Consider the following 72,089-nt stretch of genomic DNA (forward strand, 5'->3'; position numbering starts at 1 on the left):
TTACTCCTGATACCTGGGAGGGGAAGAAAGTGTGCTTCATGGACTCTGCAAAGCAAACTGAACCTGAAAAGGCTTTGATTTGGAAATAATTGTGTACTCTCCAATGAGTGTTTACTTATGAAAAGTCAACATCTCAGCTCTCTACAATTTGTTTCAGATTTTCAATTAAAACAGGTATCACATGAGGCCCAGTGTACTCCACAGAGTGTGGCTGCCCCCTTCAGCTCAAAGCTGTCTCTTGTGCCGCCATGTGCAGATTGTCATAACTCACCATCCTCTTCACTCTTTCCTTGTTGGACAAACAGCTCCACCAAGTGTTGAGTGCTTGTGTTACATCTGGTACATCACACGGTTAGCATGGCAACTGTCTTCATTTCCCATGAAATGATTATGAAATAATGAACCACATTTCACTGTTACTGTCACATTTTAACTCCCAATTGTGTTCTCAGTTTACTACTACAAATGCTTTTGTCAGAAAGACATCGGGTCATTCTGGTCTGAAAGGTCAACATATCAAAGATAGGCAGTGAACCCAGTCCTGATGTCAATCATAAACCTCTTCACGCTGACCGACCTTTTGCTCCCACGTTTTGACGGTGTCTTCCCAAGAGGGTGACCTCTGACCTGGATGGTCAAATCTAATTCAATTTTTTTTTTTTTAGAAAGACATGTTATTGGTGTTTACTTTCCTCTGATGTATTCTTTTGATGTTCACACTTTGTATTTATATACAGAAGTTATTAAATAATCTTTCCCCCCTTCTTATTCATTTGAACTGTGTTTTCATTTAATGGTAATCCCAGTTTTAACCAAGGAAAAGTACTACATAAAAATAATTGTGCTTATTTAATAAGGAATAAACAGAGAGCCACGAGGGGGCAATGTACACCAGTAATCAATCATATACACACACACACATGATAAACACAATTTCAAGTGGTTGCATGCGGTTACAAAAGGCATGAGAAAAATGAGCTTGTGGGAGAAATTCATCCTTTAATAATTCAAAATTAAATTTTAAACAACATTTTAAGCAGTTATATTATTTGTTTAACTTTAAAGGATGCATGGTTTGTAGGTCAATTAACTTTCTATGTCTTGAAATCTTCAAGCATAGGTTTATATGTATGTCTTTTTCATTATTTCTTTCATTGGTCTCATATGTGACAAATTCAACAGAGACCTAAGGATTAAGCGGGCAGAGGAGAAGAAGGAAAGTAAAATAGACACATTAACGCAGCAATGTGTGATATGGTCAAAGGTTTTTCACCTCTTTTCATTTGCGATAGAGCCTTAGTTGATTAAATGTAACCTCCATATGAATGTAAATACAATCTAGAGTTCAGTAAGAGCTGCGGACCATGGCTAGCCAATAGCATTATAGGCTGTATAAAGAGAACTGGGAACTATGGGCCGGCATTTCAAGGTGCATCCATTACTGAGTGAAAATGTAAATGTCCTGCAAGTTATGATTAAAATTGTCAGAATGTTTAAGAACCCGGACCCATTTCTACTTTTGGGGAAATTAAGGGGAACATCATTTTGACTAAATAGACCACATAGAACACATTTCAGTAACCCCCTCCCCCCTAGTGTCAAATATCTGAAATGTGACTTATGTGTCACATTGGGCGCTAATGGTAAAGTAACTTTTATTAATAACTTAATTAATGAGGATGGTTTGATGGTTGGTTTAAATTTGTTTGAACATTCTTTCAATTGAAGAATAAAGAATATACTAACTAAATATCATTGAATCAGCTAAATTAACTGAGCAGATCATAATCATATTTCTAATTGTGACAATAAATGTCACCCAGATTTACTGTGAAGGTTTACGGTTAATGTCCCCGATGTGACATCAGTGTCACAGCGATATTTATCTCATTTGTTTCATATCAATTTCACCAAGACATGTTTCCACAACAGGTTAAATGTAATAAAGGACATGTTCAATTCTTAAATGGCTTGAATTTTACCGTTAGTCAACAAAAAACAAGCTTCTGAAATGTAGCTAGTTCTGTCATATGTGTTAGCCTGGCACATGGACATCTTGGACATGTTGTTATGGGGAACACAAATCAAATGACCTGGCCCATGACCCCCCAGTCTGTTCAGGGTGTGTCGCTTAGGGACTTGATGAGATAAAAACAAGGCTAAAGCTGTATAAGGACATTTCCAGAACATTTCAATGTCATGTGACACCTGTGTCACGGTGGGTCCTTGTGGGAAGAAAAAGAAGACGCTGGTGGTGTCGGCAGCCTCAAAAGGCAGACTCTCTGTAAACATACATACAATATGCTAAATGCAACAATACTCACGTGGAACTATTAACCTTCAGCAAGTTGTGTGATTGCCGTAGTTTCACATGTGACTGCAGAGCCTCATTCAGCTCAAACAGGTTGTACAACTCCGAGGCGTGCCCCGGGCAGAGAGGAAGCAGAATGGTTAAGTATGTTTTCAGAAAGAGCAGATTGAAAACAACTTTTGCAATACACAGGATACAAAGAATGACGCCCATATATTGTTTGTCTTTTGTTCACTGAAACAGCTGAAGACAGTGCTTCTCTTGTGAATAAACTGGAAGAGGAGCTGTCTACATGACTCTTTATGCAGTCACAATTTCCATTTGTACTTGCAATCATAATGTTCTTTTCGTCTCCCTACTACCACAACCTGTTTTTGTTTCCACACAATACTAAGCAATGCCAGAGAGTCTTCTGGATTTACCCGTAATATATATTGCCCCACTGTGACTGGATGACATTAAGCTGAGGGTGATTTAAGAAAGCATCAAAGCAAGTCGAGTCTTTTTCATTTACCAACATCGCAATCTTTATAACATACCAGACACTCTATCCTGAGACTCAGAAGATCTACACAAAAAAAATACTGATCGTGAAACCTTTAATAAAGCGCTGTCCAACTCTTTTATTGTTATTTACAATTGTGCAAAAATAGTTTGACCTGCCTAAACATGGTGTTGCTGTTCATTGTTGCTTATACATATATGTATAGAAGTATCTTCTTTTTTCTCCTGCTGGAAAATGAATGTCATATGTTTACGTTTACTTGTCTTCCTACAGTTTTGTTGTCCTTGTTTTTAGCTCTATGTTTGTTTCTATCTGCCTGAAAATTATTCTTGTAAACAAAAAACAGCAGCAATTCCTTGTCATACAAGCTGACCCCACATGACCTCGTCTGTACCATGGAGACTTGAGGATGGACTACATACACAGACAAGATACAAAACATAAGTAGACAAGACATGTGGAGAGACGATGCTTTATTTACCTGAACCAGAGGCCTGTACTACGAAGCTGGTTCAACCTAACCTGGATATGTTTGAGTTAGCCGGTTGGCCCAATCCAAAACATACGCGCTCTGGCTAAACTGTACTACGACGCTGGTTATCAAGTGGATCGCTCAAGCCAGCCGTGTCCTATCTAGTTAGGTGCGCGTTCACATGAAAGGGGTGGTATTTGGAGCATTCGACCAATCTCAAACACGGACAAGCGTACTGACAGCGCAGCGTCATACTTCCTGAATGAAAAGTGAACTTTAATATTAGTCAAATATGAAGACGTTAAACTTTAAACATCCATGACTTAAACACTTTATCCAGGATCAAAGCCACATAGCTGCACCTGCAAGGTGAATACAGCTGGTAAAAGAAAAAGTGTTTGAATGCGTACATTAACAGGTTTATAATATCACTGCCCCGTATAAGACACGAGTGGATCTGACTTTAATTAGGAGAATTTGACTCGAGTGTTTCGTCAACTTAATGTGTTGCTTAAAATAATACTTCTGCATACAGTATGTGACACTGTGAGTGTTGCACGGCCAGATACGGCTCAAGAAGCTGACTCAGATAAGGAAATATATGATACATTATGATGTGATATGATATGAATGATAATGGGACACATCAACGTCTGCACTCACAGTGCCGCGGACTGTACTTAATGTTACTCTGATCCGGTTACTTATGTTGTGGCAGATATTTAAGTAAGCTTTCTTAACGCTAATATTATAATAGTCAGATTGCTCTGAAGATGGGAGGGGATATTCTATTCATTTTCACGTTCACACAGTCAGTTGATTTTTGCCGGCCGTCTTTCCTGCAACGGCAGTTTTTCTGTATTTCCTCTATCCTGTAATATGAATTGATCGCTTTAAACTCCGCACACGGAGCTCTGATTGGTCAGCAGGCGGTGCTTTCACTGAGTTGATCTCTTAGCCTGCAACCTAACCTGCTCCGGAGCAGGTTTGCCGCTCAGCATAAGTTACCATGGAGATCTAGCCCGCTAAAAAGAGAACCAGCGTCGTAGGACCGGAAAGCCCGAGATTTCCCTGAAGTTAGCCGGCTAAGCGAAAATCCAGCTTCGTAGTACAGGGGGCTATACTACGAATCAAGATTTTGGTTTAGCAAGCTAACTTCAGGGGTTTCCGGTCCTACGAAGCTGGTTCACTTTTTAGCGGGCTAGATAACTTATTCTGAACGGCTATCCTCCGGAGCAGGATAGGTTCCAGGATAAAAGCACTGCCTGCTGACCAATCAGAGCTCAGTGTGCGGAGTTTAAAGCGATCAATTCATATGACAGGAGGAGAAAGGAAATACAGTTTAAACTGCCGTTGCAGGAAAGACGACCGGCCAAAATCACCGACTGTGTGAACGTGAAAATTAATAGAATATCCCCTCCCATCTTCAGAGCACTCTGACTATTATAACATTAGCGTTAAGAAAGCTTACTTAAATATCTGCCACAACATAAGTAACCGGATCAAAGTAACATTAAGTACAGTCCGCGGCACTGTGAGTGCAGACGGCGATGTGTCCATTTATCATTCATATCATATCACATCATAATGTATCATATATTTCCTTATCTGAGTCAGCTTCTTGAGCCGTATCTGGCCGTGCAACACTCACAGTCTCACATACTGTATGCAGAAGTATTATTTTAAGCAACACATTAAGTTGACACTCGAGTCAAATGTAATTAAAGTCAGATCCACTCGTGTCGGGGCAGCAGTGATATCATAAAACTGTTAATGAACGTATTCAAACACTTTTTTTTTACCAGCAGTATTCACCTTGCAGCTGCAACTATGTGGCTTTTATCCTGGATAAAGTGTTTAAGTCATGGATGTTTAAAGTTTAACGTCTTCATATTTGTCTAATATTAGTTGACTTTTCATTCAGGAAATATATGACGCGCTGCGCTGTCAGTACACGGCTTGTCCATGTTTGTGATTGGTCGAACACTCCAAATACAACCCCTTCATGTGAACGCGCACCTAACTAGATAGGACACGGCTGGTTTGAGCGATCGAGTTGATAGCCAGCGTCGTAGGACCGTTTAGCGAGAGCGTTTTTTTTTTGGATTTAGTCAACCGGATAACTCAAACATATCCAGGATATGTTGAACTAGATTCGTAGTATACCCCCCAGGCCTCAGCTGTTGCAGAGCAGTTGGCTTTTACCTCAGATAACATGACTGGACATGTGATCAGGAATGTATTTTCTGTATGATAAAGGTTTGAATTCATGATAAGCACATGCAAGTGTTTTTGAAATTACATGTTACTTGTTAGACGCTTTTATCCACAGCGACTTACATACTCAATACTGTGGGCAATCCCCACAAGAGCAATTTGGGGTGAAGTGTCTTGCCCAGGGACACAAAGACATGCTGACTGCAGTGGGGTTTGAACCTGTGACCATCTGATCCAAACACCAACGCACTAATCCACTGCGCCACACGCCTCCTAATGTAACAGACACATTTCTTTACAGATGGAACCTTTATGTTTGTGTATTAAGGGTGCAAGCTTTTTATGTAGTTATTAAGTGTTAATGTATCTTGAATTTGCATAAAGAGTTGATACATTTCTTCTCCTGAGGATCTTATTTCCCAGTCATTTGTAGTAGTGAGGGTCCCGGTACCCCCACCCTCCCTGCCTGCCTTCTCCCCTGGCCAGAGGTCGATGATGATGTCCGGCAGTAGCTCAGTCCAAGCCATACATGTTTTGATATTATTGTTTTTTATTAACTACTAGACCGCTGGCGCTGGGTCATGTTAAGACCATCTTTTCTGTGTTGCTGTGGGTTTTTTCCATCGCTTTTGTGTTACAAATATCAAAACAATAACTAAATATATCCGTCGTAAACTAAACCAGAAACAGCAGTATATTTTATTTTGTTAACACTGTAAACTTGACAGCTTTTTAACCCAAACCACCTACTGGTTAAAGCACGTTATTACACGTTTAGAGTAATTGCAATGCAGGAAGATTGTGTTGCTTTTTAATGACTGTTTAAAATGCCTTTTTCTTAATGTCTTTCAGTTTTGTAAAGCACTTTTGAATGTGTTATATTTTATGAAAACATTTCAATATTAAGAGTAAATACAAAATAGGAGGAAAGTAGAAGGTCAATGATAGAAATATAGAATAGAAATATCTAGAAGATACTGTAAATGGTATCTAGAATAAAACAGTTTATTGCCGGATGTACAAAGATATTAATAGGAGGATGCGCAAAACAGACAAACTAATTAGGCTTTATTTAAACATTAAATAATACTTTAGGTTAAGGTCTTCTTTTAAATACATGTAAGCAAAAAGCTTTGGGGGTATCTATATTAAGCCTGACAAAGTACTTAACGTTTAATATATTGCATGGTTTGTTTTGGGACTTGACAATCAACTTTCCTGCAATGTTAACTATGTTGAAGCACTTATTTTAACCGATATTATACATATTTATTATACTCTTATAAGATGTATGTAGATAGAATAAGAAATGTGCAGAATATGACAGTTTAATGGTGGAGGTACACAGATATTGATAGATCTCTTGTTGAGGAACCTGTGACCCAAGTTTGTCATCATTGCATAACTACACCGTAGTTGTGTATTTGATATTTCAATAAACCTTTGAAAATCTTGAAATCTTGAAAGGGATGTGCAAAAAACCCGGACCCATTTCTACTTTTGGGGAAATTAAGGGGAACATCATTTTGACTAAATAGACCACATAGAATACATTTCAGTAACCCCCTCCCCCCTAGTGTCAAATATCTGAAATGTGACTTATATGTCACATTGGGCGTTAATGGTAAAGTAACTTTTATTAATAACTTAATTAATGAGGATGGTTTGATGGTTGGTTTAAATTTGTTTGAACATTCTTTGAATTGAAGAATAAAGAATATACTAACTAAATATCATTGAATCAGCTAAATTAACTGAGGCAGATCATAATCATATTTCTAATTGTGACATAAATGTCACCCCAGATTTACTGTGAAGGTTTACGGTTAATGTCCCGATGTGACATCAGTGTCACAGCGATATTCATCTCATTTGTTTCATATCAATTTCACCAAGACATGTTTCCACAACAGGTTAAATGTAATAAAGGACATGTTCATTCTTAAATGGCTTGAATTTTACCGTTAGCAACAAAAAACAAGCTTCTGAAATGTAGCTAGTTCTGTCATATGTGTTAGCCTGGCACATGGACATCTTGGACATGTTGTTATGGGAACACAAAATCAAATGACCTGGCCCATGACCCCCCAGTCTGTTCAGGGTGTGGTCGCTTAGGGACTTGATGAGATAAAAACAAGGCTAAAGCTGTATAAGGACATTTCCAGAACATTTCAATGTCATGTGACACCTGTGTCACGGTGGGTCCTTGTGGGAAGAAAAAGAAGACGCTGGTGGTGTGTCGGCAGCCTCAAAGGCAGACTCTCTGTAAACATACATACAATATGCTAAATGCAACAATACTCACGTGGAACTATTAACCTTCAGCAAGTTGTGTGATGCCGTAGTTTCACATGTGACTGCAGAGCCTCATTCAGCTCAACAGGTTGTACAACTCCAAGGCGTGCCCCGGGCAGAGAGCAAGCAGACTGGTTAAGTATGTTTTTCAGAAAGAGCAGATTGAAAACAACTTTTGCAATACACAGGATACAAAGAATGACGCCCATATATTGTTTGTCTTTTGTTCACTGAAACAGCTGAAGACAGTGCTTCTCTTGTGAATAAACTGGAAGAGGAGCTGTCTACATGACTCTTTATGCAGTCACAATTTCCATTTGTACTTGCAATCATAATGTTCTTTTCGTCTCCCTACTACCACAACCTGTTTTTTGTTTCCACACAATACTAAGCAATGCCAGAGAGTCTTCTGGATTTTACCCGTAATATATATTGCCCCACTGTGACTGGATGACATTAAGCTGAGGGTGATTTAAGAAAGCATCAAAGCAAGTCGAGTCTTTTTCATTTACCAACATCGCAATCTTTATAACATACCAGACACTCTATCCTGAGACTCAGAAAATCTACACAAAAAAATACTGAGGGTGAAACCTTTAATAAAGCGCTGTCCAACTCTTTTATTGTTATTTACAATTGTGCAAAAATAGTTTGACCTGCCTAAACATTGTGTTGCTGTTCATTGTTGCTTTATACATATATGTATAGAAGTATCTTCTTTTTTCTCCTGCTGGAAAATGAATGTCATATGTTTACGTTTACTTGTCTTCCTACAGTTTTGTTGTCCTTGTTTTTAGCTCTATGTTTGTTTCTATCTGCCTGAAAATTGTTCTTGTAAACAAAAAACAGCAGCAATTCCTTGTCATACAAGCTGACCCACATGACCTCGTCTGTACCATGGAGACTTGAGGATGGACTACATACACAGACAAGATACAAAACATAAGTAGACAAGACATGTGGAGAGACGATGCTTTATTTACCTGAACCAGAGGCCTGTACTACGAAGCTGGTTCAACCTAACCTGGATATGTTTGAGTTAGCCGGTTGGCCCAATCCAAAACATACGCGCTCTGGCTAAACTGTACTACGACGCTGGTTATCAAGTGGATCGCTCAAGCCAGCCGTGTCCTATCTAGTTAGGGTGCGCGTTCACATGAAAGGGGGTGGTATTGGAGCATTCGACCAATCTCAAACACGGACAAGCGTACTGACAGCGCAGCGTCATACTTCCTGAATGAAAAGTGAACTTTAATATTAGTCAAATATGAAGACGTTAAACTTTAAACATCCATGACTTAAACACTTTATCCAGGATCAAAGCCACATAGCTGCACCTGCAAGGTGAATACAGCTGGTAAAAGAAAAAGTGTTTGAATGCGTACATTAACAGGTTTATGAAATCACTGCCCTGTATAAGACACGAGTGGATCTGACTTTAATTAGGAGAATTTGACTCGAGTGTTTCGTCAACTTAATGTGTTGCTTAAAATAATACTTCTGCATACAGTATGTGACACTGAGTGTTGCACGGCCAGATACAGCTCAAGAAGCTGACTCAGATAAGGAAATATATGATACATTATGATGTGATATGATATGAATGATAATGGGACACATCAACGTCTGCACTCACAGTGCCGCGGACTGTACTTAATGTTACTCTGATCCGGTTACTTATGTTGTGGCAGATATTTAAGTAAGCTTTCTTAATGCTAATGTTATAATAGTCAGATTGCTCTGAAGATGGGAGGGGATATTCTATTAATTTTCACGTTCACACAGTCAGTTGATTTTTGCCGGCCGTCTTTCCTGCAACGGCAGTTTTTCTGTATTTCCTCTATCCTGTAATATGAATTGATCGCTTTAAACTCCGCACACGGAGCTCTGATTGGTCAGCAGGCGGTGCTTTCACTGAGTTGATCTCTTAGCCTGCAACCTAACCTGCTCCGAGCAGGTTTTGCCGCTCAGCATAAGTTACCATGGAGATCTAGCCCGCTAAAAAGAGAACCAGCGTCGTAGGACCGGAAAGCCCGAGATTTCCCTGAAGTTAGCCGGCTAAGCGAAAATCCAGCTTCGTAGTACAGGGGGCTATACTACGAATCAAGATTTTGGTTTAGCAAGCTAACTTCAGGGGTTTCCGGTCCTACGAAGCTGGTTCACTTTTTAGCGGGCTAGATAACTTATTCTGAACGGCTATCCTCCGGAGCAGGATAGGTTCCAGGATAAAAGCACTGCCTGCTGACCAATCAGAGCTCAGTGTGCGGAGTTTAAAGCGATCAATTCATATGACAGGAGGAGAAAGGAAATACAGTTTAAACTGCCGTTGCAGGAAAGACGACCGGCCAAAATCACCGACTGTGTGAACGTGAAAATTAATAGAATATCCCCTCCCATCTTCAGAGCACTCTGACTATTATAACATTAGCGTTAAGAAAGCTTACTTAAATATCTGCCACGACATAAGTAACCGGATCAGAGTAACATTAAGTACAGTCCGCGGCACTGTGAGTGCAGACGGCGATGTGTCCATTTATCATTCATATCATATCACATCATAATGTATCATATATTTCCTTATCTGAGTCAGCTTCTTGAGCCGTATCTGGCCGTGCAACACTCACAGTCTCACATACTGTATGCAGAAGTATTATTTTAAGCAACACATTAAGTTGACACTCGAGTCAAATGTAATTAAAGTCAGATCCACTCGTGTCGGGGGCAGCAGTGATATCATAAAACTGTTAATGAACGTATTCAAACACTTTTTTTTTACCAGCAGTATTCACCTTGCAGCTGCAACTATGTGGCTTTTATCCTGGATAAAGTGTTTAAGTCATGGATGTTTAAAGTTTAACGTCTTCATATTTGTCTAATATTAGTTGACTTTTCATTCAGGAAATATATGACGCGCTGCGCTGTCAGTACACGGCTTGTCCATGTTTGTGATTGGTCGAACACTCCAAATACAACCCCTTTCATGTGAACGCGCACCTAACTAGATAGGACACGGCTGGTTTGAGCGATCGAGTTGATAGCCAGCGTCGTAGGACCGTTTAGCGAGAGCGTTTTTTTTTTTTGGATTTAGTCAACCGGATAACTCAAAACATATCCAGGATATGTTGAACTAGATTCGTAGTATACCCCCCAGGCCTCAGCTGTTGCAGAGCAGTTGGCTTTTACCTCAGATAACATGACTGGACATGTGATCAGGAATGTATTTTCTGTATGATAAAGGTTTGAATTCATGATAAGCACATGCAAGTGTTTTTGAAATTACATGTTACTTGTTAGACGCTTTTATCCACAGCGACTTACATACTCAATACTGTGGGCAATCCCCACAGGAGCAATTTGGGGTGAAGTGTCTTGCCCAGGGACACAAAGACATGCTGACTGCAGTGGGGTTTGAACCTGTGACCATCTGATCCAAACACCAACGCACTAATCCACTGCGCCACACGCCTCCTAATGTAACAGACACATTTTCTTTACAGATGGAACCTTTATGTTTGTGTATTAAGGGTGCAAGCTTTTTATGTAGTTATTAAGTGTTAATGTATCTTGAATTTGCATAAAGAGTTGATACATTTCTTCTTCCTGAGGATCTTATTTCCCAGTCATTTGTAGTAGTGAGGGTCCCGGTACCCCCACCCTCCCTGCCTGCCTTCTCCCCTGGCCAGAGGTCGATGATGATGTCCGGCAGTGGCTCAGTCCAAGCCATACATGTTTTGATATTATTGTTTTTTATTAACTACTAGACCGCTGGCGCTGGGTCATGTTAAGACCATCTTTTCTGTGTTGCTGTGGGTTTTTTCCATCGCTTTTGTGTTACAAATATCAAAACAATAACTAAATATATCCGTCGTAAACTAAACCAGAAACAGCAGTATATTTTATTTTGTTAACACTGTAAACTTGACAGCTTTTTAACCCAAACCACCTACTGGTTAAAGCACGTTATTACACGTTAGAGTAATTGCAATGCAGGAAGATTGTGTTGCTTTTTAATGACTGTTTAAAAATGCCTTTTTCTTAATGTCTTTCATTTTTGTAAAGCACTTTTGAATGTGTTATATTTTATGAAAACATTTCAATATTAAGAGTAAATACAAAATAGGAGGAAAGTAGAAGGTCAATGATAGAAATATAGAATAGAAAATATCTAGAAGATACTGTAAATGGTATCTAGAATAAAACAGTTTATTGCCGGATGTACAAAGATATTAATAGGAGGATGCGCAAAACAGACAAACTAATTAGGCTTTATTTAAACATTAATAATACTTTAGGTTAAGGTCTTCTTTTAAATACATGTAAGCAAAAAGCTTTGGGGGTATCTATATTAAGCCTGACAAAGTACTTAACGTTTAATATATTGCATGGTTTGTTTTGGGACTTGACAATCAACTTTCCTGCAATGTTAACTATGTTGAAGCACTTATTTTAACCGATATTATACATATTTATTATACTCTTATAAGATGTATGTAGATAGAATAAGAAATGTGCAGAATATGACAGTTTAATGGTGGAGGTACACAGATATTGATAGATCTCTTGTTGAGGAACCTGTGACCCAAGTTTGTCATCATTGCATAACTACACCGTAGTTGTGTATTTGATATTTCAATAAACCTTGAAAATCTTGAAATCTTGAAAGGGATGTGCAAAAACCCGGACCCATTTCTACTTTTGGGGAAATTAAGGGGAACATCATTTTGACTAAATAGACCACATAGAATACATTTCAGTAACCCCCTCCCCCCTAGTGTCAAATATCTGAAATGTGACTTATATGTCACATTGGGCGTTAATGGTAAAGTAACTTTTATTAATAACTTAATTAATGAGGATGGTTTGATGGTTGGTTTAAATTTGTTTGAACATTCTTTGAATTGAAGAATAAAGAATATACTAACTAAATATCATTGAATCAGCTAAATTAACTGAGCAGATCATAATCATATTTCTAATTGTGACATAAATGTCACCCCAGATTTACTGTGAAGGTTTACGGTTAATGTCCCGATGTGACATCAGTGTCACAGCGATATTCATCTCATTTGTTTCATATCAATTTCACCAAGACATGTTTCCACAACAGGTTAAATGTAATAAAGGACATGTTCATTCTTAAATGGCTTGAATTTTACCGTTAGCAACAAAAAACAAGCTTCTGAAATGTAGCTAGTTCTGTCATATGTGTTAGCCTGGCACATGGACATCTTGGACATGTTGTTATGGGAACACAAAATCAAATGACCTGGCCCATGACCCCCCAGTCTGTTCAGGGTGTGTCGCTTAGGGACTTGATGAGATAAAAACAAGGCTAAAGCTGTATAAGGACATTTCCAGAACATTTCAATGTCATGTGACACCTGTGTCACGGTGGGTCCTTGTGGGAAGAAAAAGAAGACGCTGGTGGTGTGTCGGCAGCCTCAAAAGGCAGACTCTCTGTAAACATACATACAATATGCTAAATGCAACAATACTCACGTGGAACTATTAACCTTCAGCAAGTTGTGTGATGCCGTAGTTTCACATGTGACTGCAGAGCCTCATTCAGCTCAACAGGTTGTACAACTCCAAGGCGTGCCCCGGGCAGAGAGCAAGCAGACTGGTTAAGTATGTTTTCAGAAAGAGCAGATTGAAAACAACTTTTGCAATACACAGGATACAAAGAATGACGCCCATATATTGTTTGTCTTTGTTCACTGAAACAGCTGAAGACAGTGCTTCTCTTGTGAATAAACTGGAAGAGGAGCTGTCTACATGACTCTTTATGCAGTCACAATTTCCATTTGTACTTGCAATCATAATGTTCTTTTCGTCTCCCTACTACCACAACCTGTTTTGTTTCCACACAATACTAAGCAATGCCAGAGAGTCTTCTGGATTTTACCCGTAATATATATTGCCCCACTGTGACTGGATGACATTAAGCTGAGCGTGATTTAAGAAAGCATCAAAGCAAGTCGAGTCTTTTTCATTTACCAACATCGCAATCTTTATAACATACCAGACACTCTATCCTGAGACTCAGAAAATCTACACAAAAAAATACTGAGGGTGAAACCTTTAATAAAGCGCTGTCCAACTCTTTTATTGTTATTTACAATTGTGCAAAAATAGTTTGACCTGCCTAAACATGGTGTTGCTGTTCATTGTTGCTTTATACATATATGTATAGAAGTATCTTCTTTTTTATCCTGCTGGAAAATGAATGTCATATGTTTACGTTTACTTGTCTTCCTACAGTTTTGTTGTCCTTGTTTTTAGCTCTATGTTTGTTTCTATCTGCCTGAAAATTGTTCTTGTAAACAAAAAAACAGCAGCAATTCCTTGTCATACAAGCTGACCCCACATGACCTCGTCTGTACCATGGAGACTTGAGGATGGACTACATACACAGACAAGATACAAAACATAAGTAGACAAGACATGTGGAGAGACGATGCTTTATTTACCTGAACCAGAGGCCTGTACTACGAAGCTGGTTCAACCTAACCTGGATATGTTTGAGTTAGCCGGTTGGCCCAATCCAAAACATACGCGCTCTGGCTAAACTGTACTACGACGCTGGTTATCAAGTGGATCGCTCAAGCCAGCCGTGTCCTATCTAGTTAGGTGCGCGTTCACATGAAAGGGGTGGTATTTGGAGCATTCGACCAATCTCAAACACGGACAAGCGTACTGACAGCGCAGCGTCATACTTCCTGAATGAAAAGTGAACTTTATATTAGTCAAATATGAAGACGTTAAACTTTAAACATCCATGACTTAAACACTTTATCCAGGATCAAAGCCACATAGCTGCACCTGCAAGGTGAATACAGCTGGTAAAAGAAAAAGTGTTTGAATGCGTACATTAACAGGTTTATAATATCACTGCCCCGTATAAGACACGAGTGGATCTGACTTTAATTAGGAGAATTTGACTCGAGTGTTTCGTCAACTTAATGTGTTTGCTTAAAATAATACTTCTGCATACAGTATGTGACACTGTGAGTGTTGCACGGCCAGATACGGCTCAAGAAGCTGACTCAGATAAGGAAATATATGATACTATTATGATGTGATATGATATGAATGATAATGGGACACATCAACGTCTGCACTCACAGTGCCGCGGACTGTACTTAATGTTACTCTGATCCGGTTACTTATGTTGTGGCAGATATTTAAGTAAGCTTTCTTAACGCTAATGTTATAATAGTCAGATTGCTCTGAAGATGGGAGGGGATATTCTATTAATTTTCACGTTCACACAGTCAGTTGATTTTTGCCGGCCGTCTTTCCTGCAACGGCAGTTTTTCTGTATTCCTCTATCCTGTAATATGAATTGATCGCTTTAAACTCCGCACACGGAGCTCTGATTGGTCAGCAGGCGGTGCTTTCACTGAGTTGATCTCTTAGCCTGCAACCTAACCTGCTCCGGAGCAGGTTGCCGCTCAGCATAAGTTACCATGGAGATCTAGCCCGCTAAAAAGAGAACCAGCGTCGTAGGACCGGAAAGCCCGAGATTTCCCTGAAGTTAGCCGGCTAAGCGAAAATCCAGCTTCGTAGTACAGGGGGCTATACTACGAATCAAGATTTTGGTTTAGCAAGCTAACTTCAGGGGTTTCCGGTCCTACGAAGCTGGTTCACTTTTTAGCGGGCTAGATAACTTATTCTGAACGGCTATCCTCCGGAGCAGGATAGGTTCCAGGATAAAAGCACTGCCTGCTGACCAATCAGAGCTCAGTGTGCGGAGTTTAAAGCGATCAATTCATATGACAGGAGGAGAAAGGAAATACAGTTTAAAACTGCCGTTGCAGGAAAGACGACCGGCCAAAATCACCGACTGTGTGAACGTGAAAATTAATAGAATATCCCCTCCCATCTTCAGAGCACTCTGACTATTATAACATTAGCGTTAAGAAAGCTTACTTAAATATCTGCCACGACATAAGTAACCGGATCAGAGTAACATTAAGTACAGTCCGCGGCACTGTGAGTGCAGACGGCGATGTGTCCATTTATCATTCATATCATATCACATCATAATGTATCATATTTCCTTATCTGAGTCAGCTTCTTGAGCCGTATCTGGCCGTGCAACACTCACAGTCTCACATACTGTATGCAGAAGTATTATTTTAAGCAACACATTAAGTTGACACTCGAGTCAAATGTAATTAAAGTCAGATCCCTCGTGTCGGGGGCAGCAGTGATATCATAAAACTGTTAATGAACGTATTCAAACACTTTTTTTTTTACCAGCAGTATTCACCTTGCAGCTGCAACTATGTGGCTTTTATCCTGGATAAAGTGTTTAAGTCATGGATGTTTAAAGTTTAACGTCTTCATATTTGTCTAATATTAGTTGACTTTTCATTCAGGAAATATATGACGCGCTGCGCTGTCAGTACACGGCTTGTCCATGTTTGTGATTGGTCGAACACTCCAAATACAACCCCTTTCATGTGAACGCGCACCTAACTAGATAGGACACGGCTGGTTTGAGCGATCGAGTTGATAGCCAGCGTCGTAGGACCGTTTAGCGAGAGCGTTTTTTTTTTGGATTTAGTCAACCGGATAACTCAAAACATATCCAGGATATGTTGAACTAGATTCGTAGTATACCCCCCAGGCCTCAGCTGTTGCAGAGCAGTTGGCTTTTACCTCAGATAACATGAGTGGACATGTGATCAGGAATGTATTTTCTGTATGATAAAGGTTTGAATTCATGATAAGCACATGCAAGTGTTTTTGAAATTACATGTTACTTGTTAGACGCTTTATCCACACAGCGACTTACATACTCAATACTGTGGGCAATCGCCACAGGAGCAATTTGGGGTGAAGTGTCTTGCCCAGGGACACAAAGACATGCTGACTGCAGTGGGGTTTGAACCTGTGACCATCTGATCCAAACACCAACGCACTAATCCACTGCGCCACACGCCTCCTAATGTAACAGACACATTTTCTTTACAGATGGAACCTTTATGTTTGTGTATTAAGGGTGCAAGCTTTTTATGTAGTTATTAAGTGTTAATGTATCTTGAATTTGCATAAAGAGTTGATACATTTCTTCTCCTGAGGATCTTATTTCCCAGTCATTTGTAGTAGTGAGGGTCCCGGTACCCCCACCCTCCCTGCCTGCCTTCTCCCCTGGCCAGAGGTCGATGATGATGTCCGGCAGTGGCTCAGTCCAAGCCATACATGTTTTGATATTATTGTTTTTTATTAACTACTAGACCGCTGGCGCTGGGTCATGTTAAGACCATCTTTTCTGTGTTGCTGTGGGTTTTTCCATCGCTTTTTGTGTTACAAATATCAAAACAATAACTAAATATATCCGTCGTAAACTAAACCAGAAAACAGCAGTATATTTTATTTTGTTAACACTGTAAACTTGACAGCTTTTTAACCCAAACCACCTACTGGTTAAAGCACGTTATTACACGTTTAGAGTAATTGCAATGCAGGAAGATTGTGTTGCTTTTTTAATGATTGTTAAAATGCCTTTTCTTAATGTCTTTCAGTTTTGTAAAGCACTTTTGAATGTGTTATATTTTATGAAAACATTTCAATATTAAGAGTAAATACAAAATAGGAGGAAAGTAGAAGGTCAATGATAGAAATATAGAATAGAAAATATCTAGAAGATACTGTAAATGGTATCTAGAATAAAACAGTTTATTGCCGGATGTACAAAGATATTAATAGGAGGATGCGCAAAACAGACAAACTAATTAGGCTTTATTTAAACATTAAATAATACTTTAGGTTAGGTCTTCTTTTAAATACATGTAAGCAAAAAGCTTTGGGGGTATCTATATTAAGCCTGACAAAGTACTTAACGTTTAATATATTGCATGGTTTGTTTTGGGACTTGACAATCAACTTTCCTGCAATGTTAACTATGTTGAAGCACTTATTTTAACCGATATTATACATATTTATTATACTCTTATAAGATGTATGTAGATAGAATAAGAAATGTGCAGAATATGACAGTTTAATGGTGGAGGTACACAGATATTGATAGATCTCTTGTTGAGGAACCTGTGACCCAAGTTTGTCATCATTGCATAACTACACCGTAGTTGTGTATTTGATATTTCAATAAACCTTTGAAAATCTTGAAATCTTGAAAGGGATGTGCAAAAACCCGGACCCATTTCTACTTTTGGGGAAATTAAGGGGAACATCATTTTGACTAAATAGACCACATAGAATACATTTCAGTAACCCCCTCCCCCCTAGTGTCAAATATCTGAAATGTGACTTATATGTCACATTGGGCGTTAATGGTAAAGTAACTTTTATTAATAACTTAATTAATGAGGATGGTTTGATGGTTGGTTTAAATTTGTTTGAACATTCTTTGAATTGAAGAATAAAGAATATACTAACTAAATATCATTGAATCAGCTAAATTAACTGAGCAGATCATAATCATATTTCTAATTGTGACATAAATGTCACCCCAGATTTACTGTGAAGGTTTACGGTTAATGTCCCGATGTGACATCAGTGTCACAGCGATATTCATCTCATTTGTTTCATATCAATTTCACCAAGACATGTTTCCACAACAGGTTAAATGTAATAAAGGACATGTTCATTCTTAAATGGCTTGAATTTTACCGTTAGCAACAAAAAACAAGCTTCTGAAATGTAGCTAGTTCTGTCATATGTGTTAGCCTGGCACATGGACATCTTGGACATGTTGTTATGGGAACACAAAATCAAATGACCTGGCCCATGACCCCCCAGTCCTGTTCAGGGTGTGTCGCTTAGGGACTTGATGAGATAAAAACAAGGCTAAAGCTGTATAAGGACATTTCCAGAACATTTCAATGTCATGTGACACCTGTGTCACGGTGGGTCCTTGTGGGAAGAAAAAGAAGACGCTGGTGGTGTGTCGGCAGCCTCAAAAGGCAGACTCTCTGTAAACATACATACAATATGCTAAATGCAACAATACTCACGTGGAACTATTAACCTTCAGCAAGTTGTGTGATGCCGTAGTTTCACATGTGACTGCAGAGCCTCATTCAGCTCAACAGGTTGTACAACTCCAAGGCGTGCCCCGGGCAGAGAGCAAGCAGACTGGTTAAGTATGTTTTCAGAAAGAGCAGATTGAAAACATACTTTTGCAATACACAGGATACAAAGAATGACGCCCATATATTGTTTGTCTTTTGTTCACTGAAACAGCTGAAGACAGTGCTTCTCTTGTGAATAAACTGGAAGAGGAGCTGTCTACATGACTCTTTATGCAGTCACAATTTCCATTTGTACTTGCAATCATAATGTTCTTTTCGTCTCCCTACTACCACAACCTGTTTTTGTTTCCACACAATACTAAGCAATGCCAGAGAGTCTTCTGGATTTTACCCGTAATATATATTGCCCCACTGTGACTGGATGACATTAAGCTGAGCCTGATTTAAGAAAGCATCAAAGCAAAGTCGAGTCTTTTTCATTTACCAACATCCGCAATCTTTATAACATACCAGACACTCTATCCTGAGACTCAGAAGATCTACACAAAAAAATACTGAGGGTGAAACCTTTAATAAAAGCGCTGTCCAACTCTTTTATTGTTATTTACAATTGTGCAAAAATAGTTTGACCTGCCTAAACATGGTGTTGCTGTTCATTGTTGCTTTATACATATATGTATAGAAGTATCTTCTTTTTTATCCTGCTGGAAAATGAATGTCATATGTTTACGTTTACTTGTCTTCCTACAGTTTTGTTGTCCTTGTTTTTAGCTCTATGTTTGTTTCTATCTGCCTGAAAATTGTTCTTGTAAACAAAAAACAGCAGCAATTCCTTGTCATACAAGCTGACCCCACATGACCTCGTCTGTACCATGGAGACTTGAGGATGGACTACATACACAGACAAGATACAAAACATAAGTAGACAAGACATGTGGAGAGACGATGCTTTATTTACCTGAACCAGAGGCCTGTACTACGAAGCTGTTCAACCTAACCTGGATATGTTTTGAGTTAGCCGTTGGCCCAATCCAAACATACGCGCTCTGGCTAAACTGTACTACGACGCTGGTTATCAAGTGGATCGCTCAAGCCAGCCGTGTCCTATCTAGTTAGGTGCGCGTTCACATGAAAGGGGTGGTATTTGGAGCATTCGACCAATCTCAAACACGGACAAGCGTACTGACAGCGCAGCGTCATACTTCCTGAATGAAAAGTGAACTTTAATATTAGTCAAATATGAAGAAGTTAAACTTTAAACATCCATGACTTAAACACTTTATCCAGGATCAAAGCCACATAGCTGCACCTGCAAGGTGAATACAGCTGGTAAAAGAAAAAGTGTTTGAATGCGTACATTAACAGGTTTATAATATCACTGCCCCGTATAAGACACATCGAGTGGATCTGACTTTAATTAGGAGAATTTGACTCGAGTGTTTCGTCAACTTAATGTGTTGCTTAAAATAATACTTCTGCATACAGTATGTGACACTGTGAGTGTTGCACGGCCAGATACGGCTCAAGAAGCTGACTCAGATAAGGAAATATATGATACATTATGATGTGATATGATATGAATGATAATGGGACACATCAACGTCTGCACTCACAGTGCCGCGGACTGTACTTAATGTTACTCTGATCCGGTTACTTATGTTGTGGCAGATATTTAAGTAAGCTTTCTTAACGCTAATGTTATAATAGTCAGATTGCTCTGAAGATGGGAGGGGATATTCTATTAATTTTCACGTTCACACAGTCAGTTGATTTTTGCCGGCCGTCTTTCCTGCAACGGCAGTTTTTCTGTATTTCCTCTATCCTGTAATATGAATTGATCGCTTTAAACTCCGCACACGGAGCTCTGATTGGTCAGCAGGCGGTGCTTTCACTGAGTTGATCTCTTAGCCTGCAACCTAACCTGCTCCGGAGCAGGTTTGCCGCTCAGCATAAGTTACCATGGAGATCTAGCCCGCTAAAAAGAGAACCAGCGTCGTAGGACCGGAAAGCCCGAGATTTCCCTGAAGTTAGCCGGCTAAGCGAAAATCCAGCTTCGTAGTACAGGGGGCTATACTACGAATCAAGATTTTGGTTTAGCAAGCTAACTTCAGGGGTTTTCCGGTCCTACGAAGCTGGTTCACTTTTAGCGGGCTAGATAACTTATTCTGAACGGCTATCCTCCGGAGCAGGATAGGTTCCAGGATAAAAGCACTGCCTGCTGACCAATCAGAGCTCAGTGTGCGGAGTTTAAAGCGATCAATTCATATGACAGGAGGAGAAAGGAAATACAGTTTAAACTGCCGTTGCAGGAAAGACGACCGGCCAAAATCACCGACTGTGTGAACGTGAAAATTATAGAATATCCCCTCCCATCTTCAGAGCACTCTGACTATTATAACATTAGCGTTAAGAAAGCTTACTTAAATATCTGCCACGACATAAGTAACCGGATCAGAGTAACATTAAGTACAGTCCGCGGCACTGTGAGTGCAGACGGCGATGTGTCCATTTATCATTCATATCATATCACATCATAATGTATCATATATTTCCTTATCTGAGTCAGCTTCTTGAGCCGTATCTGGCCGTGCAACACTCACAGTCTCACATACTGTATGCAGAAGTATTATTTTAAGCAACACATTAAGTTGACACTCGAGTCAAATGTAATTAAAGTCAGATCCACTCGTGTCGGGGCAGCAGTGATATCATAAAACTGTTAATGAACGTATTCAAACACTTTTTTTTTTACCAGCAGTATTCACCTTGCAGCTGCAACTATGTGGCTTTTATCCTGGATAAAGTGTTTAAGTCATGGATGTTTAAAGTTTAACGTCTTCATATTTGTCTAATATTAGTTGACTTTTCATTCAGGAAATATATGACGCGCTGCGCTGTCAGTACACGGCTTGTCCATGTTTGTGATTGGTCGAACACTCCAAATACAACCCCTTTCATGTGAACGCGCACCTAACTAGATAGGACACGGCTGGTTTGAGCGATCGAGTTGATAGCCAGCGTCGTAGGACCGTTTAGCGAGAGCGTTTTTTTTTTGGATTTAGTCAACCGGATAACTCAAAAACATATCCAGGATATGTTGAACTAGATTCGTAGTATACCCCCCAGGCCTCAGCTGTTGCAGAGCAGTTGGCTTTTACCTCAGATAACATGAGTGGACATGTGATCAGGAATGTATTTTCTGTATGATAAAGGTTTGAATTCATGATAAGCACATGCAAGTGTTTTTGAAATTACATGTTACTTGTTAGACGCTTTTATCCACAGCGACTTACATACTCAATACTGTGGGCAATCGCCACAGGAGCAATTTGGGGTGAAGTGTCTTGCCCAGGGACACAAAGACATGCTGACTGCAGTGGGGTTTGAACCTGTGACCATCTGATCCAAACACCAACGCACTAATCCACTGCGCCACACGCCTCCTAATGTAACAGACACATTTTCTTTACAGATGGAACCTTTATGTTTGTGTATTAAGGGTGCAAGCTTTTTATGTAGTTATTAAGTGTTAATGTATCTTGAATTTGCATAAAGAGTTGATACATTTCTTCTCCTGAGGATCTTATTTCCCAGTCATTTGTAGTAGTGAGGGTCCCGGTACCCCCACCCTCCCTGCCTGCCTTCTCCCCTGGCCAGAGGTCGATGATGATGTCCGGCAGTGGCTCAGTCCAAGCCATACATGTTTTGATATTATTGTTTTTTATTAACTACTAGACCGCTGGCGCTGGGTCATGTTAAGACCATCTTTTCTGTGTTGCTGTGGGTTTTTTCCATCGCTTTTGTGTTACAAATATCAAAACAATAACTAAATATATCCGTCGTAAACTAAACCAGAAACAGCAGTATATTTTATTTTGTTAACACTGTAAACTTGACAGCTTTTTAACCCAAACCACCTACTGGTTAAAGCACGTTATTACACGTTTAGAGTAATTGCAATGCAGGAAGATTGTGTTGCTTTTTAATGATTGTTTAAAATGCCTTTTTCTTAATGTCTTTCATTTTTGTAAAGCACTTTTGAATGTGTTATATTTTATGAAAACATTTCAATATTAAGAGTAAATACAAAATAGGAGGAAAGTAGAAGGTCAATGATAGAAATATAGAATAGAAAATATCTAGAAGATACTGTAAATGGTATCTAGAATAAAACAGTTTATTGCCGGATGTACAAAGATATTAATAGGAGGATGCGCAAAACAGACAAACTAATTAGGCTTTATTTAAACATTAAATAATACTTTAGGTTAAGGTCTTCTTTTAAATACATGTAAGCAAAAAGCTTTGGGGGTATCTATATTAAGCCTGACAAAGTACTTAACGTTTAATATATTGCATGGTTTGTTTTGGGACTTGACAATCAACTTTCCTGCAATGTTAACTATGTTGAAGCACTTATTTTAACCGATATTATACATATTTATTATACTCTTATAAGATGTATGTAGATAGAATAAGAAATGTGCAGAATATGACAGTTTAATGGTGGAGGTACACAGATATTGATAGATCTCTTGTTGAGGAACCTGTGACCCAAGTTTGTCATCATTGCATAACTACACCGTAGTTTGTGTATTTGATATTTCAATAAACCTTTGAAAATCTTGAAATCTTGAAAGGGATGTGCAAAAACCCGGACCCATTTCTACTTTTGGGGAAATTAAGGGGAACATCATTTTGACTAAATAGACCACATAGAATACATTTCAGTAACCCCCTCCCCCCTAGTGTCAAATATCTGAAATGTGACTTATATGTCACATTGGGCGTTAATGGTAAAGTAACTTTTATTAATAACTTAATTAATGAGGATGGTTTGATGGTTGGTTTAATTTGTTTGAAACATTCTTTGAATGAAGAATAAAGAATATACTAACTAAATATCATTGAATCAGCTAAATTAACTGAGCAGATCATAATCATATTTCTAATTGTGACATAAATGTCACCCCCAGATTTACTGTGAAGGTTTACGGTTAATGTCCCGATGTGACATCAGTGTCACAGCGATATTCATCTCATTTGTTTCATATCAATTTCACCAAGACATGTTTCCACAACAGGTTAAATGTAATAAAGGACATGTTCATTCTTAAATGGCTTGAATTTTACCGTTAGCAACAAAAAACAAGCTTCTGAAATGTAGCTAGTTCTGTCATATGTGTTAGCCTGGCACATGGACATCTTGGACATGTTGTTATGGGAACACAAAATCAAATGACCTGGCCCATGACCCCCCCAGTCTGTTCAGGGTGTGTCGCTTAGGGACTTGATGAGATAAAAACAAGGCTAAAGCTGTATAAGGACATTTCCAGAACATTTCAATGTCATGTGACACCTGTGTCACGGTGGGTCCTTGTGGGAAGAAAAAGAAGACGCTGGTGGTGTGTCGGCAGCCTCAAAAGGCAGACTCTCTGTAAACATACATACAATATGCTAAATGCAACAATACTCACGTGGAACTATTAACCTTCAGCAAGTTGTGTGATGCCGTAGTTTCACATGTGACTGCAGAGCCTCATTCAGCTCAACAGGTTGTACAACTCCAAGGCGTGCCCCGGGCAGAGAGCAAGCAGACTGGTTAAGTATGTTTTCAGAAAGAGCAGATTGAAAACAACTTTTGCAATACACAGGATACAAAGAATGACGCCCATATATTGTTTGTCTTTTGTTCACTGAAACAGCTGAAGACAGTGCTTCTCTTGTGAATAAACTGGAAGAGGAGCTGTCTACATGACTCTTTATGCAGTCACAATTTCCATTTGTACTTGCAATCATAATGTTCTTTTCGTCTCCCTACTACCACAACCTGTTTTTGTTTCCACACAATACTAAGCAATGCCAGAGAGTCTTCTGGATTTTACCCGTAATATATATTGCCCCACTGTGACTGGATGACATTAAGCTGAGGGTGATTTAAGAAAGCATCAAAGCAAGTCGAGTCTTTTTCATTTACCAACATCGCAATCTTTATAACATACCAGACACTCTATCCTGAGACTCAGAAAATCTACACAAAAAAATACTGAGGGTGAAACCTTTAATAAAGCGCTGTCCAACTCTTTTATTGTTATTTACAATTGTGCAAAAATAGTTTGACCTGCCTAAACATGGTGTTGCTGTTCATTGTTGCTTTATACATATATGTATAGAAGTATCTTCTTTTTTCTCCTGCTGGAAAATGAATGTCATATGTTTACGTTTACTTGTCTTCCTACAGTTTTGTTGTCCTTGTTTTTAGCTGTATGTTTGTTTCTATCTGCCTGAAAATTATTCTTGTAAACAAAAAACAGCAGCAATTCCTTGTCATACAAGCTGACCCCACATGACCTCGTCTGTACCATGGAGACTTGAGGATGGACTACATACACAGACAAGATACAAAACATAAGTAGACAAGACATGTGGAGAGACGATGCTTTATTTACCTGAACCAGCTGTTGCAGAGCAGTTGGCTTTTACCTCAGATAACATGACTGTACATGTGATCAGGAATGTATTTTCTGTATGATAAACGTTTAAGTGCAGGTCACAAAGTCAACCTCACATGATGATGTGATACCAGTTTTCAAGCACAGTAAATTCTCTTCCAAGAGTATATGGGACCAAGGTGATGATGTACATGGTTTTAATAATACTTTTGCCTTTCAATGTTTGCCATTTCAAACCATGAGCTGGTTCAAATAATATGTGCCTTGATTTACAATATATTCTCATCAGTACAGTTTTGAAGCTTGTGTGCTTTTTTTAATAAAGGTCCATCTTATCTTATCTTTTCCTTGCCATAGTCCACTTTGGACTGGATGAAGTATTTCACGATTACACTTTTAACACACTTGAAATGTTCTCACTTGCTTGGTTTCAAAACATAACAAATGCTATAATCTGTTCATTGGGGATCATAACATCAATGCTCTTTGCTGTTGCCTGCCACTATTGCTCACGTAAGCCTACTACTTTCTGCACCCCCTGTAATCTCAGATGCACCCCAAGTCATTTTGTTCTGGAACCGGGCCTGGGTATTGCTGCTATCTCTCTTAAGGAGAGGCAAAGTGTTGCCAGTCTATGACAGAGCACAAGCTGCAATGAGGTCGTTTATTGTTCAGCAACGTAGGTTCCCTGGCGCACATTATTTTCTATGAACGACAGCGACAGTTAGATTCAGGGTCCATATTTGTTTAGTCTTGCTGATGAGGAATATTGTTAAACTGAACTAGTTAAAACCTCGAAGTGCAGACGAGATCTTCAGAACTGGTTTGGCAACCGCTGTGTCACCTCGTGGCTGCAGCACATGTCTTGTCAATTCTCCGGCCGTAACTCCATAATAAACCATCAGAGTTTGCCATCAAGCTCTCCCTATGTCTCTCTGAGTTTTGTCTCCATTGCTTCAGAAGTTTACATCACAATGGCTGCCCCTGAAAAGCTTTGCTTACAGTTTTAATGGAGTCGTGTTCATGTTTTTTTTTTGTATCATACTGTAAGGGGTGCAAGAGCCAACACTTTTGGGTAGTGAACTGGGTGTGATGTTCTGAAACATTCCTTGCATAAGCGTAAGAAATTGTATAACTCTGATATGACATGAAATTAGCAATCTGCAATTAAGCTATTGTTAAACCACTTGTGTTTTCTCTTGATTACCTATTTTACGATGTAGACCTGGCCAAGAATAGCATTTCAACAATTTACATAAAAGAACATAGATTTGGGTAACATTGATACGATCATCTAAAACACTTGCACACAGTCATCTTAGTAGCTTGTTAGTATGCAAACATTTACAAATGTAAACCCAGAGAATAGTACAGAAGCACCAACTGAAACAGCCATCCCTGAGGCAATGACATGTTCTTTGTGAAGTGTTTGAAGCTTCGTCACCTGGAAACAATTCTGGTCTAACCGCACCTATTGCACCACAACTATGCACCACACCACAATACTTTTTTTCATTGAATGAACAATAGAATTTCTAACATAACTTAGATTGAAAGAAGGGAGCACGATTTCCTGTAAATGTGGATTGACACAGAAAGGAATACAGCCACGGTTTAACTGACTGAGAATCCAAATTCAGCTTGAAGCTCACACTCATGTAACTTCAAACAATCACAAATTGTTGTCTTTTGTTTCATGATTTTCTCAGTAAAGTAAACAATTATATTAAAAATAATAAATAATAATTTGTATTAATTATAATCGTATTATTATATTATTTATTTATTGTATTCTTGTTTTATTCAGTCCTGTGTGAATTGGCTTCTACTGCTTTTAAAAGTTCATCAATCACAAAGTTATATGTTACTTGGTTAACATTTTTATTTTTGTTCTTTGATGGCGTACTTACCTTTTGTGCATGAAATGTGCTTCTGTATATAAAATAAAGTTTGAATGATTGATAGAAATATCAATATGTTTTACAGTTACAGAAATACTGCACTAGAAAGAAGGTTGTAAACTGGTTAAAACAGTTTACAAAAGTACATGAAACAGCCAAGTGAATTCAGAGTGTTACGTTTAATACACCTCTCACTTTAGTTTCCTCAAAAGTATGATGTATAGTTGTGGTGCAACAATGGGTGCGGTTCGAATTTTTCATTCATAAATATAACATTACTAATGGAGGGTTGTAAGGGTAACACATTTTGAATATAATTGACTTGGACTTGGTTGTGAAAACAGTCAGTGGTGGAAAGTACCTAAGTACATTTACTCAAATACTGTACTTAAGTACAATTGTGAAGTACTTCTACTTTACTTGAGTATTTCCATTTTTAGCTACTTTGTTCAATTCAGAGGTAAATCTTGTACTTTTACTCCACTACATTTATATAATACCTTTAGTTACTTGACAGATTTGGAATAATAATGTGAAATATAATCAACTCTTAAATCAGAACTGAGACCGTTTGATGCTAACACTTTTGTACTTTTACTTGAGTAACATTTTGACTGCAGGACTTTTATTTGTAACAGAGTATTCCTACACTCTGATTCTTCTACTTTTAATTAAAAACACAATCTGAGTACTTCTTCCAGCTCTGAAAACAGTCCTTATATTTTCTGAAATATTGGGATTTTTGTTTGTAATTCTCTTTTTTAAGTTGTATCAGTTACTGGCAGGAAGTTAACATACAAAGTGAGTGCTTTGAACGAGAAATACAGTTACATAAATAAATAAACTAAATGTATGTCGATTGTCTGCTTTGCCTTTGCCCCTTGGGATGCAGGAAAAGTTTCATTGTACACACCTTTTGAAGAAAAACAAAAGTGAAACCTATAAGAAACATCAGGCTCCCACACCTCTGCATACGTAAGCAAACTGGGCATGGCTACCAAAGATTGGCCTCACCGATTGGCTAAGGGAGGGTTTATAAGCAGCCACTTCATACAGTTTCTTTGAAAACAGATGGTAGTTTGTTTTTCAAAAACCTGTGCAGAAAGAAGAAGAAAAGGAGTAAAAGGAACATTTAGAATTTATCCAAAGCAGGGGCTGGCAAATCTTGTGACTTTCATTAAAATAAACACTGACTTAAATCTAATCGACCAGTTTGATTGAACTAAATTACAATACAACAACTTGTATCTGTGGAATCTTTTTGTTGGTCACGACAACTGTCAGCCCCTGCTTTGGCGGGTCTTGGACCCAACTCCGGTGAGTCAGAACATGTTCAATACATTTTCAGTGTTATCTACATCTACTGTGTTTTGTTTGTAAACAGAGTGTTTACAAAAATGTTAGGGTTAGGTTTAGAACTTTTAAAAACTATAACGTTCTGTTATGATAAGCATAAAACTAATAAAACGTAAAAAGCCATACAAACTTTTACTTTTAATTTTTTTACCACCTAACTGTTCTGTCTCTTTGTTCCTCCAGAGGAGTTCAGACCTTCTCACCATGCAGGTACTCTACACTATTTTATTTGTATATAAAAAAATATATATATATTGAAATTACTGTACATCTGTTTAGCACATTTATTTTTTATTTACTTAAGCCTGTGCACTATTTTATGTCTTAAATTAAAATGTTTACTTAGGTTATCTACTTTTATACATATTTGTTTGAGCACTGATGAAGAGCTTGAGAACTAAGCATTTCATTTCCATCAAATGCTTTTTCTGTAACTGCTTATCAAACTTTACAGAAACATTTGAATAGAAGATCATTTCCGTTTTCCATGCATTAATATGCTGGACAAGTAAGACACATCTCTTTTTATTTGATTTCATTCCAGAAACAAACAAAAAAAGTTGTAACTTTTACTGAACATTTTCAATTTGAACAGTATTGCTCAGCTTTACATGTTGACATACAGGGCTCAAACAAAAGCACAGTGTTGTGCGAGACTGTTGCGCCTGCATACTGTAGGTTGGTCTTTGTTTAACTGAAACTAAAATGCAGGATGGGAAAAGAAGCTTTAGAAAATGAAGCACTACCTCAAATGTGCACTCAGCAATACCACAGGCAAAGCATTCAGCCGTTCCTAACAGACGTGTTTTCCACTAATGACAATAAAGACTTTAACATCAGAAGATGGTAACATTTTGTTTTCTCCACTCAGACGGACAGAAGCAGACAACAAGATCGACAAGTGCCTGAGAGTCAAGAGATGTCTTCATCCACTCCCCCCGAGCCAGAACCCTCCTCACCCCAAAGGTATCGTCTAAGAAATAAAATGCTGTATTAACTGAAACTAGTTAAGTAGTAGTTACTAGGTATTGGGTCCCATGAAACTGAGTCAGGAAAATGTAAAAATACAGCTTTCCGTTGGTCGAATGAGTCAATCATACTGAACTTTAATATTTATTTTTCTCTAACATTGATCACTCTGCATTCAAGTTACAGAAAGAGACTCAACACGTCACCACAACTTGATATTTAACAGCTTGTTTTTATTTATCTTTGTCTAAACCTTCTGCAGATCTCAATGCAAAATATAAACATGTGAAAGTAAACTTACGCAACTGATCATTTGTTTTTTTTCTCCTGGCTGTGTAATTGTGCTGAACTCCAGTATATAGCATTATATATATATATATACAGTTTGTTTCTATTCACAACAAGAAGAGATCTTCAATCCAACACATCGCCCTGTAGCACACTTAACTAAGTTAAATCAGCCACTGACAATCTGTTAGCTTTTGACAATACACTTTATGAATTCAGTACATGGAGCATTGTTGTGCTAAAAGTTAAATAACAATCTTAAGCATATGATTTTGTCCTTTGAATAAAGTCAAACCTTTATATTTATTTTCTAGGGAAAAAGACCAGCATCAGGAAGATCGTCCCGGTGCCACTGATTCTAATTCAATGACGTCAACAACAGCAAATAAACAAATTGTGTCGACTGCAAATCTTATACCAATCACCATGGATAATGAAGCTATAAAAGTTTCTGACAAAAAGTCAAGTATTAATCGAGAAATGAAACGTAACTTAGGTATAGAAGAAACATCGGCCATGCCACCTTCCTTAAAAAGACGTCTTAAGGATCAGGATAATCAATATGCTGCAGAAATGAAAGGTGGTGAAATTCAGATGTTCGATGAGGTTCAACGAAGCGATGTCGCAACACACACGGAGAGCATCTTATGTGAACATATAGATGAAACTTTGCAGAGACGTCCAACTGAAGTTAAAAACAATGATTTAAACACCCATTATAGTCCATGTTCGATGAGAGAAGGTGATATTGATCCCACTGACCTAAATCCAATCGACCAGTTTGATGTAAATGTTTCTGTTGGACACGACGACTGCCAGCCCCTGCATGGGCTGGTCTCATACCCAAATCTGGTGAGTCAGAACATTTTCAATACATTTTCTGTTTTTCTACATGTATTGTGTTTTGTTTGTATATTCTCCGTGTGACTTTGAAAAACTGGCCTATAAAGTTCTGTTTTTTCCACTCAGACGGACAGAAGCACACAACAAGATCCACAAGTGCCTGAGACTGAAGAGATGTCTTCATCCCCTCCCACCGAGCCAGAACCCTCCTCACCCCAAAGGTATGGTCTAAGAAATAAAATGCTGTATTAACTGAAACTAGTTAAGTAGTAGTTACTAGGTATTGGGTCCCATGAAACTGAGTCAGGTAAATGTAAAAATACAGCTTTCCGTGGGTCGAATGAGTCAATCATACTGAACTTTAATATTTATTTTTCTCTAACATTGATCACTCTGCATTCAAGTTACAGAAAGAGACTGAACACGTCACCACAACTTGATATTTAACAGCTTGTTTTTATTTATCTTTGTCTAAACCTTCTGCAGATCTCAATGCAAAATATAAACATGTGAAAGTAAACTTATGCAACTGATGATTTCGTTTTTTTCTCCTGGCTGTGTAATTGTACTGAACTCCAGTATATAGCATTATATATATATACAGTTTGTTTCTATTCACAACAAGAAGAGATCTTCAATCCAACACATCGCCCTTTAGCACACGCAAAGTTAAATCAGCCATTGACAATCTGTTAGCTTTTGACAATATGCTTTATGAATTCAGTGCACGGTGCATTGTTGTGCTAAAAGTTAAATAACAATCTTAAGCATATGATTTTGTCCTTAACACCTTTATATTTATTTTGTAGGGAAGAAGACCAGCTTCAGGAACATCCTCCCTGTGCCACTGATTCTAATTCAATGACATCAACAACAGCAAATAAACAAAATATGTCGAATGCAAATCTTATACCAAATTACAGCATTTTTATTCGGAGACAGAGAAAATATAGTAAGCGTTACATGGATAATTCTGAGCAACAAACAAATGTTTCTGACAAAAAGCAACTGTCTCCAACAGAAATCATGAACAAATATTTAAAAACAGAACCTGGATTCAGTATTTATGCAGCGTGGTGCAATAGACCTTTGCCAAAACACCATCTTAAAGACCATCATAAGGAAGATCGTATACCAAGGGCCATGAACATTTATAAGAAACTAATAAAAAATTTTGACAAAAACTTACTTTTTAATCTTGTAATGACACTTAATTCAGAAATAGAAGAAGGATGCAGTATTTATAAGGCCATGCCACCTTTCTTAAAACTCCCTCTTATGGATAAGGATAATCAATATGCATTTGGTGCTATAGAAATGAAAAGTGGTGAAATTCGGATGTTCAATGTGATACAACGAAGCGATGTCACAACACACACAGAGAGAGTCTTATGCACAAATATAGATGAAACTTTGCAGTTATGTGGAATTGAAGTTAAAAACATTTATATGTTCACCCTTAATAGTCCATGTTTGATGAGAGAACATAAGATAGATAAGAAAGATAAAGATAAGAAAGATAAAGATAAGAAAGATAAAAATCCCTGTATGTTACATCTTGTAGAGAAAGCCCGTCAATGGCACAGTGAATTTGGCATTAACACTATAGTGTTCTTCAAAAAGCCTTGGGGACTAAATGGACCAGATATCTTTAAAGATCTCCTGTATTCTGAGGTCTCATGTACCAGCAGTGCTTTTCATCTATATGTTGACTTGTGCAAGGAACATCGCTTTACACTGGACAACAAATTCAGACAAGATAATAAGGCTATATTCCGTCTTATCGGAAAGGTTAAAAGAAAAGAAAAACTCAAGAAAACTATTGAATCTATTCTCAGTAAACTTCAGGATAAGGCGGAAAAAAGGCGGAAAAAAAGTCAGCATTTGGAGAATGGAGGGGAATACATCAAGTCACTCACATTTCCCCCAGAGGTCCATGATGAAATCATTGACATTTTGACAAATAATTGGGATCAAATGGTTAACGATAGTTCAATGTCTCTCATTATTCAAAAAATAACATCATATTTCAACAATGCAGTCGTTAAACTCTTTGTCAGAGATCTTAGGTTAGATCTGGGTGACAGTGGCTTCTTTCAGATTTATCAGGTCCCGCCGGGCCCTGAGGTGGAGGAGTGAGATTATGTTCAATTGATTAAAACTTCATTTTGATCACAATTTATTATGTGATACAAAATGTATTTTTATTGTCATTACTATATTTTGAAATATGTAAAGAAATATGTATTTGAATTTAACAAAACATTTACCTTAACCTTTTGTAGTTAAACAAAGGTATTGGTTTTTTTTTTAAACACTAAATGGCATTCATTTTTTTAATAATAATATAATAACGTTGGGTTCCAATTGTAATTAGTGCTCTAATTATTTTTGAACTCAAGTGTTTGTCTGGAGGTTTGTTGTCTGCATCTGTCCTGAGCTCTTAAATAAAATAAATAATAAAAACTCACATTGAAACTGTGTTGGCTTTGTTTCCTCATTAGCAACTAAATGTCCCCGTCTGTCCAACAGGTGTGTGGACATGAACGAGACACGTAAGTAGGCGAGGACAAAGAAATGGACAAAGAGACAGAGGGTGGATGGAGTAAAGGCAGGAAGGACATCATCCACATTTGACTATACCCCAAAATCAGCAACTGGATCTCCTACTAAAATGAGTTAAATAAAAGGATGCAGAATTTGACAGGACAAAGTAGTTTGAACTATACTTGTTCCTTTATGTTACCTAACAATATAGAAGAAGGGGAAAGGGAACAACCATTCAGTCGTTGTGCATCTTTGTCACAAGAAAATATCTCTGCCTCTGATACGCCTGCACAGGTGTGGGATTTCTGAGAAGTTTGGAGGTGTTTTCATTTTTGGTATAAAGTTGTTTTGGTTTTTTGTGTGATATTTGTTTACATATTATACTCTGATATTGTTTTCTGACAAACTATACTTTAATTGTTTTATCTCATGCTGTTCTATGAGTTTTTGTATAAACACTCAACTTTTACTTTTTTTGTACATAATATACTATGTCTTTTTTTACTATGCTCTATTTTCAAATACTTTACGATGAATTTTCTCAACATGATATACTTTTAGACTTTTTAAGATATTTTTGACCTACTCTACAATTACTTTTTTTCACATGTTATACTATAAAACATGTTTTAAAGGGAGGTGTGTGGCGTAGTGGAATATTGCGTTGGTGTTCAGATCAGGGGAGCACAGGTTCAAACCCCACTACAGTCAGCATGTCGTTGTGTCCCTGGGCAAGACACTTCACCTTCTCCTACTTACATATATACTATGATGTTTTTGTTTAAATATTATACAATTTGCTATTATTCTAAGTCGCTTTGGATAAAAGCGTCAGCTAAATGGAAAGTCATGCTATGACCTTTTCTCAGATATCTTATGAAACACGACAGTAACATTTTCTATGATATCTTTCAACATACTATACTTTGACTTTACATTTTTCAACATACCATAATAGTATAGTATGTTGAAAAATGTAATGTATGATCATGGGATCATCGTATAGTATGATTTTGTATTATATTCACAACATACTATACTATGATATTCTATGACATTGTACTACATACATTAATTTCATTTTTTTCGCCAAAATAAACTTTGAATTCTTTTATGATATTTTTCCACATTATATGCTTTGACTTTTTTCGTCAAACCGGCTTGATTTTCAAGATTTCTTTCAACAAATTTACATTTTTTTCCAGATACTACTCAGATATTTCTTTTGGATACATTTCAAAATACAATACCATAGTTTTAAATATTTTTGAAAAGACTATATTTTGACTTTTTTTTTAAACACAATATGCTATGACTTGTTTTCTGATATTTTTGGACACACTAAACAGTTTTTTACGACAAACTCGTTTGAATTTTGTTAAACATGCTATACTATACCTTTTTATGGTATTTTATAGTTTTTAAAAATACTACACTATGATTTTCTATATTTTTGAGTTACTGTGTTTTTTGACGTAAAGATGCCTGAACTATGACTATGCCTTTTTTCAGAACCAAGTCATTCTCCAGCTGCTTTCACTTCAGACACAACAGTGCAAAATCAGAGCACTGCGTTACATTACAAAAGTCGTATTTATTTGATTGTTTTAATTTAGTTTTTTTAATAAACCAAGATATATGGAGGTTGCTCCTTCCTCCAGCTACACAGGGATTGTTTTCAACAGCACAAAAGATAGTGACCCTCTGATTTGATTTCCTTTATTAGTAGTTTCATTACTGATACATGACCTTGTCAGATACCATTGTCTCAGCACACATTGTCATTATTTTTCACATGGAGCTTTAAGAATTGGCACAAACCATATACAAATGAAAATCCCTGTATACAGGATTGATTTCAAACAGAGGAAATAAATTAACACATTTCTGCAAATGGCATGGACACAAGATCAAAACAAAGGGTTGAATCCTGATAAGAAATCATGTCTTTTGTATGTTGTAAACAGACTGTTGGTCCTAAATACTTAAGAACCGGTCTGAGTAGAGTACTTAGCACGATATGTGCAAACAACAGTTTATACTCAGTCTGTTATTTCCTACTTTGTGAGGAAGAGAAGTTAAAAACAACAAGAAAATACAAAAAAACATGTTAAATATACAAAAATTAAATACAAAAATGAAGACGTCTAACACCAGAAGTCCACACTGGAGTTCCAGCTTCTTCAGGTCTCAAAACATAAGATTGGTCAAGAGTAAGAATTAAAAAAAGCACACAAATTATTAAAACATTGAATGTTTTTGAGCCCAGAGAATGAGTAAGGCAAGCAAGCTTATACTGTTTATACAGTGAAGATTATTATTTACATTGTGTTCACATCTTATTTATTAACTCTGCCAGCAGTTGAGGTGGGGTTTGTCTCCCCCTAGGGGTTCAAACTAGTGTTACTCCGCAGACAGCAGTGCTGAGTGCAGAAGTAGTATCATGCTTTTAAATCTCTCATTAGAGCTCTTGGAAGAAACCACCATAAAGGCAGTGGCTGGCAACCAGAAGAGCCCACCACAGAACACAAGTCCAGTATGTTGAGAAACACCTGGAGCCTGGTCTGACACTTCCTCCACATCTGGAACAACAGCACGGGGATCAGAAACAAATTCCTCTGTCTCCTGATGTTGATTTTGGTTCAATTATTTCCATATTGCTTCGCTTAATCCTGGTTATGATATAGATATTACAACGAGGCAGAGTGTCACCACGCAGCTGGGGAAAAGGAGGGGGAAAGTGCAGAGCTACTCTGTGACTTTCTAATGTTGAACACAAACAATACACACACACCTCTACTGTGGTGAAAGCAGATATGTTGCTCACATGACTACTGTATTGAACGGGGGTTACAGCTTTACCCTAAGAGGCCTGGCTATGAACAACCAAACATACTTTTTACCAACATCTTATGACCAAAAGAACAGAAGTGTGTTAAATAACAGGGTGGAGTCTATATGCAGGATAACTAAGCCGACACTAAACAAACCACTCCATCAGCAGTACTGTATGAGATGAAAGTCATATTAAAGCAGTGAGGAAGCAAGTTGCTGAGAGCGAGACGTTAACTTAGCAGAGTCAGACTCACTCGGGAGGTAAACAGGCCGCTGCAGGGAAGCTGAACTCTTCCACAAGCTGAGATGCCCAATATGCAAGAAGTTAAAAAAGAGAACCAAAACAGTTTTGATCAAAGTCCTCCAGTAAAGCAAGACAACTGCATAAGCTAGGACATGGGGGGTGAGCAGAGCTGTAGTTATAAGTGGCGACCTTTACGTGTGAAACAGCAATGAGGATGTTTCAACCACCTTCTTTCCCCTCAGTTAAAAAGAAAAAAAACTCAGGCACAGTAAACTTAAAGCCAACTGGTGATCACCGAAAACAACAACTCAAGATTTCTATCATGGTCAAGTGCAGATGAGGACTCAGACTTGAAAGCACCAAGAGAGTTTTTTTTAAGAACCATTCAGGAGTAACCCAGAAGACACAAAATGGCGCCAATTGTATTGAGGAAGGAGAAAGAATGTAGTGTTGCAACCCTGGGTGTTTCTCAATCGCGAGTAAAGCTGCTTCAGAGCCACTATTTCAAGCATACTACGTCATCGAGTGCCGCCGAAGTACTGTTCCAATCTCCAGTATACTTGGAAATCTACCGAGCCCGGCGTACTCCGTTTGGAGAAATATCGAGTCTGCACATGAGTAGACTCCGCGGTCTTAAAATGCCCACAATGCTTTGCGCACGGACCAATTTCCCCAAATCTGTGGTGGAAGATGTAAGGCGGGGCCTCTCATATGACGCACACCTGCACACTTGCTAGCGTGTTCCACACTTCGTTTTCCGAATGCCAGGAAGTATTCTTGACTCGCTTCTGAAGCAAGATGCTCGGCAGACATGTGCTACCAAGCAAGCGTTCTCGCGATTGAGAAACACCCCATGTCTCCTAAAAATTACGTTCCCACAGAACTAAACTGCATTCTCAATTACGTTTAGCTAGAAACGTATTTTCTCCCACATTACGTTGGTTATGAACTTATCTCAAATACGTTTATTTTCTACATATCTTCTAGAAACATATTTTCTCCCACGTTACGTTTGTTATGAACTTATCTCAAATACGTTTATTTTCTACATATCTTCTAGAAACATATTTTCTCCCACGTTACGTTTGTTATTAACTTATCTCAAATACGTTTATTTTCTACATATCTTTGCCATTTATTGTCTTGCTTATAATAATGATAATAGTCATTTATAAATATCATTTTAGAGCACACATTTGAAATCGACGATCGGGCTCGATATCCTATGGTTAAATTAAAATCAGGAGGCGAGGCTGTAATTTCGCCAGCTGCGAGGTAGAAAATAATAGTTTTAACATGCCAAAAAGCTGCTGTGTCGTTTATTGCACCTCAAACATTAAAACAAATCCAGAGTTACGTGTTTCTGTACTTCCTCTTAGAAGAAAGGACAGTATACAACAGAAGAGCTCTGTGGCTTCAGGCTTGATCGCCGTTCAAATGACAGCTGGTTTCCCCAAAAGTGGGCGGGGCTGTAAAGTGACGTAGGAAAGATCCTCAGCTCGCTGATTGGATGTTTTAGCCGCAATGCACGTCGGGATATGGTGTTAATGCGATATGAAATCCGAAAAAAAAAATCAGAGTTTAGGATGGCCGAAGACACTACACTACCCATAATCCCCAGCTATCGTTTGGGACTACAGTCCCGTTGACAAACCCCGTGATTAATCTTCAAGCTCTGGGATTGGATGTTGGAGTGGCAGTGCGCCAAGGTTACGCCGAGCGCCAAACAGCTCTTTGAAAACGCCCCCCCAGAACTACACATGCTGGCTATTGTGTTTCGCACTGGTTTCGCAACATGTTCTATGGCACGCCTCTACTGGGAATTGTAGTTTTAAAAGACGTTTTCGTTTTTCCCAAAATTAGAAGTTGACAGTATTAAACTGTGTACAGCCCTGGGGGTTTAGGGGATAGGAAACAAATTGGTGTGTACAAATGTAAAACATGTAATTAATAAATGGGTGAAAAAAAGCATTGTTACTTTGTAATTCTACTCCACTACAATTCAGAGGTTAACCTGGTATTTTTACTCCACTACATTTATTTTAGTTACTTTGCAGATTCTGATTAATGATGTGAAATATAAACAACCCTTAAAGCAGACTTTAGTTACACCTGAGTAAAATTCAGGGAAAGGTGATTGTCAAGTGTCAACAATCAGGAGAGATATTAGTTGGTGCTTGAGAAGACTAAACATTTATCTGCAGATCTCTAAAGTATATTCATTACTCGTTATTCTCTACTAATAGTTAATTAAAAACTGTATATAATAGCTATTTTGCACATCCCTTTCAAGATTTTCTAAGGTTTATTGACATATCATATACACAACTATGTTGAAGTTATGCAATTAATGAAAAACTTGGGTCACAGGTTCCTCAACAGTGCATTACAAGACATCTATCAATATGTGTGTATACCTCCACCATTAAACTCAAATTCTGCACATGTCTTATACTATCTACATACATAAGAGTATAATTAATATATATATAATATCAGTTAAAATAAGTGCTTCACACAGTTAACATTGCAGGAAAGCAATATATTAGACGTTAAGTACTTTGTCAGGCTTAATATTTATCTGTAGATAGATACCCCCAAAGCTTTTTTCTTATTTGAAAGAAGACCTTAACCTAAAGTATTCTTTAATGTGTTAATAAAGGTTAATTAGTTTGTCTGTTTTGCACATCCTCATATTAATATCTTTGTACATCAGGCACTAAACTGTTTTATTGTAGAGATCACTTACAGTATCTTCTTGATTTTTTATATTCTATATTTCTATCATTGACCTTCTACTTTCCCCCTATGAAAGTATGTACTTTTAATATTTTATTCATCAAATAACATTATTCAACAAAAATAACATTATTCAACAAAAATAATTAAATAACGTGCTTTAACCACTAGGCGGTGCACACAAGGTACACACAGTATACTAATAATAACTTTGTATTATTAGTGTAGGACACTTATGTATGTATAACATCTGAAGATGTGTAGTTTTATTCATGTTTTTACATAATTGTACAGGATATTGCTATATTATTTCTCATGTTTTACTTCTACACATTAATATCTGATTTGTAAAACATCACAGACAGAAAGGTATATCCGTCATTTAATGGTAAGCTATTGAAATTGTGATTCCATAGATGTGTCTCCCATCACCCAAATCCCCTGACTATTCTCTCAACTCAGTATTTACATTCTTATGTCCTTTTCTATCAGCTGTGCACCATTATGGTGTAAATATAACCTATCTACCAATTGGATCAAATATAAAAGTCAGCCGAATTAGTATTGATACTGCAAGGAGACGTATTTTGTGAAAAGAAATGTAAGATGTTGTTTAATTGTTGATATATTTATGATCCACGTCACGTATTCAGTTTCGGCGGCAGTTCTTCCTGTTTGTCCAGAAGTCTTCTCATCAGGGCTCTATACATAAAGAACTATGGCAGATATGTAATATTTAATGCGGCCGAACCGTGTATTACAATGCCGTTATGTGATGACTTTCAAAGAGAAAAGCAAGAACACTCGGAATAAAGTATTTTTTTTTTTTTTTTTAATGTTTTCGGATTTCACATCGCATAAACACCATATCCCAACGTGCATTGCGGCTAAAACATCCAATCAGCGAGCTGAGGATCTTTCCTACGTCTGTTTCCGGTATTGTTCCATTTATGCTACATTGAAGGGTGGAATTGACTACACATCTTCAGAAACATAATTTGCTTCAGATATACTGTAACTCATAGCAATATTGTAACCATTAAGAAAAGCCAACTGCATTAAAAACCCAGTTAACAAACACTAGGTAAAGTATTTTTCCTTCAGTAATGAAGATGTAATTCCAATGTAGACACACCTGGGGTCGCTGTTCAGTCTGTTACGCTGAGCCATGCATTGTCTGGACCGTAAAAGGGACGAAGAAGACAAAGTGAAGTGACGTACTTCCGGTTCAATGTGAAAACATTCCCAGTTAAACAACAGAAACAAATCGCTTAATAAAAAGATAAAACACTGGCATGTAATCTACGTTAGAATAAATAGAATGGTTTTGAATAATAGATGAAAGTAAAATCTACGTCACTTTACAGCCCCACCCACTTTTGGGGAAACCAACGCTGTCATTTGAACGGCGATCAAGCCTGAAGCCACAGAGCTCTTCTGCTGTCCTTAGAGGAAGTTTGAGGTGTTTGAGGTGCAATAAACGACACAGCAGCTTTTTGGCATGTTAAAACTATTATTTTCTGCCTCGCAGCTGGCGAAATTACAGCCTCGCCTACTGATTTTAATTTAACCATAGGATATCGAGCCCGATCGTCGATTTCAAATGTGTGCTCTAAAATGATATTTATAAATGACTATTATCATTATTATAAGCAAGACAATAAATGGCAAAGATATGTAGAAAATAAACGTATTTGAGATAAGTTCATAACAAACGTAACGTGGGAGAAAATATGTTTCTAGAAGATATGTAGAAAATAAACGTATTTGAGATAAGTTCATAACAAACGTAACGTGGGAGAAAATATGTTTCTAGAAGATATGTAGAAAATAAACGTATTTGAGATACGTTCATAACAAACGTAACGTGGGAGAAAATATGTTTCTAGAAGATATGTAGAAAATAAACGTATTTGAGATAGGTTCATAACCAACGTAACGTGGGAGAAAATACGTTTCTAGCTAAACGTAATTGAGAATGCAGTTTAGTTCTGTGGGAACGTAATTTTTAGGAGACAGGGTTGAGTATTTACTGGAGTTACTTCACCCAAAATCAGCCTCTATTGAGAATGCCACAATGAGAGCAACAGGAGGTGAATCAATGAGACTGGAAAACTGCAACATGGGCAGCTAACGCTCTGTAGGGACAGACAGATGTGTAGGGGTAAAAGAAAAAATAACTCTCAAATCTGGGTCCTCATCTGCACTTGACCATGATAGAAATCCTGAGTTGTTGTTTTCGGTGATCACCAGTTGGCTTGGTGATCACCGAAAACAACAACTCAGGATTTCTATCATGGTCAAGTGCAGATGAGGACCCAGACTTGAGAGTTCTTTTTTAAACCAGAACCATTCAGGAGTAACCCAGAAGACACAAAAGGGGGCCAATTGAAGTGAGGAAGGTGAAAGAATATAGTATTTACTGGAGTTACTTCACCCAAAATCAATTATTTGTTGATTAAGTGTATTGGTATTTGGGGTGAGATTCCCCAGGTGGCATAGTTGGTCACTAATGTATTCCCCCTATAATCAAATATAATCAAATTTTGAATATAATTGACTTGGACTTGGTTGTGAAAACAGTGAGTGGTGGAAAGTCCCTAAATACTGTAATTAAGTACAATTGTGAAGTACTTGTATTTTACTTGAATATTTACATTTTTTGTCCGGCAGTGGCTCAGTCAGTAGGGGCTTGTTCTGGGAGCCGTAGGGTCGCCGGTTCAAGTCCCCCACCAGACTTAAAGTATGGAGTGTGGACTGCTACTTGGAGAGGTCCCAGTTCACATCCTGGGCCCTGCCGTGGTGCCTTTGAGCAAGGCTCCGGACAACCGGCAAGCCAATCCCCAGATATGTATTATATGGAAAATAACTAATTTTCTCTGTTTTTATCATGAAAAACAACAGTGATTTCATGTATTCAAAATGGCATTTAAAGGGTTAAAATCATGAAAATGATTAAATATTTGGTATTTTTGATTAGGGCTGAAGTTGCTTTAAAGATTAAACCCACAAATCTTGTGAAACAAATATTTTAATATAATGTTTTTATCAACGTTTTTGGCAGAGGACATTTTTGTCCCGAATGGTCAATTAGGGTAGTCCATATTTAAAAACAGTGAATTATAGACCCATCAGTTTGCAGTAACACAACCAAAGTCCGGTATCACTCTGGACAAAAATGTCCAGAGTGATACTGGAGGGTTAAAGCTGAATCTAAATCAAATCAAAATCAAATCAAGGTTTATTTATAAAGCACATTTAAAAACGATTTTTGGTCGGGCCAAAGTGCTGTACATGTAATAACTACAATCACATAAAAACACATTTCTATAATCACAATAAAAGACAATAAATTACAACAGATATTTAAAAAAATAAAACACAAGGAAAAGTCAGGAGTCGTGCTCCGCTCTGACTAAAAGGCCAGGGAGAAGAAGTGTGTCTTAAGAGTAGATTTAAAAACCCCTAGGGTCTGGGCCGACCTCACATGGAGGGGCAGAGTGTTCCAGAGCCTCGGGCCAGCTGCTGCGAAGGCTCGGTGCCCTCGGGTTTTGAGCCTGGTCTTGGGCACTACCAGCAGCAGCTGGTCAGCAGACCTTAAAGCTCTGGCTGGGGTGTAGCGCTGGAGGAGTTCAGCTATATAGGCCGGAGCCAGCCCATTTAGTGCTTTAAAAACAAATAAAAGGAGTTTAAAATCAATTCTGAACCGAATTGGAAGCCAGTGTAGTGAGGCCAGAATTGGGGTGATGTGGTCACGCTTTTTATGGCCAGTAAGAAGACGTGCAGCTGCGTTCTGGACTAGCTGCAGGCGTTTAATTGAGGCCTGGTCCATACCCACGTACAGAGCGTTGCAGTAGTCCAACCTCGAGGAAACAAAGGCGTTAATAACCCTTTCCAGGTCCTCAAACGATAAAAACGACTTGGTCTTGGCCAATAGTCGTATTTAAAAAAAGCAGGTTTTGACTACGCTGCTGACCTGCTTATCGAATTTAAAAGCGCTATTGAAGGTCACTCCAAGGTTCGTGACAGAGGGGAGGATATTATTTTTGAGGGAGCCCAGAATATCAACCTGGGAGGCTAGAGGTTGGGGTCCTAAAGACATTGATTAACTTCTGGATGCCACCAAGAGCAGGAAGAATGTCCCCCACATGACCTCGTCTGTAACCTGGAGACTTGAGGATGGACTCAGACAAGATACAAAACATAACAAGACATGTGGAGAGACGATGCTTTAGTTACTTTCAAATGGAACCCAAAGCAAGAAGAGGAGTCTTAATGTGATTTCCAGTGATTGTATCAGAATTGTTTTCATTGAGATCCATACACCAATGGTTTTTATCTCAACACCGCTTGGCTGGGAAGAAAAGAGGAGCCAGTATGAACCAGCTGTTGCAGAGCAGTTGGCTTTTAAATCAGATAACATGACTGTACATGTGATCAGGAATGTATTTTCTGTATGATAATTAAATTCATGATAAGCGCATGTGCAAGTGTTTTTGAAATAATGTAACAGACACATTTTCTTTACAGATGGAACTTTGATGTTTGTGTATTAAGGGTGCAAGCTTTTTATGTAGTTATTAAGTGTTAATGTATCTTGAATTTGCATAAAGAGTTGATACAATTATTCTCCTGATCCAGGAGGGAAAGCCGCTCTTATTTCCAAGTCATTTGTAGTAGTGAGGGTCCCGGTACCCCCAGCCTCCTTGCCTGCCTTGTCCCCTAGCCAGAGGATGATGATGAGGCAAGGGGTCTTGGAGCCTGGTGTTTTTCCACTTCCTTTCTGTCTCAATCTCCATTCACCCCCCCTTCTGCAATCTGCGCTAACTCTTTTGCAATGGCACTGGGGTGGCTGCACCCTTCTTGTAGCTTTGCTTAGATTGTGATTGGTTTAAAAAATACAATCAAGATAGAGCATGTCTTTACCCAGAAGCAGGATGATGAAGTGTGGAAGCAGACCACAGAGGCTCCTGCTCATTCAAAACCATAATGACTGCCCCTGAAAAGGGGTGTGGTGCACAACTATGCACCACACCACAATACTTTTTTTAATTAAATGAACAGAATCTCTAACATAACTTAGATTGAAAGAAGGGGGCAGGATTTCCTGTAAATGTGGATTGACACAGAAAGGAATACAGCCACGGTTTAACTGACTGAGAATCCAAGTTCAGCTTGAAGCTCACACTCATGTAACTTCAAACAATCACACATTGTTGTCTTTTGTTTCATGATTTTCTCAGTAAAGTAAAAATAAATGTATGTTAAAAATATTAAATAATAATTTGTATGAATTATAATCGTATGATTGTATTATTTATTTATTGTATTCTTGTTTTATTCAGTCCTGTGTGAATTGGCTTCTACTGCTTTTAAAAGTTCATCAATCACAAAGTTATATGTTACTTGGTTAACATTTTTATTTTTGTTCTTGGCTTTTGAAACACTTTCAAAAGCCAACCTAAAGTTTGAATGATTGCTAGAAATATCAATATGTTTTACAGTTACAGAAATACTGCACTAGAAAGAAGTAAACTGGTTAAAACACTTTACAAAAGTACATGAAACAGCCAAGTGAATTCAGAGTGTTACGTTTAATATACCTCTCACTTTCGTTTCCTCAAAAGTATGATGCATTGTTGTGGTGCAACAATGGGTGCGGTTCGAATTTACTTGGAAAAACATACTGACTTACCCTGGCCAAGGTGAAAACCAGTTTGGTCTTGGATTTAGTAGTACACATATCAATTAAAAGCCAGGTCCTCTGGTCTTTCTTAGGCTGTTCAACAATCATGGGCTGTAATATTAAAAGCCGCCTAACTGTGGGTATTTGATATTTATAGTATATTTTAACATCATTTGGGGATTTTTCCCAAAGTTTCCTTCTAGCAATCCTTTCCACTTCCTTTGCATTAACAAGCTTAATATATACACACCCAGTTTATTATGATGTATCTGTTAAAACTGGTTCACTGAACGTGTTTATATTATTTGTTGATTAAGTGTATTGGTATATGGGGTGAGATTCCCCAGGTGGCATAGTTGGTCACTAATGTATTCCCCCTATAATGAAATCTAATCAAATCCAACATTGACAAGCACAAAAACAGGAAAGAGATGATTGGCTCACAGTTGTTGTGGCAACATCTGATTTATTTGTTAAATTAAAGAAGCAAACCTCATTTAGTCAGCTGCTTGATTTGGAAGTTGGAAAAGAAAAGGGATTGAAAATAATTAGAGTGAAGATAGTCTATTTTGATTCGCATCTTTAGACTCAAATGCTTTTACATTATTGGGTTTCATTAATAAATATAACATTACTAATGGAGGGTTGTAAGCTCACACATCTCCAACACCATCGTGAAGTTTGCTGACAACACGACCGTCATCGGCCAGATCACCGACGGCAACGAGACGGCGTACAGAGAGGAGGTCGAAAACCTGACATCTTGGTGCCAGGATAACAACCTCCATCTAAACGTCAGCAAAACCAAGGAGTTGATTGTGGACTACAGGAAGCAGCAGAGAGAGGGTCACGCCCCCCATCGCCATCAATGGGACTACGTTCTTCACACCACCACCATCACCAAAAAAGCTTGACAGCGGCTCTTCTTCCTCTGCAGGCTAAGGAGGTTCAACATGGACTCCAGGATACTCTGCAACTTCTACAGGTGCACCATAGAGAGTATCCTGACTGGCTGCATCACGGCCTGGTACGGCAGCTGCACGGCCCTCAATCGGAAGACTCTACAGATGGTGGTGAAAACTGCACAGAACATCACCAGGACGGAGCTGCCATCCATGGAGGATCTTTACTCCCAGCGGCTCAGGAAGAAAGCCCTCAGGATTATAAAAGACCCCCATCACCCCAGCCACAAACTGTTCTGTCTGCTGCCGTCTGGCAGGCGGTACCGCAGCATCCGGACTAAAACCACCAGACTCAGGGACAGTTTCATCCCACAGGCCATAAGACTGTAGTGGCAATTTCTTATACTACTAGTTATGGTAAAACCAAATGATGATATTATGCTGAGAAAATTGCTTGGTCAGCTCAACCTGTTGTATCCCAGTAGCTTCCTGCCAAGGTCGTATAGATAGATAGATAGATAGATAGATAGATAGATAGATAGATAGATAGATAGATAGATAGATAGATAGATAGATAGATAGATAGATAGATAGATAGATAGATAGATAGATAGATAGATAGATAGATAGATAGATAGATAGATAGATAGATAGATAGATAGATAGATAGATAGATAGATAGATAGATAGATAGATAGATAGATAGATAGATAGATAGATAGTACTTTATTGATCCCAAATTGGGAAATTGTTTTTGTTACAGCAGCATAATAGACAAGGCATTTTACAATAAAACAAAACTACAAAATAAACAAGAATAGAAAGAAAAATAAAATAAAATAGAAAATATACATGCAGATATTATATATACAAATATATATATATACATTCAAAATATATGACATATGGAATATGGAGTATTACAAATTGTAAAATGTACAACGTGGTTTTATTTCTAGAGAAACTATGGAGCAGAGAGTTCTCTTCCAGCCAGAGGTGATTTGTTGTACAGTATTATAGCAGTGGGCAGGAATGTTTTCCAGTATCTGTCCTTGAGACAGGGGAGCTGCAGCAGTCTGTTGGAGAAGGAGCTCCGTTGACTGTCCAGCTGCAGGTGGAGAGGATGGCTGGGGTTATCCATGATGGACAACAGCCTGTTCAGTGTCCTCCTCTCCACCACAGCTTCAAAGGGGTCCAGCTTAATGCCGATGACTGACCCAGCTTTCCTGATCAGTTTATTGATCCTGCTCTTATGCTGCCCCCCCAGCAGACCGCAGCAAAGAAGAGTGCACTAGCCACCACAGACTGATAGAAGATCTCCAGCATCTTGCTGCATACGTTGAAGGATCTCAGCTTCCTCAGAAAATAGACTCGGCTCATCCCCTTCTTGTACACAGCGTCAGTGTTGATCCTCCAGTTCAGCCCATTGTCTACAGTAAGTGCACTCCCAGGTACTTGTAGTCCTCCACAACAGCCACATCCTCTCCTAGAATGCACAGGGGCAGAGGAGGAGATGTCCTCTTCCTCCTGAAATCAATGACCATCTCTCTGGTCTTGGCCACATTCAGAAGCAGATGATTTCTTCCAGTCCACTCAACAAAATCACCCACCAGCGCTCTGTACTCCTCCTCCCGTCCATCCCTTATACACCCTACCACAGCAGTCATCCGAAAACTTCTGCAGGTGGCAGGACTCTGAGTTGTATTGAAAGTCAGAGGTGTATAAGGTGAACAGGAAGGGAGACGGCACAGTCTCCTGTGGGGCTCCAATACTACCAACCACCACATCAGACAGCACACTGCCCAGCCGGACGTACTGTGGTCTGTCCGTGAGGTAGTTGGTAATCCAGGAGATGGTGGACGAGTTTACCCTCATAGCCTGCAGCTTGTCACTCAGTAGCCGAGGCTGGATCGTGTTGAATGCGCTGGAGAAATCAAAAAAGGTGATTCTCACAGTGCAACCCGATCCATTCAGGTATGAGTGAGCACGCTGCAGCAGGTAAATAATGGCATCGTCCACTCCCAGGTGAGGCTGGTAGGCAAATTGTAGAGGGTCAAGGAATGATCTCACCTGCGGTCTGAGATGGGCCAAGACCAGTCTCTCAAGCACCTTCATCACATGAGATGTGAGTGCTACAGGGCAATTTGAACAATGAGACTCTTGTTCCTTATGAGAGCATTGTAAGATAACAGTCAGCAGAAAATGTTATCTTTCTTTGTCTGCACAGCAACAGGTCCTCTATAAATCACACACACACATTTCCCTCTGTGTCCACTCCTGCAAACCACTTTTGTATTTTGCATGACTGTACCTGCAAGCTTGCATAAAGAAACTACTAAGACAACTCTGTTTGCTTTCACCAGTTTATTATTGATTACTCTCATTGTACATCTTTACAGTATTGATGAGGTTAAATTATCCACAACAACTGTTAAACACCTGAACTTGAAACAATATCTTAACATTAATCTGGTTGCTACTTAGAAATTATTTATCTAATATATCATTCCATCACTTGCACTATTTCACTTTTTCACTTTTTCACTTTTTTACAATTTTTCCTTTTGTATTTACTTATTACTTGCACTATTTTGTTGTGTTTATCTGTTTTGTTTTATTGTATTGCACTGTTGGAGGAGCATGGGACCTAAGATTTTCATCGTCATAATTACACTGTAGCTATGCACGTATGACAAATAAAAGCCTTGAAACCTTGAAGGGTAACACATTTAGAATATAATTGACTTGGACTTGGTTGTAAAAACAGTCAGTGGTGGAAAGTACCTAAGTACGTTTACTCAAGTACTTAAGTACAATTGTGAAGTACTTGTACTTTACTTGAGTATTTCCATTTTTAGCTACTTTGTACAATTCAGAGGTAAATCTTGTACTTTTACTCCACTACATTTATTCAATACCTTTAGTTACTTGACAGATTTGGATTAATAATGTGAAATATAATCAACACTTAAAGGTCCCCTATACTGTTTTTCATCAATATATTATAGGTCTCAGATATATACTAAACATGTCTCTGAAGTGTTTTGCTCCAAATACCAAACAGATCATTGTAGCATCCCATAATCCCCTCTGTTTCAGCCCTGTTTCAAAAGTGCTGATTCTCTGTCTGTTACTTTAGATGAATATAAGGAGCCACTCCCCACGCCCCTCTGAGAGATATTTGGTTAAAAAGAACACAATGGTGCTCTCGGAGGAGATTCAGGTGATACGGTGTGGGGGGGGGGGGTCCTTGGTTGGTTATTAAGGATAAGGGTTATTATAATAAAATCATATCATATATATTACTCTTAAATGGGCAAATCTGTAACAGAGTATTCCTACACTCTGGTTCTTCTACTTTGAATTAAAAACACAATCTGAGTACTTCTTCCAGCTCTGAAAACAGTCCTTATGTTTTCTGAAATATTGGGATTTTTGTTTGTAATTCTCTTTTTTAAGTTGTATCAGTTACTGGCAGGAAGTTAACATACAAAGTGAGTGCTTTGAACGAGAAATACAGTTACATAAATAAATAAACTAAATGTATGTCGATTGTCTGCTTTGCCTTTGCCCCTTGGGATGCAGGAAAGTTTCGTTGTACACACCTTTTGAAGAAAAAAGAAAGTGAAACCTATAAGAAACATCAGGCTCCCACACCTCTGCATACGTAAGCAAACTGGGCATGGCGACCAAAGATTGGCCTCACCGATTGGCTAAGGGAGGGTTTATAAGCAGCCACTTCATACAGTTTCTTTGAAAACAGATGGTAGTTTGTTTTTCAAAAACCCGTGCAGAAAGAAGAAGAAAAGGAGTAAAAGGAACATTTATAATTTATCCAAAGCAGGGGCTGGCAAATCTTGTGACTTTCATAAAAATAAACACTGACTTAAATCTAATCGACCAGTTTGATTTAACTAAATTACAATACAACAACTTGTATCTGTGGAATCTTTTTGTTGGTCACGACAACTGTCAGCCCCTGCTTTGGCGGGTCTTGGACCCAACTCTGGTGAGTCAGAACATGTTCAATACATTTTCAGTGTTATCTACATCTACTGTGTTTTGTTTGTAAACAGAGTGTTTACAAACATGTTAGGGTTAGGTTTAGAACTTTGAAAAACTATAACGTTCTGTTATAAGCATAAAACTAATAAAACGTAAAAAGTCATACAAACTTTTACTTTAATTTTTTTACCACCTAACTGTTCTGTCTCTTTGTTCCTCCAGAGGAGTTCAGACCTTCTCACCATGCAGGTAGTCTACATTATTTTATTTGTATATAAAAAAATATATATATATTGAAATGACTGTACATCTGTTTAGCACATTTATTTTTTATTTACTTAAGCCTGTGCACTATTTTATGTCTTAAATTAAAATGTTTACTTAGGTTATCTACTTTTATACATATTTGTTTGAGCACCGATGAAGAGCTTGAGAACTAAGCATTTCATTTCTGCTTTTTCTGTAACTGCTTATCAAACTTTACAGAAACATTTGAATAGAAGATCATTTCCGTTTTCCATGCATTAATATACTGGACAAGTAAGACACATCTCTTTTTATTTGATTTCATTCCAGAAACAAACAAAAAAAGTTGTAACTTTTACTGAACATTTTCAATTTGAACAGTATTGCTCAGCTTTACATGTTGACATACAGGGCTCAAACAAAAGCACAGTGTTGTGCGAGACTGTTGCGCCTGCATACTGTAGGTTGGTCTTTGTTTAACTGAAACTAAAATGCAGGATGGGAAAAGAAGCTTTAGAAAATGAAGCACTACCTCAAATGTGCACTCAGCAATACCACAGGCAAAGCATTCAGCCGTTCCTAACAGACGTGTTTTCCACTAATGACAATAAAGACTTTAACATCAGAAGATGGTAACATTTTGTTTTCTCCACTCAGACGGACAGAAGCACACAACAAGATCCACAAGTGCCTGAGAGTGAAGAGATGTCTTCATCCACTCCCCCCGAGCCAGAACCCTCCTCACCCCAAAGGTATCGTCTAAGAAATAAAATGCTGTATTAACTGAAACTAGTTAAGTAGTAGTTACTAGGTATTGGGTCCCATGAAACTGAGTCAAGTAAACTTAAAAATACAGCTTTCCGTGGGTCGAATGAGTCAATCATACTGAACTTTAATATTTATTTTTCTCTAACATTGATCACTCTGCATTCAAGTTACAGAAAGAGACTTAACACGTCACCACAACTTGATATTTAACGGCTTGTTTTTATTTATCTTTGTCTAAACCTGCTGCAGATCTCAATGCAAAATATAAACATGTGAAAGTAAACTTATGCAACTGATCATTTGTTTTTTTCTCCTGGCTGTGTAATTGTACTGAACTCCAGTATATAGCATTATATATATATGGTTTGTTTCTATTCACAACAAGAAGAGATCTTCAATCCAACACATCGCCCTTTAGCACACTTAGCTAAGTTAAATCAGCCATTGACAATCTGTTAGCTTTTGTCAATATGCTTTATGAATTCAGTACATGGAGCATTGTTGTGCTAAAAGTTAAATAACAATCTTAAGCATATGATTTTGTCCTGTGAATAAAGTCAAACCTTTATATTTATTTTGTAGGGAAAAAGACCAGCATCAGGAAGATCGTCCCGGTGCCACTGATTCTAATTCAGGGACATCACCAACAGCAAATACACAAAATATGTCGACTGCAAATCTTATACCTATCACCATGGATAATGAAGCTATAAAAGTTTCTGACAAAAAGTCAAGTATTAATCGAGAAATGAAACGTAACTTAGGTATAGAAGAAACATCGGCCATGCCACCTTCCTTAAAAAGACGTCTTAAGGATCAGGATAATCAATATGCTGCAGAAATGAAAAGTGGTGAATTTCAGATGTTCGATGAGGTTCAACGAAGCGATGTCGCAACACACACAGAGAGCATCTTATGTGAACATATAGATGAAACTTTGCAGAGACGTCCAACTGAAGTTAAAAACAATGATTTAAACACCCATTATAGTCCATGTTCGATGAGAGAAGGTGATATTGATCCCACTGACCTAAATCCAATCGACCAGTTTGATGTAAATGTTTCTGTTGGACACGACGACTGCCAGCCCCTGCATGGGCTGGTCTCATACCCAAATCTGGTGAGTCAGAACATTTTCAATACATTTTCTGTTTTTCTATATGTATTGTGTTTTGTTTGTATATTCTCCGTGTGACTTTGAAAAACTGGCCTATAAAGTTCTGTTTTCTCCACTCAGACGGACAGAAGCACACAACAAGATCCACAAGTGCCTGAGAGTGAAGAGATGTCTTCATCCCCTCCCACCGAGCCAGAACCCTCCTCACCCCAAAGGTATGGTCTAAGAAATAAAATGCTGTATTAACTGAAACTAGTTAAGTAGTAGTTACTAGGTATTGGGTCCCATGAAACTGAGTCAGGTAAATGTAAAAATACAGCTTTCCGTGGGTCGAATGAGTCAATCATACTGAACTTTAATATTTATTTTTCTCTAACATTGATCAGTCTGCATTCAAGTTACAGAAAGAGACTTAACACGTCACCACAACTTGATATTTAACGGCTTGTTTTTATTTATCTTTGTCTAAACCTTCTTCAGATCTCAATGCAAAATATAAACATGTGAAAGTAAACTTATGCAACTGATCATTTCGTTTTTTTCTCCTGGCTGTGTAATTGTACTGAACTCCAGTATATAGCATTATATATATATATATAGTTTGTTTCTATTCACAACAAGAAGAGATCTTCAATCCAACACATCGCCCTTTAGCACACTTAACTAAGTTAAATCAGCCATTGACAATCTGTTAGCTTTTGACAATATGCTTTATGAATTCAGTACATGGAGCATTGTTGTGCTAAAAGTTAAATAACAATCTTAAGCATATGATTTTGTCCTGTGAATAAAGTCAAACCTTTATATTTATTTTCTAGGGAAAAAGACCAGCATCAGGAAGATCGTCCCGGTGCCATTGATTCTAATTCAGGGACATCAACAACAGCAAATAAACAAAATGTGTTGCTTGCAAATGTTATTCCAATCACCATGGATAATTTAAATGAGCTACTACATATGTATGTCTATAAGTTACGTTGTATTCATGTAATGAAACGTAATTCAGAAATAGAATCTGGATTCAGTATTGCTGCACCGTGTGCCGGCAGACCTTTCCAAATGTTCCTAAAACACCGTCTTAAGAACGACCATAAACAATATGCATATGCTGTTGTTGTAATGGAAGATTTTAAAGGAAATATTTTTAAAGCTGAGTATCCAGATCCTTGTAAGAAAAAACACAGTGAGGAAATTTTAATTGGAGAACTAGATAATTTTTTGCAGAAATGTGGAACCAAAGTTAGGTACATTTATATATATACCTATAATAGTCCATGTTTAAAGAGCCGAGGTAAAATACCTGGCTGTATGTTTCAACTTATAGAGAAAGCCTATCAATGGGACAGTCAATTTGGCATTGTGACTAAAGTGTGCTTCGAAGTGCCTTGGGGACTATGTGGACCAGGTATCTTTAAAAGACAACATGACTTCTCAAGTTGGTTAGTTGGTTACAGTGCTCTTTATCCAGATGTTAACTTGTGCCCGGAAATCCGCTTTACCCTGGACACAAAAAAATTAGAACAAGAATATAAACCTCCCCTTATTAACGAAAATATTAAAGATAGACACAAAGACGTACAAGAAGCCTTTAAGTCTGCTCACAATGGTTTTCACGGGTTGGCTAATAGTTCTGAAGGATTTCTGAAAAGTCAGCATTTGGAGCATGGCTTGAAATACATTGACTCACTCAAATTTCCCCCAGAGTTCTCTGATACAATAATTGAAACTTTGAGAAAGAATTGGATTAAATTGGTTGACCATAGTTATCTTAAAACTAAAATAACATCAGATTTCAACTATGCAGTAGTCAAACTCACAATCAGAGATATTAGGTTAGATCTGGGTAATAACAACTTCTTTCAGATTCACCAGGTCCCGCCAGGCGCTGAGGTGGAGGAGTGAGATTATGTTCAATTGATTAATACTTCATTTTGGTCACAATTTATGTGACACAAGATTTAATTTAATTTTCATTTAATATATATATTTGAATTTAATAAAACATTGACCTTAACCTTTTGTAGTAAAACAAAGGTTTTGGGGCTTTTTTGAAACACTAAATGGCATTCAGACTGTGTTGAATTATTACTATTGGTACAGGTTTTGGAGGGATGCTTTTTTTAAATTTTATAATATAATAACGTTGAGTTCCAATTGTAATTAGTGCTCTAATTATTTTTGAACTCAAGTGTTTGTCTGGATGTTTGTTGTCTGCATCTGTCCTGAGCTCTTAAATAAAATAAATAATAAAAACTCACATTGAAACTGTGTTGGCTTTGTTCCCTCATTAGCAACTAAATGTCCCCGTCCGTCCAACAGGTGTGTGGACATGAACGAGACACGTAAGTAGGTGAGGACAAAGAAATGGACAAAGAGACAGAGGGTGGATGGAGTAAAGGCAGGAAGGACATCATCCACATTTGACTATACCCCAAAATCAGCAACTGGATCTCCTACCAAAATGAGTTAAATAAAATAATGCAGAATTTGACAGGACAAAGTAGTTTGAACTATACGTGTTCCTTTATGTTACCTAACAATATAGAAGAAGGGGAAAGGGAACAACCATTCAGTCGTTGTGCATCTTTGTCACAGGAAAATATCTCTGCCTCTGATACACCTGCACAGGTGTGGGATTTCTGAGAAGTTTAGAGGTGTTTTCATTTTTGGTATAAAGTTGTTTTGTTTTTTTTTGTGTGATATTTGTTTACATATTATACTATGATATTGTTTTCTGACAAACTATACTTTAATTGTTTTATCTCATGCTGTTCTATGAGTTTTTGTATAAACACTAAACTTTGACTTTTTTTGTACATAATATACTGTCTTTTTTTACTATGCTCTATTTTCAAATACTCTACTATTAATCTTTTCAACATGATATACTTTTAGACTTTTTAGGATATTTTTGACATACTCTACAATTACTTTTTTTGTACATGTTATACTATAAAACATATTTCTGACATACTACTATGTCTTACTTACATATATACTATTTTATTTTTAAAAAGATATTATACAATTTGCTCTTATTGTACGTCGCTTTGGATAAAAGCGTCAGCTAAATGGAAAGTCATGCTATGACCTTTTCTCAGATATCTTATGAAACACGACAGTAACATTTTCTATGATATCTTTCCACATACTATACTTTGACTTTTTTTCAGACATTCAATTATATCACCTTTTTCTGACATCTTTTGACATACTCTACAATTAATTGTTCAACTCAATATACTAAGACTTTTAATGATTTTTCTTTCCAACATACAATACCAAAATTGTTTCATGACATCCTATACCATGACTTAACATTTTTGTGATACTACATTGTGATTTTTAATTCAACATAACATGCCTTCTTATGATTTTATTTCAAATACAATGCCATTACTTATTTCGGAATGTTTCAACATATTCACTTTGACTTATTTTAAACCTGAGCTACTATGACTTTGTATGACATGATTTACTATGATTTTCTTTCAACATACTATACTTTGACTCATAGGATCATAGTATAGTATGATTTTTTATTATATTCACAACATACTATGATATTCTATGACATTGTACTACATACATTCATTTCATTTTTTTCGCCAAAATAAGCTTTTAATTTGTTTATATTTTTCCACATTATATGCTTTGACTTTTTTTGTCAAACCGGCTTGATTTTCAAGATTTCTTTCAACAAATTGACATTTTTTTTCCGATAAAAAAAAACAATAGCTTGATATACCATAGCTTTAAATATTTTTGCAAAAGACTATATTTTGACTTTTTTTCAACATAATATGCTATGACTTGTTTTCTGATATGTTTGGACACACTAAACAGTTTTTTACGACAAACTAGTTTGAATTTTGTTAAACATGCTATACTATACCTTTTTATGGTATTTTATAGTTTTTAAAAATACTACACTATGATTTCTATATTTTTGAGTTACTGTGTTTTTTTACGTAAAGATGCCTGAACTATGACTATGCCTTTTTTCAGAACCAAGTCATTCTCCAGCTGCTTTCACTTCAGACACAACAGCACAAAATCAGAGCACTGCGTTACATTACAAAAGTCGTATTTATTTGATTGTTTTAATTTAGTTTTTTTAATAAACCAAGATATATGGAGGTTGCTCCTTCCTCCAGCTACACAGGGATTGTTTTCAACAGCACAAAAGATAGTGACCCTCTGATTTGATTTCCTTTATTAGTAGTTTCATTACTGATACATGACCTTGTCAGATACCATTGTCCCAGCACACATTGTAATTATTTTTCACATGGAACTTTAAGAATTGGCACAAACCATATACAAATGAAAATCCCTGTATACAGGATTGATTTCAAACAGAGGAAATAAATTAACACATTTCTGCAAATGGCATGGACACAAGATCAAAACAAAGGGTTGAATCTTGATAAGAAATCATGTCTTTTGTATGTTGTAAACAGACTGTTGGTCCTAAATACTTAAGAACCGGTCTGAGTGGAGTACATAGCACGATATGTGCAAACAACAGTTTATACTCAGTCTGTTATTTCCTACTTTGTGAGGAAGAGAAGTTAAAAACAACAAGAAAATACAAAAAAACATGTTAAATATACACATATTAAATACAAAAATCAAGAGGTCTCACACCAGAAGTCCACACTGGAGTTCCAGCTTCTTCAGGTTTCAAAACATAAGATTGGTCAAGAGCAGTGACGACTGGTCATTAGGGGCAGGTGGGGCACAGCCCCACCTAGTGTCAGCAGAAAGTATTACACATAATGATTACAAAAAATGGAAAGAGATGCAAAAAAAGAAATGAAAAAATATATAAAATATATTTTAAGGTCATGTTTAATCATCTGATTCGTCTGTACATTGCTGTTTTAGTCTGTGTTCTTCTAATTAGTGTCTACAGTGCCGTTTTGAGCCATGTGGGACAAAACCTGATCATGCCCCACCCTTTCACTGTCAAAGTGAACGGTGACTGTAAAAACTACACTGCCCATGCTCAGAGTATTTTTCAATGTAATGTGTGTGGCAAAAAAAAAAACACCATAGGGGCACAGAGCTGCCATCCCCACCATACGTCATCTCACATCATTCAGAGCTGATTGGCTGTAAGTACGTGTGCCGCGAAAAGTGTGGTGTGTGAAGAGCATGGATGTATAATAAGAGGAGACGAGAGCTGCAGTGACGCGTCCTAAAACCAGGAAGTAAGCTGCAAAAAAGCAATGAGGTTTCTCCATAGGATTTTAGAAAATAGCTTGAAATAAGATCTGTGGGAAACGTACCTGTTAGATAAATGCACGTTTTGTTCAGCCGGATAATATCCACATGTCTACCCTACTTTTATAATTTTCGAATCATAAATCTATCGATTAGATTTATGATAGACTTTTGAAACTACAAGAAGATAAGGAGGACTTTTACAAAAAAGTTATAGAATTTTTTGTCCAGAAGGATAGACAAATGGACTTCATCTTCAAGTCAAGGTAAGACCACAATTTTTTGAAAATGGGATCTTACTTAGAGAGAACAATTCAATATTACATTCAATTACATTTTTTGGGTATCCTTTTGTTGAACTGTCTGTTTAAAATTAATCGAAGCATCAGACAAAAAAAGCTTTTGAAAATAATATTATATTTTGGTTTAGGTCAAAATATAATATTTGTAAACCTGAAGAGTCAGTGCCAGTGCCTCAGCAGCCATGAACCTCACTGCACATCACTGCAGAAGCTTATATATAGACATCTACGTTTTTTGTGCCCCACCACTTTTGTACATATAAAAACGCCACTGGTCAAGAGTAAGAATTAAAAAAAGCACACAAATTATTAAAACATTGAATGTTTTTAAGCCCAGAGAATGAGTAAGGCAAGCAAGCTTATACGGTTTATACAGTGAAGATTATTATTTACATTGTGTTCACATCTTATTTATTAACTCTGCCAGCAGTTGAGGTGGGGTTTGTCTCCCCCTAGGGGTTCAGACTAGTGTTACTCCGCAGACAGCAGTGCTGAGTGCAGAAGTAGTATCATGCTTTTAAATCTCTCATTAGAGCTCTTGGAAGAAACCACCATAAAGGCAGTGGCTGGCAACCAGAAGAGCCCACCACAGAACACAAGTCCAGCATGTTGAGAAACACCTGGAGCCTGGTCTGACACTTCCTCCACATCTGGAACAACAGCATGGGGATCAGAAACAAATTCCTCTGTCTCCTGATGTTGGTTCAATTATTTCCATATTGCTTCGCTTAATCCTGGTTATGATATACATATTCCAACGAGGCAGAGTGTCACCACGCAGCTGGGGAAAAGGAGGGGGAAAGTGCAGAGCTACTCTGTGACTTTCTAATGTTGAACACAAACAATACACACACCTCTACTGTGATGAAAGCAGATATGTTGCTCACATGACTACTGTATTGAACGGGGGTTACAGCTTTACCCTAAGAGGCCTGGCTATGAACAACCAAACATACTTTTTACCAACATCTTATGACCAAAAGAATAGAAGTGTGTTAAATAACAGGGTGGAGTCTATATGCAGGATAACTAAGCCGACACTAAACAAACCACTCCATCAGCAGTACTGTATGAGATGAAAGTCACATTAAAGCAGTGAGGAAGCAAGTTGCTGAGAGCGAGACGTTAACTTAGCAGAGTCAGACTCACTCAGGAGGTAAACAGGCCGCTGCAGGGAAGCTGAACTCTTCCACAAGCTGAGATGCCCAATATGCAAGAAGTTAAAAAAGAGAACCAAAACAGTTTTGATCAAAGTCCTCCAGTAAAGCAAGACAACTGCATAAGCTAGGACATGGGGGGTGAGCAGAGCTGTAGTTATAAGTGGCAACCTTTACATGTGAAACAGCAATGAGGATGTTTCAACCACCTTCTTTCCCCTCAGTTAAAAGAAAAAAAACTCAGGCACAGTAAACTTAAAGCCAACTGGTGATCACCGAAAACAACAACTCAGGATTTCTATCATGGTCAAGTGCAGATGAGGACTCAGACTTGAAAGCACCAAGAGAGTTTTTTTTAAGAACCATTCAGGAGTAACCCAGAAGAAACAAAATGTGGCCAATTGTATTGAGGAAGGAGAAAGAATGTAGTATTTACTGGAGTTACTTCACCCAAAATCAGCCTCTATTGAGAATGCCACAATGAGAGCAACAGGAGGTGAATCAATGAGACTGGAAAACTGCAACATGGGCAGCTAACGCTCTGTAGGGACAGACAGATATGTAGGGGTAAAAGAAAAACGGAGCATTAATTAAATGTATGCCTAAACATCAGACTAAAAACTTGTCTAAAAAACATGGCCGCCTGTTGAATCTGGGATGAGCTCACAGTAAGCAAAGCGTGAGGAAAACATTTGACAACAACCGAGCCAATGTTAAAGAACTGCTCCCAACCCAAGGGTGCCCACAGACAGTGTACCTGCACTTCTAAAAACTGCAAGAGTGACACAATGTCAGTGCTTGATATAAATACAGTGTATATGCGTTGAGAGAGTGTCGGCCGCTGGATGGATCAGGTCTCATGGCGGCGTCTCTGCATTGTTAATCGTGGTCTTTTTCTTCACTGGCTTCTTCACTGTCTTGGTTTGAGTCTTTGAGAGAGAGAGGAGCAACTACAAAAGGAAAAGAAAGAGACACAACTATTCAATATAAAAATGGATAGCAGCTCAAACGGTTCAACCTAAGTTGGGTGAGACAAAGGGTTTTAGAAATCACACAGAGTCTTGTCTGGTCTGAAAATAACCCTGACTGAAGTGAATGGGAAACAGAGTAAACATTTGTAGAACAAAAGTGTAATGTAACCCCTTTTCACTTGAGAATATACACTTTTATCAAAAGACCTGCATTGCAAATTAAGAACATAAGGTTTGAAAGATAAGGACATGCACGCCCGCCCATCCCTACACGCAGATCACGCTGGTTAAAACAGTTAACAAAACTAAATGAAACAGCCAAGTGAATTCAGAGTGTGACGTTTAATACTCCTCTCACTTTCGTTTCCTCAAAAGTATGATGCAATGGGTGCGGTTCGAATTCACTTGAAAAAACATACTGGCCAAGGTGAAAACCAGTTTGGTCTTGAATTTAGTACACATATCAATTAAAAGCCAGGTCCTCTGGTCTTTCTTAGGCTGTTCAACAATCATGGGCTGTAATATTCAAAAGCCGCCTAACTGTGGGTATTTGATATTTATAGTATATTTTAACATCATTTGGGGATTTTTCCCAAAGTTTCCTTCTAGCAGTCCTTTCCACTTCCTTTGCTTTAACAAGCTTAATATATACACACCCAGTTTATTATGATGTATCTGTTAAAACTGGTTCACTGAACGTGTTTATATTATTTGTTGATTAAGTGTATTGGTATTTGGGGTGAGATTCCCCAGGTGGCAGTTGGTCACTAATGTATTCCCCCAATAATGAAATCTAATCAAATCCAACATTGACAAGCACAAAAACAGGAAAGAGATGATTGGCTCACAGTTGTTGTGGCAACATCTGATTTATTTGTTCAATTAAAGAAGCAAACCTCATTTAGTCAGCTGCTTGATTTGGAAGTGGGAAAAGAAAAGGGATAGGGATTGAAAAGAATTAGAGTGATCATGAAGATAGTCTATTTTGATTCACATCTTTAGACTCAAATGCTTTTACATTATTCGTAACATTACTAATGGAGGGTTGTAAGGGTAACACATTTGGAATATAATTGACTTGGACTTGGTTGTGAAAACAGTCGGTGGTGGAAAGTCCCTAAGTACATATACTCAAGTACTGTACTCAAGTGAAGTACTTTACTTGAGTATTTCCATTTGTAGCTACTTCGTACAATTCAGAGATAAATCTTGTACTTTTACTCCACTACATTTATTTAATACCTTTAGTTACTTGACAGATTTGGATTAATAATGTGAAATATAATCTACACTTAAAGGTCCCCAATACTGTTTTTCATCAATATATATACAAAACATGTTTCTATATACCAAACCGATAAATAAAAACTAAAGTGAAACCTATAAGAAACATCAGGCTCCCACGCCTCTACATACGTAAGCAAACTGGGCATGGCGACCAAAGATTGGCCTCAACGATTGGCGAAGGGAGGGTTTATAAGCAGCCACTTCATACAGTTTCTTTGAAAACAAATGACATATTCCCAAACTGAAGAAACAATAATACAATATGGAACGTTAGAAGAAATTCTAGAGCAGGGGCTGGCATATGGACGACATGATTCTGTTGGACATAACGACTGCCAGCCCCTTCTTGGGCCGGTCTCAGACCCAAATCCGGTGAGTCAGAACATTTTTAATACATTTTCTGTTTCTCTACATGTATTGTGTTTTGTTTGTATATTCTCCGTGTAACTGGCCTATAAAGTTCTGATATGATAAGCATAGAACTAATAAAACATAAAAAGCCATTACTATAGCATTACTTTTACATTTTTTTACCACCTAACTGTTTCTCCAGAAGAGTTTAGACCCTCTCACCATGCAGGTAAGGTCACTCTACATTATTTTATTTATATATAAATATATTTACTGACTTAGGTTATCTACTTGTATACATATTTGTTTGAGCACTGATGGGAAGAGCTTGAGAACTATTTCATTCATCAAATGCTTTTCCATGCTTATCAAACTTTACAGAAACATTTGAATAGAATATCATTTCCGTTTTCCATGCCATGTGACCCATTGATAACTAAATGGAAACAGCATTGTATTAATATACTGGACGAGTAGACACATCTCTTTTATCTGATTTTATTCTAGAAAAAAAAAAGAAGTTTTAACTTTTACTGAACAATTTCAATTTGAACAGTATTGCTCAGCTTTACTTGTTGACATACAGTGGTCAAACAAAAGCACAGTGCTGTGCGAGACAGTTGCGCCTGCATACTGTAGGTTGGTCTTTGTTTAACTGAAACTAAAATGCAGGATGGAAAAAGAAGCTTTAGAAAATGAAGCACTACCTCAAATGTGCACTCAGCAATACCACAGGCAAAGCATTCAGCCGTTCCTAACAGACGTGTTTTCCACTAATGACAATAAAGACTTTAACATCAGAAGATGGTAACATTTTGTTTTCTCCACTCAGACGGACAGAAGCAGACAACAAGATCCACAAGTGCCTGAGAGTGAAGAGATGTCTTCATCCCCTCCCACCGAGCCAGAACCCTCCTCACCCCAAAGGTATGGTCTAAGAAATAAAATGCTGTATTAACTGAAACTAGTTAAGTAGTAGTTACTAGGTATTGGGTCCCATGAAACTGAGTCAAGTAAACTTAAAAATACAGCTTTCCGTGGGTCGAATGAGTCAATCAGACTGAACTTTAATATTTATTTTTCTCTAACATTGATCAGTCTGCATTCAAGTTACAGAAAGAGACTCAACACGTCACCACAACTTGATATTTAGCAGCTTGTTTTTATTTATCTTTGTCTAAACCTGCTGCAGATCTCAACATGTGAAAGTAAACTTACGCAACTGTGTAATTGTGCTGAACTCCATTATTATGGTTTGTTTCTATTCACAACAAGAAGAGATCTTCAATCCAACACATCGCCCTTTAGCACACTTAGTAAAGTTAAATCAGCCACTGACAATCTGTTAGCTTTTGACAATATGCTTTATGAATTCAGTACATGGAGCATTTTGTGCTAAAAGTTAAATAACAATCTTAAGCATATGATTTTGTCTTGTGAATAAAGTAAAACCTTTATATTTATTTTCTAGGGAAGAAGACCAGCATCTGGAAGATCATCCCGGTGCCACTGATTCTAATTCAATGACGTCAACAACAGCAAATATCAGTCAAAGTCAAAGTGAACGATATAGTATATATTTAGAATTACTAAATGTGTTGTTGGATAACATTCTTATACCAAATCACAATTTAAATAGGAGACAGCGTTCCTTAACACTAGCATATAATAAGCATTACATGGATAATATTGAGCAACAAATAAATGTTCCTGACAAAAAGCTTTTAAAAGAATTCATACATAGGCCTACGTACAAAAAGACGTACAAAAAGACGTGCAAAAAGACGTACAAAAAGACGTACAAATAGCCTTTAAGTCTGCTCTCATTGGTCTTTGCGGGTTGGCAAACCGTCGTGATGGATTTCTGAAAAGTCAGCATTTGGAGCGTGGATCGGAATGCATTGACTCAATGAAATTTCCCCCAGAGTTCCCTGAAACAATCATTGCAACTTTGAGAGAAAATTGGATTGAATTGGTTAACTATTGGTCAATGTCTCCCATTATTAAATTATTTTAAAAATTTTGTGATACTACATTGTGATTTTTATTCAACATAACATGCCTTCTTATGATTTGATTTCAAATACAATGCCATAACTTATTTCGGCATGTTTCAACATATTCACTTTGACTTATTTTAAACCTGCAATACTATGACTTTGTATGACATGATTTACTATGATTTTCTTTCAACATACTATACTTTGACTTTACATTTTTCAACATACCATAATAGTATAGTATGTTGAAAAATGTAATGTATGTTCATAGGATCATAGTATAGTATGATTTTGTATTATATTCACAACATACTATACTATGATATTCTATGACATTGTACTACATACATTAATTTCATTTTTTTCGCCAAAATAAACTTGTATAATAAAGATATATATTCCAAAACCGAAGAAAGAAGACATGGACGACATGTTTCTGTTGGACATAACGACAGCCAGCCCCTGCTTGGGCCGGTCTCAGACCCAAATCTGGTGAGTCAGAACATTTTTAATACATTTTCTGTTTCTCTACATGTATTGTGTTTTGTTTGTATATTCTCCGTGTAACTTTGAAAAACTGGCCTATAAAGTTCTGATATGATAAGCATAGAACTAATAAAACATAAAAAGCCATTACTATAGCATTACTTTTACATTTTATTACCACCTAACTGTTTCTCCAGAGGAGTTCAGACCCTCTCACCATGCAGGTAAGGTCACTCTACATTATTTTATTTATTATTATTTATTTATTTATTTATAAATATATTTACTGACTTAGGTTACATATTTGTTTGAGCACTGATGGGAATAGCTTGAGAACTATTTCATTCATCAAATGCTTTTCCATGCTTATCAAACTTTACAGAAACATTTGAATAGAATATCATTTCCGTTTTCCATGCCATGTGGATTGAATTGGTTAACTATTGTTCAATGTCTCCCATTATAAAAAAAATTACACCATATTTCAACAATGAAGTAGTCAAAGACTTTGTCAGTGATCTTAGGTTATTTTTGGGTAACAGCAGCTTCTTTAAGATTGTCCAGGTCTCGCCGGGCGCTGAGGTGGAGGAGGGAGATTATTTTTTATTACTTTACATTACATTACATTTCATTTAGCTGACGCTTTTATCCAAAGCGACTTACAATTACCAATTACAGGGACATTTTTTAATTGAATAATACTTCATTTTGGTCAGAATTTATGTGACACAAAATTTAATTTTATTGTCATTACTATATTTTGATGTATTTATATATACGTAAACAAATTATATATTTGAACTTAATAAAACATTGACCTTGACCTTTTGTAGTTAAACAAAGGTTTTGGGACTTTTTTGAAAAACTAAATGGCATTCAGACTGTGTTGAATTATTACTATTGGTACAGGTTTTGGAAGGATGCTTTTTTTCTTTCTTTTTTATAATATAATAACGTTGGGTTCCAATTGTAATTAGTGCTCTAATTCTTTTTGAACTCAAGTGTTTGTCTGGAGGTTTGTTGTCTGCATCTGTCCTGAGCTCTTAAATGAAATAAACAATAAAAACTCACATTGAAACTGTGTTGGCTTTGTTCCCTCATTAGCAACTAAATGCCCCTGCCTGTCCAACAGGTGTGTGGACATGAACGAGACACGTAAGTAGGCGAGGACAAAGAAATGGACAAAGAGACAGAGGGTGGATGGAGTAAAGGCAGGAAGGACATCATCCACCTTTGACTATACCCCAAAATCAGCAACTGGATCTCCTACCAAAATGAGTTAAATAAAATAATGCAGAATTTGACAGGACAAAGTAGTTTGAACTATACTTGTTCCTTTATGTTACCTAACAATATAGAAGAAGGGGAAAGGGAACAACCATTCAGTCGTTGTGCATCTTTGTCAAAGGAAAATATATCTCTGCCTCTGATACGCCTGCACAGGTGTGGGATTTCTGAGAAGTTTAGAGGTGTTTTCATTTTTGGTATAAAGTTCTTTTGTTTTTTTTGTGTGATATTTGTTTACATATTATACTATGATATTGTTTTCTGACAAACTATACTTTAATTATTTTATCTCGTGCTGTTCTATGAGTTTTTGTATAAACACTAAACTTTGACTCTTTTTTTACATGATATACTTTTAGACTTTTTAGGATATTTTTGACATGTTATACTATAAAACATATTTCTGACATACTACTTACTTACATATATACTATGATGTTTTTGTTTAAATATTATACAATTTGCTCTTATTGTACGTCGCTTTGGATAAAAGCGTCAGCTAAATGGAAAGTCATACTATGACCTTTTCTCAGATATCTTATGAAACACGACAGTAACACTTTCTATGATATCTTTCCACATACTATACTTTGACTTTGTTTCAGATATTCAATTATATCACCTTTTTCTGACATCTTTTGACATACTCTACAGTTCATTCTTCAACTCAATATACTAAGACTTCAAATGATTTTTTCCAACATACGATTCAATGATTTTTTTCCAACATACAATACCAAGATTGTTTTATGACATCCTATACCATGACTTTTTAACATTTTTGTGATACTACATTGTGATTTTTAACTCAACATAACATGCCTTCTTATGATTTTGTTTCAAATACAATGCCATGACTTATTTCGGTATGTTACAACATATTCACTTTGACTTATTTTAAACCTGCGATAATATGACTTTGTATGACATGATTTACTATGATTTTCTTTCAACATACTACTTTGACTCATAGGATCAAAGTATAGTATGATTTTTTTATTATATTCACAACATACTATACAATGATATCCTATGACATTGTACAAAATACATTCATTTCATTTTTTCCACCAAAATACACTTTGAATTCTGTTATGATATTTTTCCACATTATATGCTTTGACTTTTTTCGTCAAACCGGCTTGATTTTCAAGATATTTTTCAACAAATTTACATTTATTTCCAGATACTACTCAGATATTTCTTTTGGATACATTTCAAAATACAATACCATAGTTTTAAATATTTTTGAAAATACTTTTTTTGACTTTTTTTCAACACAATATGCTATGACTTGTTTTCTGATATTTTTGGACACACTAAACAGTTTTTTATGACAAACTCGTTTGAATTTTGTTAAACATGCTATACTATACCTTTTCATGGTATTTTATAGTTTTTAAAAATACTACACTATGATTTTCTATACTTTTGAGTTACTATACTGTGTTTTTTGACATAAAGATACCTGAACTATGACTATGCCTTTTTTCAGAACCAAGTCATTCTCCAGCTGCTTTCACTTCAGACACAACAGTGCAAAATCAGAGCACTGCATTACATTACAAAAGTAATATTTATTTGATAGTTTTAATTGAGTTTTTTTAATAAACCAAGATATATGGAGGTTGCTCCTTCCTCCAGCTACACAGGGATTGTTTTCAACAGCACAAAAGATAGTGACCCTCTGATTTGATTTCCTTTATTAGTAGTTTCATTACTGATACATGACCTTGTCAGATACCATTGTCTCAGCACACATTGTAATTATTTTTCACATGGAGCTTTAAGAACTGGCACAAACCATATACAAATGAAAATCCCTGTATACAGGATTGATTTCAAACAGAGGAAATAAATTAACACATGTCTGCAAATGGCATGGACACAAGATCAAAACAAAGGGTTCATTCTTGATAAGAAATCATGTCTTTTGTATGTTGTAAACAGACTGTTGGTCCTAAATACGTAAGAACCGGTCTGAGTAGAGTACTTAGCACGATATGTGCAAACATCAGTTTATACTCTGTCTGTTATTTCCTACTTTGTGAGGAAGAGAAGTTAAACAACAAGAAAATACAAAAAAACATGTTAAATATACAAAAATTAAGTACAAAAATCAAGACGTCTAACACCAGAAGTCCACACTGGAGTTCCAGCTTCTTCAGGTTTCAAAACATAAGATTGGTCAAGAGTAAGAATTAAAAAAAGCACACAAATTATTAAAACATTAAATGTTTTTAAGCCCAGAGAATGAGTAAGGCAAGCAAGCTTATACTGTTTATACAGTGAAGATTATTATTTACATTGTGTTCACATCTTATTTATTAACTCTGCCAGCAGTTGAGGTGGGGTTTGTCTCCCCCTAGGGGTTCAAACTAGTGTTACTCTGCAGACAGCAGTGCTGAGTGCAGAAGTAGTATCATGCTTTTAAATCTCTCATTAGAGCTCTTGGAAGAAACCACCATAAAGGCAGTGGCTGGCAACCAGAAGAGCCCACCACAGAACACAAGTCCAGTATGTTGAGAAACACCTGGAGCCTGGTCTGACACTTCCTCCACATCTGGAACAACAGCACGGGGATCAGAAAAAAATTCCTCTGTCTCCTGATGTTGATTTTGGTTCAATTATTTCCATATTGCTTCGCTTAATCCTGGTTATGATATACATATTACAACGAGGCAGAGTGTCACCATGCAGCTGGGGAAAAGGAGGGGAAAAGTGCAGAGCTACTCTGTGACTTTCTAATGTTGAACACAAACAATACACACACCTCTACTGTGGTGAAAGCAGATATGTTGCTCACATGACTACTGTATTGAACGGGGGTTACAGCTTTACCCTAAGAGGCCTGGCTATGAACAACCAAACATACTTTTTACCAACATCTTATGACCAAAAGAACAGAAGTGTGTTAAATAACAGGGTGGAGTCTATATGCAGGATAACTAAGCCGACACTAAACAAACCACTCCATCAGCAGTACTGTATGAGATGAAAGTCACATTAAAGCAGTGAGGAAGCAAGTTGCTGAGAGCGAGACGTTAACTTAGCAGAGTCAGACTCACTCAGGAGGTAAACAGGCCGCTGCAGGGAAGCTGAACTCTTCCACAAGCTGAGATGCCCAATATGCAAGAAGTTAAAAAAGAGAACCAAAACAGTTTTGATCAAAGTCCTCCAGTAAAGCAAGACAACTGCATAAGCTAGGACATGGGGGGTGAGCAGAGCTGTAGTTATAAGTGGCAACCTTTACATGTGAAACAGCAATGAGGATGTTTCAACCACCTTCTTTCCCCTCAGTTAAAAGAAAAAAAACTCAGGCACAGTAAACTTAAAGCCAACTGGTGATCACCGAAAACAACAACTCAGGATTTCTATCATGGTCAAGTGCAGATGAGGACTCAGACTTGAAAGCACCAAGAGAGTTTTTTTTAAGAACCATTCAGGAGTAACCCAGAAGAAACAAAATGTGGCCAATTGTATTGAGGAAGGAGAAAGAATGTAGTATTTACTGGAGTTACTTCACCCAAAATCAGCCTCTATTGAGAATGCCACAATGAGAGCAACAGGAGGTGAATCAATGAGACTGGAAAACTGCAACATGGGCAGCTAACGCTCTGTGGGACAGACAGATGTGTAGGGGTAAAAGAAAAACGGAGCATTAATTAAATGTATGCCTAAACATCAGACTAAAAACTTGTCTAAAAAACATGGCCGCCTGTTGAATCTGGGATGAGCTCACAGTAAGCAAAGCTTGAGGAAAACATTTGACAACAACCGAGCCAATGTTAAAGAACTGCTCCCAACCCAAGGGTGCCCACAGATAGTGTGCCTGCACTTCTAAAAACTGCAAGAGTGACACAATGTCAGTGCTTGATATAAATACAGTGTATATGCGTTGAGAGAGTGTCGGCCGCTGGATGGATCAGGTCTCATGGCGGCGTCTCTGCATTGTTAGTCGTGGTCTTTTTCTTCACTGGCTTCTTCACTGTCTTGGTTTGAGTCTTTGAGAGAGAGAGGAGCAACTACAAAAGGAAAAGAAAGAGACACAACTATTCAATATAAAAATGGATAGCAGCTCAAACGGTTCAACCTAAGTTGGGTGAGACAAAGGGTTTTAGAAATCACACAGAGTCTTGTCTGGTCTGAAAATAACCCTGACTGAAGTGAATGGGAAACAGAGCAAACATTTGTAGAACAAAAGTGTAATGTAACCCCTTTTCACTTGAGAATATACACTTTTATCAAAAGACCTGCATTGCAAATTAAGAACATAAGGTTTGAAAGATAAGGACATGCACGCCCGCCCATCCCTACACGCAGATCACGCTGGTTAAAACAGTTAACAAAACTAAATGAAACAGCCAAGTGAATTCAGAGTGTGACGTTTAATACTCCTCTCACTTTCGTTTCCTCAAAAGTATGATGCAATGTGTGCGGTTCGAATTCACTTGAAAAAACATACTGGCCAAGGTGAAAACCAGTTTGGTCTTGAATTTAGTACACATATCAATTAAAAGCCAGGTCCTCTGGTCTTTCTTAGGCTGTTCAACAATCATGGGCTGTAATATTCAAAAGCCGCCTAACTGTGGGTATTTGATATTTATAGTATATTTTAACATCATTTGGGGATTTTCCCCTAAAGTTTCCTTCTAGCAGTCCTTTCCACTTCCTTTGCATTAACAAGCTTAATATATACACACCCAGTTTATTATGATGTATCTGTTAAAACTGGTTCACTGAACGTGTTTATATTATTTGTTGATTAAGTGTATTGGTATATGGGGTGAGATTCCCCAGGTGGCAGTTGGTCACTAATGTATTCCCCCAATAATGAAATCTAATCAAATCCAACATTGACAAGCACAAAAACAGGAAAGAGATGATTGGCTCACAGTTGTTGTGGCAACATCTGATGTATTTGTTAAATTAAAGAAGCAAACCTCATTTAGCCAGCTGCTTGATTTGGAAGTTGGAAAAGAAAAGGGACAGTGTACCTGCACTTTGCTCTAAAAACTGCAAGAGTACCACAATGTCATTGCTTGATATATATATATATATATATATATGTACAGTGTATATGCGTTGAGAGAGTGTCGGCCGCTGGATGGATCAGGCCTCATGGCGGCGTCTCTGCATTGTTAGTCGTGGTCTTTTTCTTCACTGGCTTCTTCACTGTCTTGGTTTGAGTCTTTGAGAGAGAGAGGAGGAACAGGTCAAATGAACACAGTTGATTTAACAACTACAAAAGGAAAAGAAAGAGACACAACTATTCAATATAAAAATGGATAGCAGCTCAAACGGTTCAACCTAAGTTGGGTGAGACAAAGGGTTTTAGAAATCAAACAGAGTCTTGTCTGGTCTGAAAATAACCCTGACTGAAGTGAATGGGAAACAGAGCAAACATTTGTAGGACAAAAGTGTAATGTAACCCCTTTCCACTTGAGAATATAAACCTTTATCAAAAGACCTGCATTGCAAAGTAAGAACATAAGGTTTGAAAGATAAGGACATGCACGCCCGCCCATCCCTACACGCAGATCACGCTGGTTAAAACAGTTAACAAAACTAAATGAAACAGCCAAGTGAATTCAGAGTGTGACGTTTAATACACCTCTCACTTTCGTTTCCTCAAAAGTATGATGCAATGTGTGCGGTTCGAATTCACTTGAAAAAACATACTGGCCAAGGTGAAAACCAGTTTGGTCTTGAATTTAGTACACATATCAATTAAAAGCCAGGTCCTCTGGTCTTTCTTAGGCTGTTCAACAATCATGGGCTGTAATATTCAAAAGCCACCTAACTGTGGGTATTTGATATTTATAGTATATTTTAACATCATTTGGGGATTTTTCCCAAAGTTTCCTTCTAGCAGTCCTTTCCACTTCCTTTGCATTAACAAGCTTATTATATACACACCCAGTTTATTATGATGTATCTGTTAAAACTGGTTCACTGAACGTGTTTATATTATTTGTTGATTAAGTGTATTGGTATTTGGGGTGAGATTCCCCAGGTGGCATAGTTGGTCACTAATGTATTCCCCCAATAATGAAATCTAATCAAATCCAACATTGACAAGCACAAAAACAGGAAAGAGATGATTGGCTCACAGTTGTTGTGGCAACATCTGATTTATTTGTTCAATTAAAGAAGCAAACCTCATTTAGCCAGCTGCTTGATTTGGAAGTTGGAAAAGAAAAGGGACAGTGTACCTGCACTTTGCTCTAAAAACTGCAAGAGTACCACAATGTCATTGCTTGATATATATATATATGTACAGTGTATATGCGTTGAGAGAGTGTCGGCCGCTGGATGGATCAGGCCTCATGGCGGCGTCTCTGCATTGTTAGTCGTGGTCTTTTTCTTCACTGGCTTCTTCACTGTCTTGGTTTGAGGTTTTGAGAGAGAGAGGAGGAGCAGGTCAAATGAACACAGTTGATTTAACAACTACAAAAGGAAAAGAAAGAGACACAACTATTCAATATAAAAATGGATAGCAGCTCAAACGGTGAGACAGAGGGTTTTAGAAATCACACAGAGTCTTGTCTGGTCTGAAAATAACCCTGACTGAAGTGAATGGGAAACAGAGCAAACATTTGTAGAACAAAAGTGTAATGTAACCCCTTTTCACTTGAGAATATACACTTTTATCAAAAGACCTGCATTGCAAATTAAGAACATAAGGTTTGAAAGATAAGGACATGCACGCCCGCCCATCCCTACACGCAGATCACGCTGGTTAAAACAGTTAACAAAACTAAATGAAACAGCCAAGTGAATTCAGAGTGTGACGTTTAATACTCCTCTCACTTTCGTTTCCTCAAAAGTATGATGCAATGTGTGCGGTTCGAATTCACTTGAAAAAACATACTGGCCAAGGTGAAAACCAGTCTGGTCTTGGATTTAGTACACATATCAATTAAAAGCCAGGTCCTCTGGTCTTTTTTAGGCTGTTCAACAATCATGGGCTGTAATATTCAAAAGCCACCTAACTGTGGGTATTTGATATTTATAGTATATTTTAACATCATTTGGGGATTTTTCCCAAAGTTTCCTTCTAGCAGTCCTTTCCACTTCCTTTGCATTAACAAGCTTATTATATACACACCCAGTTTATTATGATGTATCTGTTAAAACTGGTTCACTGAACGTGTTTATATTATTTGTTGATTAAGTGTATTGGTATTTGGGGTGAGATTCCCCAGGTGGCATAGTTGGTCACTAATGTATTCCCCCAATAATGAAATCTAATCAAATCCAACATTGACAAGCACAAAAACAGGAAAGAGATGATTGGCTCACAGTTGTTGTGGCA

The 72,089-nt window shown here is 37.5% G+C and overlaps 2 protein-coding genes across 16 annotated transcripts in view; both read left to right on the plus strand.

Moving 5' to 3' along the window:
• Nucleotides 1–28,217: 28,217 nt before the first annotated feature.
• Nucleotides 28,218–54,506, plus strand: LOC117475741. 9 transcript variants are annotated; one of them, XM_034122070.1, is made up of 9 exons: nucleotides 28,218–28,473; nucleotides 28,696–28,722; nucleotides 29,384–29,478; nucleotides 30,084–30,621; nucleotides 30,739–30,833; nucleotides 51,167–51,704; nucleotides 51,822–51,916; nucleotides 52,520–53,444; nucleotides 53,484–53,969. In XM_034122070.1, the coding sequence occupies exons 2-9, from the start codon at nucleotides 28,717–28,719 to the stop codon at nucleotides 53,601–53,603; spliced, it is 2,412 nt and encodes an 803-aa protein (XP_033977961.1). In that variant the 5' UTR covers nucleotides 28,218–28,473; nucleotides 28,696–28,716; the 3' UTR covers nucleotides 53,604–53,969. The 9 variants fall into 9 exon arrangements, with proteins under 9 accessions (XP_033977961.1, XP_033977967.1, XP_033977958.1 ...); XM_034122076.1 differs by lacking the exons at nucleotides 52,520–53,444; nucleotides 53,484–53,969 and adding an exon at nucleotides 54,021–54,506; XM_034122067.1 differs by having other exon boundaries at nucleotides 52,520–53,969.
• Nucleotides 54,507–60,855: 6,349 nt separating this feature from the next.
• Nucleotides 60,856–72,089, plus strand: part of LOC117475740 — a 17,823-nt gene continuing 6,589 nt past the window's right edge. Inside the window, exons 1-4 of one of the 7 annotated variants that reach the window (XM_034122065.1) lie at nucleotides 60,858–61,019; nucleotides 61,201–61,227; nucleotides 61,831–61,925; nucleotides 62,470–63,021. In XM_034122065.1, the coding sequence (XP_033977956.1) occupies nucleotides 60,873–61,019; nucleotides 61,201–61,227; nucleotides 61,831–61,925; nucleotides 62,470–62,806 (606 nt within the window). In that variant the 5' untranslated portion in view covers nucleotides 60,858–60,872 and the 3' untranslated portion in view covers nucleotides 62,807–63,021. Of the gene's footprint in view, nucleotides 61,020–61,200; nucleotides 61,228–61,830; nucleotides 61,926–62,469; nucleotides 63,022–63,681; nucleotides 63,709–72,089 lie in introns of those variants that run through there. The other 6 variants (XR_004555198.1, XM_034122060.1, XM_034122061.1 and 3 more) reach the window with 6 other exon arrangements.

Source organism: Trematomus bernacchii, unplaced genomic scaffold (assembly GCF_902827165.1).
Source record: "Trematomus bernacchii unplaced genomic scaffold, fTreBer1.1, whole genome shotgun sequence".
Taxonomy (NCBI): domain Eukaryota; kingdom Metazoa; phylum Chordata; class Actinopteri; order Perciformes; family Nototheniidae; genus Trematomus; species Trematomus bernacchii.

Bases quoted from the DNA above. Each gene is read 5' to 3' on its own strand.
- LOC117475741 (XM_034122067.1), top strand. The intron at 30,622-30,738 runs GTGAGTCAGAAC...TTTTCCACTCAG, and splicing joins TGGTCTCATACCCAAATCTG to ACGGACAGAAGCACACAACA. The intron at 30,834-51,166 runs GTATGGTCTAAG...TTTATTTTGTAG, and splicing joins GAACCCTCCTCACCCCAAAG to GGAAAAAGACCAGCATCAGG.